This window comes from Phragmites australis, chromosome 19 (genome assembly GCF_958298935.1).
Source record: "Phragmites australis chromosome 19, lpPhrAust1.1, whole genome shotgun sequence".
Lineage (NCBI taxonomy): Eukaryota > Viridiplantae > Streptophyta > Magnoliopsida > Poales > Poaceae > Phragmites > Phragmites australis.
In genome coordinates, this window is record NC_084939.1 from 24470272 (window position 1) to 24540697 (window position 70426).

General features: G+C 43.7%; 6 protein-coding genes and 1 pseudogene across 7 annotated transcripts in view; 4 read left to right on the forward strand and 3 right to left on the reverse strand.

The window, feature by feature from the left end:
* Positions 1 to 16990: 16990 nt before the first annotated feature.
* LOC133900561 (leucine-rich repeat receptor-like protein kinase PXC1) lies at positions 16991 to 20015 on the forward strand. The gene is made up of 2 exons (XM_062341739.1): positions 16991 to 18996; positions 19098 to 20015. Exons 1-2 carry the CDS (start codon positions 17415 to 17417, stop codon positions 19793 to 19795), a joined length of 2280 nt encoding a protein of 759 aa, XP_062197723.1. The 5' UTR covers positions 16991 to 17414; the 3' UTR covers positions 19796 to 20015.
* A 1883-nt stretch (positions 20016 to 21898) lies between these two features.
* LOC133900407 (pyruvate kinase 1, cytosolic) lies at positions 21899 to 27256 on the forward strand. The gene is made up of 16 exons (XM_062341535.1): positions 21899 to 22172; positions 22273 to 22369; positions 22468 to 22565; positions 22690 to 22845; positions 23049 to 23126; positions 23266 to 23397; positions 23588 to 23668; positions 23888 to 23959; positions 24041 to 24130; positions 24593 to 24737; positions 24881 to 24969; positions 25127 to 25222; positions 25358 to 25425; positions 25513 to 25612; positions 26123 to 26182; positions 26866 to 27256. Exons 1-16 carry the CDS (start codon positions 22104 to 22106, stop codon positions 27016 to 27018), a joined length of 1584 nt encoding a protein of 527 aa, XP_062197519.1. The 5' UTR covers positions 21899 to 22103; the 3' UTR covers positions 27019 to 27256.
* A 2835-nt stretch (positions 27257 to 30091) lies between these two features.
* Positions 30092 to 34439, reverse strand: LOC133900503 (uncharacterized; annotated as a pseudogene).
* Positions 34440 to 34995: 556 nt separating this feature from the next.
* On the reverse strand, positions 34996 to 39023 carry LOC133900504 (peptidyl-prolyl cis-trans isomerase FKBP42-like). The gene is made up of 7 exons (XM_062341662.1): positions 38705 to 39023; positions 38117 to 38296; positions 37256 to 37345; positions 36681 to 36865; positions 36407 to 36529; positions 36172 to 36324; positions 34996 to 35581 (listed from the first exon to the last, which is right to left on the reverse strand). Exons 1-7 carry the CDS (start codon positions 38778 to 38780, stop codon positions 35255 to 35257), a joined length of 1134 nt encoding a protein of 377 aa, XP_062197646.1. The 5' UTR covers positions 38781 to 39023; the 3' UTR covers positions 34996 to 35254.
* Positions 39024 to 48319: 9296 nt separating this feature from the next.
* On the reverse strand, positions 48320 to 52859 carry LOC133900590 (protein trichome birefringence-like 10). The gene is made up of 4 exons (XM_062341780.1): positions 52217 to 52859; positions 50333 to 50728; positions 49509 to 49667; positions 48320 to 49267 (listed from the first exon to the last, which is right to left on the reverse strand). Exons 1-4 carry the CDS (start codon positions 52654 to 52656, stop codon positions 48886 to 48888), a joined length of 1377 nt encoding a protein of 458 aa, XP_062197764.1. The 5' UTR covers positions 52657 to 52859; the 3' UTR covers positions 48320 to 48885.
* Positions 52860 to 54408: 1549 nt separating this feature from the next.
* Positions 54409 to 57373, forward strand: LOC133900919 (cation/calcium exchanger 5-like). 2 transcript variants are annotated; one of them, XM_062342208.1, is made up of 3 exons: positions 54409 to 55301; positions 55676 to 55717; positions 56566 to 56695. In XM_062342208.1, the coding sequence occupies exons 1-2, from the start codon at positions 54585 to 54587 to the stop codon at positions 55703 to 55705; spliced, it is 747 nt and encodes a 248-aa protein (XP_062198192.1). In that variant the 5' UTR covers positions 54409 to 54584; the 3' UTR covers positions 55706 to 55717; positions 56566 to 56695. The 2 variants fall into 2 exon arrangements, with proteins under 2 accessions (XP_062198192.1, XP_062198191.1); XM_062342207.1 differs by lacking the exon at positions 55676 to 55717 and having other exon boundaries at positions 54410 to 55301; positions 56566 to 57373.
* A 12057-nt stretch (positions 57374 to 69430) lies between these two features.
* The window catches only part of LOC133900386 (stem-specific protein TSJT1-like), a 3808-nt gene continuing 2812 nt past the window's right edge, over positions 69431 to 70426 (forward strand). The window contains exon 1 of the mRNA XM_062341503.1: positions 69431 to 69774. Coding sequence (XP_062197487.1) covers positions 69572 to 69774 — 203 coding nt within the window. The 5' untranslated portion in view covers positions 69431 to 69571. The remainder of the gene's footprint in view (positions 69775 to 70426) is intronic.

A 70426-nucleotide genomic window follows, 5' to 3' on the forward strand; every position in this document is an offset into this window, starting at 1 on the left:
TAGCGAATGAGACAAATTATGCCTTCCAAAAAATGGATAAGATAAATAAAAAAACAGTTCAAAGAGCTGTAGTGCCTTAATTGAGATTCCAGTACTAAATAAGAAATACACATTTCATTTTCCATTCATAAGCGTGACAGCTCAAATTTGAATACACTTGGCTTGTCCGTTATGTCTTTCTTGCCTATTGATTTCTTTAAAAAATCAAGCAAGTGAGAGAAAAGCATTTCATTTCTCGTCTTTCTATGCGTCTTTCCCTTCTTTTGAATCTTCAAATCACATAAAAAGTCATATTCTTGTTTCCTTTCTTCTCTTTTTCCCACTGTTCAAGAAAGTTTTACGAGAAGGAAGGGAAATTACCGGTGCTTATTATTTTTATGTCCCTATTCAGAAATAGTAGACATATTTTTTAAAAAAATAAAATTTTGTATATTTTGATTAACATTTAATCAAATTATAAAAATTTATAATATATAAAAATTATACAACTAGATTCATAATTTAAAATATTTCATATTATATAGATACTTTTTGCTATAAATGATATATTTTGTAAAAAAATCTGAGTTAAAACATAACTTCAAATACCAAGGCAAAAAAAATACATCTAGGGAGTAATAACTAGCACGCTTACCTAAATTTGCAGCATCTGTACCTGTTTTGCTTGGCCAACCTGCACTGCAGGTTGCACAGCTGTTCAACTGTGGGGATAAGATCGAAGAGGTAAGGCCTTGGCCTTTTGGGAATCTGTAGCTGGAGAGTAATTCAAAGTGGAAATAAAAAAACCCAGTCAAATCCATGATGTGCTGTAACTGTAAAAGCTTGAAATCCTCGTTATCATAAAACTACGGACGCATGAATAAATAAGCCAATGATTCATGCTATCCATTTTAATATGAATATCTTCAATGAGAAAAGAAAAAAAGGAATGCTTCTGCTGAGACTAGGAGAGGACCAGCCATAAAGAACATTACAAAGATGAAGGAACAAAGAAAAAGAGTGGGGCCTTCAGAAAACAGAAAAGGGCGGTACCAAGAGAAAATATTTTCCAAAATAAATAGCAAAGAATATGCATTATAGATGTGCAGGAAAGCGATAATGTATACAGCAGTTGTACAGGCTAACTTCAGCAGAGCCATCAAAGTGGATCAGCATCCTGTGCGCACTGTAGAGCTTGGATTTGAGACTACACCATCCTTGAGCTGAGCCACTCCAGTAGTCATTTTAGCAGGGGCTAGTTTGGAGAGTAAAGCAGTAAAAGATAGAAAATAAGTTGGTATAGATAAAAAATAAATAATACTATAATGATATTAGAATAAATTTTTAAAATATCAAAAAAATCATTAAAGAAAGAGTTCTGACTGTCCTTTGCCTCGAAAACATAAAAGCTTTCAGTGTGCAGTGTGCACAGCTGTAGGTCTGTAGAAGGGTTTAGGTAACTCTGAGGACTGAAGTCGCAGGGCAGCGGGAGCAAATTTCCCGCATCATCCGCTTCAAAAGATGGAAATGTATGAGCTTCAAAAGCTGGATACACAACGTACTACTATAGCTATTGCATTTCATATATTGAAATGGAGAACAGGCAATTCAGGATGTGAGCAAAGTTCGTAGAAAAAAAATAGAAATGTTACTTGGGACACTTCACAAAAAATCAAAAACATATGGCATCTTCTTCTTCTTTTTTCTTCTGGGACTTCACATTTTGAACCGGTCCACTCTACAGAAAATGATGATTCGCCAATTGTAATGCAGATCAACATATTTGAGTTCTAAATATAACCTGTCACTCTGCTCCTGGCCCTTACTACTTAGTTCCGTGAACAACAAGACAGCAAGAAAGACAAAACTGAGAGAACTGAAGTGCTATGTATTTGTTGCACAGGAACTTTGTTTCTTCAAAAGACCAACTGTGACTCAGATTGCCAATCTTCTAGAGAACATGTAGGAGAAATAACAAAGTTGACAAACAAAATGGCACGAGCATAAGATGAAAACGAAGAGGGGGGAGGGGGGGATACAATGGAGCACTTGCATAAGACCACATGACAAAAACTTGGAGCAAGCAACTGAATACAGTAGGCACCTGAAAGCAACAAAGATGTCGTTTCGTTCATTCCCTTTCCGATTCCTTTCCCTATTTTTATTTTCTTTATTTTCTCTCATCTCTAACTATCTCCAACCATATTCCCTTCGTTTCATTACCTTACCGATTCTCTTCCCCGTTCTCATTCCCTTCATTTCCTCTCATCTCCAACAGCTTCCTTTCGAGGGGAATCGCGAAGGGAAAAGAGAGAGAATCCCGGTCTGGAGGGAATGACCCTGTGAATCCCTTCGCGACGGGAACCGTAAAGGGAAACCGTTGGAGCGCTGAAAAGAACGAAAATCCCGTCGTCAAGGGATTTTGGCCCCTGAAGGGAAACCGTTGGACACAGTCTAACAGCTTCCTTTCGAGGGGAATCGCGAAAGGAAAGGGAGAGAATCCCGTCCTGAAGGGAATGACCCTGAGAATCCCGTCCTGAAGAGAACCATGAAGGGAAACCGTTGGAGCACTGAAGTGAACGAAAATCCCTTCACAACGGAAATTTCATCCGCGAGGAGAATCTGTTGGGCGTGGCCTAACAAACCGGCTAATCGCCGCCAGCTTACAATGACCATAGTTTCAAAGTAAACTATAACACTCACAAGGAGAAAACCCCGTAAAAGATCATATACACACTGAGAAAAATATGTTGCCAAAAGGGAGTCATTTTACTACCGGAGGTAAGTTAGTAGGAATGTATATTTGCTCTTCAGCGATCGTTTTTGTAAAAATGAGTTTTGTTCAACAGATATCATGGCCCAGAGAAATAATGGCCAGACTAAAACGCACGCAGACATGTCAAACTTTATTACCATGATCATGTGGACGATCATTATTTGAAAGTCTCTATTCTTTTGAAATATAGAAAATAGTTCCCCAGACCATTTGATTCCCGTGCCATCTTTTACCTCAAACCTCTAATAGATTAATCTCAAATCAGAGGAATTGTGCTTGGGACAGGCTGTTCTCAATCTGAACTGGTTGAACTCAACTGCAGAAGCTGATCTAGCTGAGCCATGCCATGAAACATGAGGAAGAGATTTTATTAAAAAAAAAAAAGTGCGCTTGTTATTACTCCAAATCCTTCAGATATGGCTATCAAACAGATACAGGACAAACCACGACAAAGTACTGAGAGACTCAGAAGTAAGAATCTCTAATTCGACATTCCGAATTATCTTGTGTTTAAAATCTAAACGTTAACACAAGATAAACGACATCACAAATCTCTTGAAGAATCCATCGTTTGTAGACCCAAGGGAGAAAGAAAGAGCAGTGTTAACTTTCTTTGAAGATATTCACAGAGTATGGATTAATGGATAGCTGTACTTGCTTCAAGAGTACTCAGAAGGAACCAAAACTCGCCTCCCAAGGTTTAGTATAATAGAGCTGATTAACGATGAGGCTTCGATTAAAGAGACATTTGTCATGTGATTAGCCAAAGAAAGTGGGTATTCTTATATCAAACTTTTTGCTGGCTTCTTGTAGGCATAAAACAAAAGGGCACAGGGAAAGCAACTTACCCACGCTCTGTTGTTTGACAACTTTTAATATGCTAAACAGGTCAAAGCAAAACAGGAACAAAAAATTAAAGCTGCCAATAATAATTAAAGTGAAAACAAACAGGGAATTCAGACCTTGAGGACCTTGTCTATTCCTAGACTGCAAAATAATCTGTTATTTAATCTAACCTTGCACATGGCCTTCAACTTCAAGCACCCTTTCAAGGAATAACCTATACGAACTAGCACACCACACCGGACAAGTAGCAGCACCATTTTGTGAGGTCCAAGAACAATGGCTAAATTACTATGAGTTTCACGTCGTGTCAGCATTGAGCTTTAGGGTGCAGGTTTCATTGACTGTTGGATGTTCACTGTTACAAATAAAAACCTTGATGCTTAGAGAGCAGAAGATGCATACCTGCTTTAATATTGTACTTTTGAGGAAAAACAAGCAGCGAAATCCTGTTGATTGAACATCATGCATTAGACATTTCCAGTCCTAGTAATTAAGTCCGTAGCTCCAACTTCAGTTACAGCATTTGCTGAAAAGCATTGAAATCAAATAGATATCCACAGTAATAGAAAACTCGGGAAACTTTTTGCTGAAGATAAGTGGTGATCTAGCAAGTGTTTTTTAACAAATTCAAATATAGGTGCATAACAGGGGGGGGGGGGGCTAGTTATATAGAATCCAACATACATTTTCCATGCCCTTCTAAAAATGTATTGGTGCATCTATATTGCTGAATAAACTTACCATAAAACAACATATGATGTCTCCTCAAGAAAAAGGCCTTCCTTCTTGAATACTATAAATGCAAGAATAGAGTGCTACAATAATTGAACTATGACTCTTTATGTATGAACGAGATTGACGACTAGAAAATGTAAATAGATGTCTCAATAAATTTTTTACGAAATCGATAATTTTCTCCTATTTAAATTACCCAACACACATAAAACTCAAACGGAAGCAAAAAATATAGAGAAATTTTAACGAGAGAAAATCAAGGCAACACGACTTCACGGATGGTATATGAATCATATGTTACATTTAAGATCAATCCATATGTCTTAGCACTCGAAAGATCACTACTTGCAAAGAAACAAGATGATAAGTGGTGATGAGCACCGAGCAATGAAACTCTTCAAGTTGATTGTCTAGAGGTAAGAGAATTTAAGACTCTATCACATAAGTATGTGTATGCGAATTTTATGACTCTAGCAACAAGAAAAATGATCTCACAAGGTGCTAAAATTTCAGTCCAAAAATCAAAACAAAAATCAAAATCGAAAACTGAAAAACTTGCAAACTTGCAAGGGAACTAATAGAGAAAAACTAGGAGGGGAATTCATGCATATGCAAAAAATATAAACTTCATTATTCAAAGAGATCAGCCCTATTTTATGTGAATTATAAAAATTTATCTCTTAAAACGCTCGTCTATTACATAGACTAAACACTCATATTCCTCTCTTCTAAGAAACTAGCACAAGGCTCTCATGTAGATGTCTCAAGGGACATCTCCCAACAAGTCATACCCCTCTATCTCATCTTCCTCTCTTCTAAAAACCTAGCGCAAGGCTCTCATGTAGATGGCTCATCTCCCAACAAGTCATACACCTCTATTTATAGTATAGAAAACTTGGCCCTTAAGTTTCCTTGACTGTTTCTAAAATATCATTCTCTTATAGTACATTCATATCTACCACCAGAGGTATTTTAGTCTATTTTCTCTTTCATGCACCAGATAACCGTGGCGTCTTCACGACTTAGCTTTGCCTCGACGCAAGCTTCACGATAATACCACATGCACTCCATCCGCGTGCGTTTTTGTGGCTAAACGGGGAAATCGACTCGGACGCTTCTCAAAGCATGACTCACAGCTGCTTGCTTTGACCTCAAGTAAGTCTTTCGATGTTAATGCGTGTTCTCCGTCTTGTGATCTTGGCTGCCGACAAGTCTCTCCCGCTCTTGATCTCTCAAGCCATCTTATCACTTGCATCGGCATCCCCTTCGTTTGACTTTGTCAACACGCAGTCTTTATTCTTCTCCTCATGCTTTGTTTGACATCCATGTGTACAGCTATGATCACCCTTAACTCCTTCCAGCCTCCTTGATCGTCCGGCATCAAGCACCCCGCTTGACCCCGATCACTCGCCGTCAACTGCCAAGTTACATCCAACACCTTCACATCATTAGATAAGCAAACATGCATCTCCAAAACCATATAACATCATCACATGTTAGTCCAAATCAAAATCAAGTTAAAAAAGATCAGACATACAAAAAATATAAACACCAATTAGTCTGGTGTTCACACTAGTGCAACACCGGACCATCCGGTGAGTACAATTCTACTGGAGCCCGGTTTGCATTCCTCTCTGGAAAATTTAGTCCAATGACCACTGGCGGTGCTCACACTACCAACACCGGAGCATCTGGCGCCTTCAACTAGCCCTCTGCACTGAAAATTTTCCGGTGTTCAACATTGCACACATCGGATCATCTGGTGAGCACAATTGCTCCTGGTACACATATTTCAACCCTTTTGAAAATATTAGGTCCGATGTGCACACATTGCCAACACCGGACCATCCGGCGCTCTCTCCAAATTTATCGTAAAAAATCCTTCTTTATAAGAATTAGTCTGGTACTCACTCTCACTCACACCGGACCTTCCGGTGAATGGATTTATCTTTACCTCTGCGCTGAAAAAACTCTGATACTCAACACTGTCACACACCAGACTATCCGATGAGGTTAAACACTCTCACACCGAACTATCCGGTGAGTGTAAACTTCCTATACCGAGACAACGATATAATCTCTAATTCTTTGCTACTTCGGTTAGATAAGATCAATTATTGCATACATAACTATGCATTTGTAATCAAATAGACACTCAACCAAATTCATACATTATCAATCACTCATCATAAATGATAAACAAGGTATATATCAACTTGGCTTCTCACTTTAGTAAATCAAATGTAAATTGCTACTTCAGTCCAGAATTATTCTCTATTCTCTAATAAACGAAAAGCTATTGTTAAGCTTTGTGAAGCATAAAGAATGGCAGACACATGATTCATTGCTGTACGAGTCGGTGTGCAGCAAGTACTCTACTTATAGCCTTACAAAATCTCACCACATAAGTACAGATTTCTTTTTGTCTTTATATTCCAACTTATAAGTTGAATGACCCAATTACTAATACTAAATACTTTCAGAGTGAATTAAATCGTAGAGTCCCCACTTTCAGACTGGCATCTAATTAAATGTCATATAATCTATTGAGGACCCCGACACAGCATAGCAGCTTTTATTGACCATGATACCTGACTAAATTTACAAAGTAAAGCAAAATGGAGATTGGAGAGAGAAAACTTTTGTGATATTCTCATCCAAAATACATCCCCCTCCCATGAGAAGTAACTTCAACACGGTACCTAACAAGGATTCCGGGGGCTGATTTCAGACTACTTATTCAAGCAACCCTGATGGTTAATTGCCATTGATCAAAACTAATCTTCTCTTAGATCTTAAGCAAAATCATGAGAGACTGGTCTACGTGTAGTTGAGGTCTGAGGCATTAGGGTGACCACTGAAGGTAATACCGTAATGCACAATGCAAGCAACATGTGATGGAAAATATAAACAAACAGAAGAGATATAGTTAGCCTATGCATGAGAAGCCCTTGCGTTAATCTATATGGTTCAATGCCTCCACACATGTTAACATCGGTAAAGACATACTAGTATTATTTTTTATAAAGATGTGTTTATCTTATCTCGTCTCTAGGCTACGGAGTAGTCTGGAAAAGGGATAGCACATGTTGCCATCATGATTTCAGCTGGCTCACATATTGGCCCATCTCCCAAATTACGATTCTGAAAGCATTATCTACAGCCAAGTAGTACAGCAGAAGACAGAACATAGTGTTGAGAACAAAAATGAATACATAAGGATATGTCAAAATGTAATGCTTGGAATCGCATTGCTGAGACGCATTTTTTTGACGAAAAAGCGTGCAGGCAAGGGCTTAATCAGTACAGCGTGCCTGCAACTCTGCATCATCCTCTAAAAAACGAATCATGCTCCACAGTCAACACACATAATAAGCACTCAGGCCGAGGAGGTGAGATGCCGGAACCGCGGTCGGGGAAGGAGAAGGAGCCAGTCTAGCGAAGCGGGAAAGGAAGCCGGAAGAATTCGCCGGCATTGGACAAGACCGGCGAGTAGTGGCTGAGAGCGCGAGGGGATCGAGGTCGCCGTCCGGCTCCGTGCGGTGGCCGGTGGGGCGTCGTCCGTGATGCAGTTGCAGTTGTCGTGGGCCCCGGCTGGGCCCCGGTGGCGGTACCAGTATGATCTCACTGTGGATTAAAAGTGGGCTGATGGTCTGAGGCCTGAGGTAGTTTTGTGGGCTGAGTTTCCAGACGACTCAACTCTTGCCGGGCTAGGAGTGCGTACTGATCCAGCCCACCAGATTTAATCGTATACTCGGCACTTGTGTCCATCATTTGCAGGAGTACACAAGTGTGCATTTGTATTTATACTCCTATAAAATATAGGAGTTATGACAGATCTGATTGATCTTTATTGTTCACTAAGTTGATTAAACAGTCACTATACAAAATTAGATATCGTTTCTCCTTCCAAAAATATATTTAATATTCTATTATTTATCTTTCATACCTATACATCCAATATTTGTTTTTCATATATTCTAGAAATACATTTGATCTCCTATTATTTATCATCCATATCTAGATGCTAAATATTTACCTTTCATATAGTCACCATTGAATTTTTTCAGAGGGTCGTCGCCTCTCATACTTCGTCTACAACACCAATTTTCTAGAGAGAGTGTGCTCCGTAAAGGTCCTAGATACCTTCCATAAATTTCTAACATGTGTAGGGAACACGGGCACGTGAGGGTGTTTTTTTTAAGTATGTGTGTGTCTTGTACACTCAAAACTATGGATGGTAATCTGGTATGACGGGTACTAGTAATGCTTAGCCATACCTGTACCTGCCTATGGGTATACCTGTGGGCGAAAAGCTGACCCTAAACCCGTCGTCTATGAGTAACAGTCACCCGTAGGTATACTAGTTTACCCACGAGGCGACGCGACGCGACAGGGTGGAGCTTGCCAGGGCAGGTTGATGCGACATGACAGGGCGATGTGGCGGAGCAACGGGCAATGCGGCGGGGCAGCGGCGCAACGAGGCATTGAGGCGGGGCAGGGCAGCTGGCTGGGGTTGTATGACGCGGTGGACCTAGAATCCCATACGCGTGGCGCGTGGTAGTGGCGGAGAGGGGCGGGGCTAGTGGCGGACCTCCGTCCTGGAATGGACCCAAATGCGCAGGGCAACAGCGGTGAGGGGCGAGGCAGGTGACGGTGGCTTGGGGCAGAGCTGGGACTGAGAGGCAGCGAGGGATGATGGGTGGGGTGGCTGGGTGAGGCTAGGTCGTTGGGAGGCGGCGGCGAGTTGGGTGGATCAAGGTCCGAGGAGAGGGAGACGGGGAAAGGGAGGCAGCGATGAGTTGCTGGATCAGGGTCCGGGGAGAGGGAGAGGAGGAGGGAGACGGGGACGTGAGAGGGAGAGGGAGATAGGAAGATTGGAGAATTGAGTCTATATGTCAGACTAGTTTTATGGGTAAAAGGAGTTCGCATGTATAGGTACGCTTTTTATCCATAGTCGTACCTGTCTACCCATTAGATTGTATTTTCTGCTTACGAACATTCCAGTGAGTACCAAATATTACTCATAACATATCCTATTTGAATATTTACCTACAAGTAAATAATTAATCGGGATAAATTATCATCCCTAATCAAAAAGCACACATTTTTGCCTGTACGGATATGCTAAAGCTGTTTGCCAAATTTCAGTTGATTTTTTCCCCGCTTTTCACACCTTTGCATGGACATTCATGCTCCTGCAGTGTTGTCGTCCTACTCTCCGTCGTCGACCACACTATCATCTAAATCATCGGTTAGGATGTAAATTCACGAGAAAATTTCGTATTTGTCATCGAAAGATAAGATAATTCTTTATTTGTCATCATATGAAATAAACTTTCTTATTTATTACTATTTTTATTTTCTATTTTTTTCTCGCAACTGCTATTCATTTAAATCATAAAAAAACATATTTGCTAAAGACAACGGCCTCGGGCGCCGCTGGGTTCTGTTAGCCTTATATCCAAACAACAGTTCGATAATTCTGTTAGCCTTATAAAGCTAGCCCTGGTTCGGCCTGAAACGGACTAGCCTTTTCTTTTTCTCGAATACTAGTATCATTGCATCAATAGTAAGAGGAATTTGAACCCCAGACTTATTTCTCATTCACCGAGCTGCTTGAAGCTGAGGATACGCAGCTTGATAATGCATTTGGAATTTCCACTGGTCTGCAAGGTGATGGTAACTGCAGAAGAAGCTTTGATCGACAAGGAGTTAGTTTCGATGGCATGGCTTTCATGGTAGAAGACGATTCTTCGAATATGAACTTCCCAACAAATGATCCCTCGTCTGATGAGGTAGCATGTAACAAGTGCAAGAACCATCAGCCGCCACCTGACCTCAAATGTGCAGTCTGTGGCCTGCACATACACCGGCATTGCTCATCTTGGGAGGAGAGTGTACAGCCTGCTGAGAGTGCCAATTGGAGTTGTGGTGCTTGCCGGGAGTGGCGATGAACTTCTGAACTTTCATAACATTTGTTACAGGACTCGCAGAGTAGAAGCTGCTAATTGTTATGGCAGGTAAACACAACTACATTCCATTTAGATTCCCACCAGATCTCTGTGAACAAGAGTTTGGTTTATGGTTCCTGAGCATGCTTTCTGTCTAGGTGGAAGATGTATCGTGAAGCGCACTGAGGAATCTGGACGAAATTGTTTTCATGAAACTGATGGTATGCAGTGCTAGCGATCGTTCGGAGGTTGAGGTTGGTTATTTGACATAATTTTAACCATCATACGTTTAGACTAGCAATGACTGCTGCAGAGTTTACAGTGTACATATTAAAGGATGGGTCGGCGAAGGCCATTTTCCATTCTTTAGGCGGTTTATTTTTGGGGAGTTTTAGAGCTAGGATGCTGTTAGCAACATGGTATATGGGTCTGAAAAACCATATGCATGTAATCGTATTACCTTGCATTCTTTCTGCTCGTCTTTTCAGGTAGAAGTGCCTCTTTCTCCTTCGCAAAAAGAAGAAGTGCCTCTTTCTCAGAGTGTCTATTGCTATGCTTGATCTATAGCCACCGTTCTTTTTTCAGTCTGAAAAAAATGATTATTCTCCTTCGTGCCACTCGGCGCTTGCCGGTGCGAATGGGCGATAGATGTGGAGTTTGGAGAAGATAGCATTTGTAGTGCGCCTTTTAATTCGATAATGTTTCTCGAAAGATGGAGGAAGGTGAGGGCAGAGTGGCGAATCAAGAGCCCACCACACCTGCTGGCGGCCTTCAGGTCAAAGATCAGGTGGGGGGATGCTTGGTGGGGTGCTACATTGGCCGGACCACTTCAGGGCATGAAAGGATTCTTATTGGGAAGGTTGCATCCTATGATAGCACTCCTGGGGTGTATGGTGTCGTGTTTGAGGATGGACATGGTGATGATTTGGAGCTTCCTCAGCTCCGAGAATTACTCCTGGCTAAGGAGAACGGTGCTTCTGGCATGAAGGTGAGCTCAGGGAAAAAGTTATCGCTGATAGAGATACCGATAAACCTAATTTTTCTGTTTACCGGTTGGGCTCGATTAATTTTGGTGCCGGCTAAAAATTTTGGAATTTTTTGAATTGGCACCCGCGCCTCTGCCTGTAAGCCGGTGCACACACACCGACCCAATTCAGCCCGACCCACACAACACACCCCGCCTCCAACCCTAGCTCTCCCAGCTCTCCTAATCCCCATCCCCACCTATGCCCGTGAGACCATCTGCACCCATGTGCCACTAGCCCATGTGTGAGTGACCAGCGTCGTCGCTTTGTCCGCCTGGCCGCCGCCCCTCACGGCCCCTCATATGGGTCTGAAAAAGGAAAAAAAATCCAAAAATAGATAACATACGCGACCGTATTTATCAAAATAGACAATATGTTACCGTATTTATAAATTTAGCATACGTATTCGGTACCTCATTTATAGAAAATCTATTTTTATTACACCGTGCACCGAAAAAGGTGGGACCAGCCTATATTCAACATCTCATATGCTAATTATAGCACTGTGCATCATATTCGGCATATAAGGTGCCGAAAATCACCCGTATTTGGCACCTCATATGTCGAATATGGTGCCTCATGTGCCGAATATGGTGCACAGTACCATATTCGGCACATGAGATGCTAAATATAGGCTATTTCTACCTTTTTTGGTGCACGTTATATCGAAAATGAATTTTCGATAAATAAATTTATAAATACAGTAATATATTATCTATTTCAGCAAATACGATCATCGTCGTTTATTTTTAGATTTTTGCCGTCTGAAAAACCATATGCATGTAATCGTATTACCTTGCATTCTTTGTGCTCGTCTTTTCAGGTAGAAGTGCCTCTTTCTCCTTCGAAAAGAAGAAGAAGAAGAAGTGCCTCTTTCTCAGAGTGTCTATTGCTATGCTTGATCTATAGCCTCCATTCTTTTTTCAGTCTGAAAAAAATGATTATTCTCCTTCGTGCCACTCGGCGCTTGCCGGTGCGAATGGGCGATAGATGTGGAGTTTTGGAGAAGATAGCATTTGTAGTGCGCCTTTTAATTCGATAATGTTTCTTGAAACTTCCAGCAAGAGTTGGTTATGTAAACTCGGAGTGGGATAAAAAGGGTTTAGGCACAACAAAAGAAAGAAAAGGAAGTTAAAGATGCACAGGAAGGTTTGAGAAATTTGAATTATTATGATGTTGAGAACACATGTATAAAACTTTATTTAAGCTTTTCGCGCCTTGGGTAAAAAGGTCAACATTGGTATATTTTGCTACAAGAATCAAAAGTGTGTCCTAGCATGATGTGATCCTGGGCCAACGCATCCGAAGCGGCCCGGTCTGCCTTTTGCTCAGATCGCCTATTCCTGCAGCGCCCACTGGAAAATTAATTATATATCCTAAAATTAATCAATATTTGATAATATTTTTAAAATTGATTATTTTTTATCATATGTTATATATGGATTAGTTTGTAACAAAATTTTGTATGGGACAAGAGCGACAGCGCAAGACAGAGGCCCGCGCCGAGGACACCTGTGAGCAAGACTTCCGCCATGCTCTTGTAATTTCTGGTCCCGTTCTCATTCCCCTTCCCTCTCTTGCTCGTCGTTCTGCTACTCATTGCCCTGTTCATCATTACACACAACTTGTTTGATGAATTGCCTCCTCTGTTCGGACTTCTTAGAGTGCGAGTCTTACCATTAGTTAGTTGCTATATTAGTTTCAGATTAAGTGACATTTCGGTAGTGATTCTGTCAAGAGTTAGTTTCTGACAATGATTTCGATGTATCGGTCGAGTGACAAGTGAACAACGTTTACGGTGTACGTATGTTTGTGATGAACTCAAGAATACATGGATTATTCCGGTTCATATCTCTCAGAATAACAACCCTACGTGTTATGTATTTTATTATTGGAGTTTGTGAACTGACTACAGATGAGTTTTTTCCCCTCCTCCTTACAAACCGGGTTTTCCCCTCTTTATATACTAGAGAGAAAGAGAACTTACAAATGAGTTTTTTTTTCTACTGATCCATATCTTAGCTAAACCCCACCCCTTGTGGCGCACGTGCCCCTTTTTGTTCCGATGAAGCAGCCGAGTTCATCCTATCCGCTAGACACCTCCACACTTACGCCACCTTGGTCAGCTGGTACGTCCCGTCCCATCACCAGTCTCGTGCGCACGCCTGTGAAACAGCCTGACACACATATGAATCTGTCCTGTAACATTTAACGCTACGAGACAAGGCATAGCACTACTACGTCGACCACAGCCTGTCCATTGGGAAGGAGTGCCTAGAGAAGAAAAACGCTTGAGTGGAATCTCTAGGATCTTGGTCGTAAAGATGCAGACTGATTGTGCGGTGGGACCCTGATCCGAGAAAAAATCGTCTGCCAACTGAATATTAGCTGATGTGAGCCCTCAAAACAGAGGACCCTATTCTATACACCAACAGATTCATAGCATTGCCTGTTTCACCTTGTTAATTTCAGTTCAGAAGCATGCAAGATGCATTTTTTTTCTTCTTCTGTAAACATGTAACTGAAATCAGATAACCTGCAGATGAAAGAAAGAGCTGAGAAGCTGGAGAGCTGGAGGAAAAAGGAGAAGCTCAAGGAGCAGAAGAAGGCGGGGCACAAGGAGCTCTTGCGCAAGAAGAGCGGTATGTGGGTTGCTGAAGATAAACTTGAAGAGAAAATTCTGGATGCTTTCACCCAAACTACACCTCTTTGAGGCTGAATGCTGTGAGGTCAGTTGGATTCTTGTTGATCTGGCATTTCAACTCATTATAAAATAGCCAACTGTCACGAACACTAAATTTATTACAACAAAAGAGAAAATATGTTCAGTAACACTGAGGATGTGTAAATTGAAATATAACATCCAATGCAAGGATGACATGTTGGATGTTTTTTCCTTCCAACACCTGCCCCAATGCTACCGAGCGATTGGTTTCATTACAGAACAATATCTTTGTTGCAAGTTTTAAATTATGTGTTAGTAACCGGAAAGTGTGCAGCCTGCAAGTTATGAGATTGTAGTATATTTAACATTCTACTGCGTGTGTGCCTTGGGGGGTGTCAGAAAACGTATTCAAATAGGCAACTTAAATAGATGAGGTGCTTACATATGTATGTAGTGTTCTTTAGACTGTTTTGAATGAAAGGCTAAAATATTGTTCCTAGCCATTCAGAGTGACCGTATAACATGCTCAAAACCATGCACTATTTTCTTGGAGCCCAATGATTCCAAGTCCCAAATAGTTATACTGTAACTCTAGATCCTGTGCATTACAGAATTGCAGAGCTCCACAGTAAAGGCACAACTTGCTGTAAAATGATGCGATGACTTTTGGAGTTCAGAAGATCCAAGCTTCACAAGCTTGAAATTTTAGCACCCACCATCATGTATACATAGACCAGTAAAATGTCAATGAACTTTTGCATATTTGGATAAGCCTTCTGTATGCAATCTTTGCACCAAGCCCTGGACACTAAATTCCTGAAGTAAATGGCTCAACTAGTGAGGTCTAGTAGACACACCAATTAGATAACAGTACGAGTTCTGCTGAAATCACAGATAAAACCTTAGTACGTCATTGGTAAGGAAATAGCTGATCTGGCGTAAGTGGAGGGTTTGCAATGGCCAATAGATCAGGTCCTTCAACTCTTGATTAAATGCCCGGGAAAGAAGGTTTAAGTGAACGATCAACATATAGGCTGCATTTCAGAGTTCAGACTGTTCGGAAAATTTAGCAACTTATTTTTTAAGTGAACAATCAACTTATATCAGAAAATTTAGCAACTTATGTAAGATAATTTTTTGAGCTTTCCGAGAGTAGGATTACAACTTGCAGCCAAAAGGCATGCGATATAGGTTGCATTTTAGAGTTCAGACTGTTCGGTATTCCATTTTTCGGTATCCCGAGTATTTTAAGGCATTAAGCATAACCTTGGAACATATAGACTGTTGTCTGGAATATATTTTGAACCCCCCAGAAAGTATGACACTAGTGCACTACACTACGTGGATTCTCTAGACCTTTTAAATAGTTTTTTTTTTGGGTAATACTTGCACTGCTTGGGCATTGCACCCTTTCAGTTTGTGGTTATCACCTTAGTAACACACTTTTGGTTCAGTAAACCTCACTTGTATCATCAATTTGTCTGACAAATTTTAACTTGTCAAGGGCACAATCAGAATTCTATGATGTCCTATCTTACGTTTGTGTTAAATTTAATGCTTGAGATACAAATTAATGTATGAAAAGTAAATGCGAGCCATCCGCAGTCAGTAATTAATTCGATCGTATACAAGTTGTGTTTCGCATATGACATTTCTTTGTTGATTTTTTGTTGCCCAATATGCTTTTGATGTATTTGATTTTAACTCAACCATGACCACTTTCTTTCAGATACTAATAGACATCGGTGTTTTCTTTGTTGCAGGAGGAACTTGCTAATGGTACTAAGAGAACAGATGAGTTGCGTCTCAAATCTTCAAAGTTATCCCCTGAGAACTAGCTTATACTCCAGTCATCAATAAGAATAAACTTTGGAAATCGGCTGTTATGTATGAATTAATTAGGCTGGATTGACATCAATATTTTGGGTTTTGGAATTGACCTTGTCAAATCAGGACGGATAACTCTCCCTAAACTTTTGAGTTATATGCAGATGAATTTATATTAGCAACCGATACTTGATGTGTGTGCCCAAACTCTGCAACTGCTTGTCTAAAAAAAATGGACCATGGGGGAGAAGACACCCCTGACTTTGTCTCAAGAAAGAAAAATACCAAACTCTTTAGAGAGATAGTCATATGACATATGAGTCTGGGCGGACGATCTCTCAACTAAAATCTTTACTAACCGAGCTATTGCTCGGTTCTTCAGAACTGTTTTTTATGTGACATTTGATAATTTGTTTCCTTGATAAACGACGCGCAGCAAGAAAAACTACTCATGAATCCTGATTGCACATTGCATTTACCTTTTCTTTTTCCTTGGAGAAAGAATTCCATTTACGTTGTCATGTTTACTTACTCTTGGTAGGAATTGGACGGAGCTTCTCTGGCAAAAAAAATATATATATATATTTTCAGACATATGCCTTTCTCTTGTACAGTAATATCCGTCTTGTTTCATTACTGACTTGGTTCACAACTTCACATCGAGACATTCTGCTGCTATTTTGTCCAATTTGTGCCACTGTAGTTAATTGCGGAAGAAGGGGATGGGATGAGTACTTGAGAAGGCGAGCGTGAAAAGAAGAGGCCAAAGGAAAGCAAAAGCGAAACATCTACCGGTCCTTTCTTCACGCTGGCCAAAGGGATAATGATTCGACCCTCCTGTGCCCATGAGGTAAGATCACTGCTAGGAGTAGTGAGTGTTGCATATTCACAACCATCACCAATCCACCATCATCAGCCAAACAACCACTAAGAACTGCAGCATGGGTACTTATGTCTCCCACTAATCTTGCATCCTTTTAATTACATGGATTCAACCGTCGTTACTGGACTTAAATCAAAAATTTTTTGCGGGAAATTAGTTTTTACTGAATAGCTTTGCTTTGATATCTGAACTCTACTTCTATATGAGAGTGTGAAGGTCGCTCTGTGTGTACCAGGAGTCAGGAGAGATCTACTAACTGCATGTCACCGCTGACACACGGGCCTGTGGCCAGACAAACAGAGCAAAAGCGAAAAGCGGAAGCATCCGGTACTGACGACCTGACAGTTAGGCTGGATTGGTATAAGGAGGAAATTTTATAGGACTTTTTACTTAAAGATTTCAGTGAGACTTTGTCGTCCTTTATTTGATTTAACGGTTAGCAGAGAGGTCTTTTGAATGATCTAATCCTATAGAATTTCTTTCCATCATCTATGAGCTACCGAAACAAAACAATAGAGTGAAGAGGTCCCAGTTCAAACATCACCCGATTTCAAAAGTCAAAAGTTGCACGGGAGAGAAAGCACGGAAGTTCTCTTGTCCCAATGCAGATTGATGGAGCAGCCAAGATCATGGCTTTGATCGAGTGATTCCTCCCTTTCCGTCCATGCCGATCTTCTACTAGCACCATTGCACCAACCATACTTGCAGTTGCCCAACAACAACAATGGCTGTGCAGTACCTGCTGCATTTCATGGGGTTCTTGGCGTGCTTGAGCTTGACAATGCCGGCGACAGCAGCGGCGGTGCGGCAGCTGGAGCCGGAGCCGGAGGTGAAGCCGAGCGACACGGACGTGCTCACCATCTTCCGCCACGGTGCCGACGCCCACGGCATCCTGGCTGCCAACTGGAGCACTGGCGACGCCTGCGCCGGCCGCTGGACCGGTGTGAGCTGCTCCGCCGACAGCCGCCGCGTCACCTCGCTCTCCCTTCCGTCGCTCGACCTGCGGGGCCCACTCGACCCGCTCTCCCACCTCGGCGAGCTCCGCGCGCTCGACCTCCGCGGCAACCGCCTCAATGGCACGCTCGACAAGCTCCTCCTTGGCGTCCCCAACCTTGTGCTGCTCGACCTCTCCCACAACGACCTCTCCGGCGCCATCCCGGCCGCCATCAAGCGCCTCCCCCGCCTCATCCGTGTAGACCTCGCCGACAACAGCCTGCGCGGACCCATCCCGGCGGCCGCGCTCGTCAACCTCACCGGCCTCCTCACGCTCAAGCTCCAGGACAACCTCCTCACCGGCCTCCTCCCGGACATCTCCGCCCCGCTCCCCCGCCTCGCCGAGTTCAACGCCTCCAACAATCAGCTCTCCGGCCGGGTGCCCGACGCCATGCGCGCCAAGTTCGGCCTCGCCTCCTTCGCCGGCAATGCCGGCCTCTGCGGGCCCGCGCCGTCGCTGCCGCCCTGTTCTTTCCTGCCGCACGAGCCCGCCCCGACGTCGCCTTCTTCCGTGCCTTCCTCGTCGTCGCAGTCCGTGGTGCCGTCCAACCCGGCGGCGGCGTCCTCGTCTTCCGTTGCTTCGTCTTCACCAGCATTAGCCACACCGGAGTCGCTCAATGGGGCTGGCAAGGGGGGCTTGAGCACCGGCGCAATTGCCGGCATCGCGGTCGGCAATGCTCTGTTCGTTTGCGCTCTGATGTCACTGCTAGTAGCGTGTTGCTGCTGCAGTCAAGGCAGCGGCAGTGAGCCAGCCAAGAAGAGGAAGAGACGCGGCCGTGTCGGCCTGGAGGACGGAGACGGCGAGCTTTTCGGCCACCTCAAGGTGAAGCAACCGGCTCGTCCGGGCAGTGTAGGCAGATGCAGCGACGGCGGGGACAGCGACGGGGCGCGCAGCAAGCTGGTATTTTTCGGGGTGAACGGGGAGTGCGGCGAAGACGACGACGACGACGACGGAGGCAGCGATAGCAGCTCCGAGAGGAGGGCTAGGGGCGGCTTAACGTCGACGTTGCACCAGCAGAGGAGGAGCAGGTTCGAGCTGGAGGAGCTGCTGCGCGCGTCGGCGGAGATGGTTGGCAGAGGCAGCCTGGGCACTGTGTACCGAGCGGTGCTCGGGGACGGTCGCATGGTCGCCGTGAAGCGGCTGCGCGACACCAACCCCTGCCCGCGCGAGGAGTTCCACCGGTACATGGACCTCATCGGCCGCCTCCGCCACCCACACCTCGTTCCTCTCAGGTCCTTCTACTACGCCAAGCAGGAGAAACTCCTCATCTACGACTACCTCCCCAGCGGCAACCTCCACGATTGCCTCCACGGTACCATCTCCTGCAATCTTGCAGTCACATGGCATTGTCGTTGCGCGATCGACATGAACCTGACACGGACGTTCTTGCAACTGTCTGCTTGACTGATTCAGGGCACCAGATGTCGGGAGAGTCGCCATTGGACTGGACGACGAGGGTGAGGCTGTTGCTCGGCGCGGCGCGCGGGCTGGCATGCATCCACCGGGAGTACCGCATGTCCAGCGTACCGCACGGAAACATCAAGTCCTCCAACGTCCTGCTCGACAAGGACGGCGCCGCCCGCGTCGCGGACTTCGGCCTCGCTCTTCTACTCAGCCCCGCGCACGCCATCGCCCGTCTCGGAGGTTACATGGCCCCCGAGCAGTCGGATAACAAGCGGCTCTCCCAGGAGGCCGACGTCTACAGCTTCGGCGTGCTCGTCCTGGAGGCGCTGACCGGCAAGGTGCCGGCGCAGCACCTGCAGCCGTTGCCCGACGCCGACGTGCAGATGAGAGGCAAGAAGAGCGTAGCGGCGGTCAGCCTCCCCGAGTGGGTGCGGTCCGTGGTGCGAGAGGAGTGGACGGCGGAGGTGTTCGACGTGGAGCTGCTCCGGTACAGGAACATCGAGGAGGAGATGGTGGCCATGCTGCACGTCGCGCTGGCCTGCGTCGCGCAGCAGCCGGAGCAGAGGCCCTCCATGGCCGATGTGGTGAGGATGATCGAGAGCGTACCGGTGGATCAGTCGCCGCTGCCGGAGGGCAGGGATGTTTCGGTGACGTCGCCGTCCATCAGCATTACCACGGATGATGGAGATGGTCGTCTCAGCTACTAATTCTTCAGCCTCTTTCTTGCCTGAGATGTCCTTGGACGTAGTGTTGTGGCTTCGGTAATTGAAATGGTGACTTTTGCATTCATAGGTTGCTATGGCAGCTGCTGCAATCTCTGCTAAAAGATGAGTGTGTATGTGCCTATTATTCTAGGATCTAATATATGCTTGAGATCATAAAAAATATTTGTGCCGATTTGGAAGAACGGGATTTAGTAGTAACACTTACAGCTGCACTTCTTGGTAGATATATGCACTTCCGAAGTGATTGTATTTGTGTTTTCCTTCCCTTTTCTTCTGCGAATACATAATTGTCTAGCACTACGTCTGAAGAAAAGGTCTACCTGCGATGTAGACGATTAGTGAAATATTGTTTCTGTGGAATTAGCGACTAGCACTAGCAGAATGCTATTGTTATTGTTTTGACAGACAATCACGAATCATGAAGCATTGTGTGCTCATTCCTGATGTTGACGGCAAGCTTATGCTAGTGTTTTGGTTGACGATTAACAATTGCATTGCTCCATGAATTCTCAATTCATACAGTTAGTTGGAAACCGACGATAGAAAGGGAACGGTTAATCGTCAAGGTTGACCAGGATTCCTGTAATCCTTCTCTGGACCACGTGTTTGAGCTAGGAGAGGGAACAGAACAATCAGGTCAAGTTGATCGATCAACCTACGTTGAACTGGAGAAAAGTGCTGGTCCTGGACGATTGCAAACCGACGGCCAGGTTGATATTGTTACCGCTATTTGAACGGAGGAAAGTGTCATTTTACTAGTGTACAGTACTTGTTTGTTCCAGAAGAAAGAACCAGGGGAAAGCGACAGGCAATGCCAAGCATGGTCCATGAGACAGCAGGATCCGTAGGAAAAAAAGGGAGATGCTCTAGAAAACGAGCTCCCTTTGGGCGACGAACAGACAACATCCATGATTTCGCCTTCTACTTCCAATCATCTTTTTCCTCTGTGTACCGAGCCTCACCATACAGTGCTCCCTGCCCAGTCACACCTCCTCCATCCTCGTAGATGATCCACGCCTATTGCCTATTCCCGTGTTAACCATTCCGTTTTCATTGCTCCTACCACCAATTCTGCCCACCGTCTGTCTGTCACCTACGGCACCGACGTTGCCGCCAGTGCCTCGCCGCAGCTCACCACTAGTTCGATCGCCACCTAACGTCACTCGTAACTTGCAGGATCGGCTGTGAACCCTGGAATCATGAACTCTAACCCCCTCCTCTAAACTTGTCGACGTCGACAAGTTCACACGTCCCCTAGAAAGTGGGGAAAAGGGAGAGTGAAGGGTCAAAGTGGGGACTGGAATTGACCAGGTCATGAAGCTTGGAACTAGGGATGTAGATGAGGATCCGATCCTTGATTTTTCGCGGGGAATTTCCCTATTAGGGGACGGGGACAGGAAGATTTCGTCACCTGCGGGGATATAAATGGTACAAATTATATCCCCGTCGGATCTAACGGGGACGGGTATGGGGAAGCATTTTCCGTCCTCGTTTCCCCGCGGAGCCCCGTTTCGGCCCAGTGGTGGTGGCCCAGGCGTGTGCGACCGACCCAGGTGGGAGCCAGATGCGTGACTCAGGCAGGCGCTAGCGCGCAGCCCAGCTAGACACAGCCTGTCACCGTGGCATGGTGCGGGTTGGCCCAATGGACTGCCTCGGCCCAGGTGAGTGAGGAGGGGTTCCCTGTCGGGTCTCTATTCCCCGCGCGGGGATAGGGATGGGAAGAAAATAGTCCCTACGAGCGGAAATAGAGACAAGAACAGAGAATTTTACTTCATACAGAAACGAAAATAAAAAACCATTCCCTGATAAAAATTCTCCATTAACATCCCTAACCTGGAGTTGGAACACGAGATGAAGGAATACGTCAAAGCCCAAACTTCCCAATTCTGCTGCACCTGCTTCTTCTCTCTCACTCCCAATGACAAGAGAGACGCCCACGGGTTGGGCCGGTCCGTTGGATTCTGCCCAAACCGGCGGCCCGCCGTCAATACCCATTGGCGTGTCAGCATCCACCGTTTTGCCCCATTGGAAAGCATATGCCGTGGGGCCCGCGCCACGCCTGACCTATAAACGCAAGAGATCTGCGACGATCTCCTCTTAATTAAGCGCGGAAAGAGAAAGGAGGGGAGAGGCAGCGCAAAAATTTGCCATTCGCATCCACACCACGGAGCACGAGCACTGCCTTTTCCTTTCTTGGAGAAGAAGAAGAGGAGGGGAAGGCCGCCGCCGCCGCCGCCCAAATCCATCCGCTGCCTCCCTCCCGATCTGATCCGAAGCGCAGCAAGGCAGGATGCATTCGACGAATCTGCTGCTCGAGGAGCCCATCCGGATGGCCTCCATCCTCGAGCCCTCCAAGACCGTGAGGACCCTTTGCTTTGCTCAGATTTGTTGTTGATTTGGGCGGGATCGACGAACCCTAGCTTAATTTCGTGATGGATCCTGTGAAAAAAAAAAAACAGAGCTTTTTCCCGGCGATGACCAAGATCGTGGGGACGCTGGGGCCCAAGTCGCGCTCCGTCGACACCATCTCCGCCTGCCTCAAGGCCGGCATGTCCGGTAGTCACCACTGTCTCGATGGCATCACAGCCTCTTGCTTGTGTGTGGAACTAAAGCTCAACTTTTTTTTTTTTGTTCCAATTGTGGTGCTCTTGCAGTTGCGCGGTTTGATTTCTCGTGGGGAGACGCTGCGTACCACCAGGAGACGCTCGAGAACCTCAAGCTCGCCATCAAGTCCACCAAGAAGCTATGCGCCGTAATCGACTCTCGTCATTGCATCATTCTTAATTAGTTGGTGCCATAACTGTGAACGAATCTAATGCTAGTATGCTACCGTTTCTCTTGTGCGACGAGCTGACAGTTGGATCCTTCTTGGGCAGGTCATGCTTGATACCGTCGGCCCAGAGTTGCAGGTGGTGAACAAGAAAGAAACCTCAATCTCCCTTGAAGAGAACGGGACTGTTGTTCTGACACCTCATCAGGGGCAAGAAGCATCCTCCAGCTTGCTCCCCATCAACTTCTCTGGACTCGCCAAGGTAACAACTTTTATGTTATTTTTTTGTCAGTTCTTAATATCTTAAGTAGTCTTTACGTGAATGTGAGCAGCTGCAACTGCAAGTAGATCATTCCCCGGCTAGCTACAATAGTTTTTTTTTTTGGCATTATGTCATCTTAGTGTTCAAAATTTAGTCATATGTTTCCACATAGAGTTGAAAAAGACCCCCTTTGTTCCTTGCAGGCGCTGAAACCTGGTGCCACAATATTTGTTGGGCAATACTTGTTCACTGGTAGCGAGACTACTTCAGTTTGGTTGGAGGTAAAACAGTCTTTGGCATGCTGCGTTCTGCATTTTTTTCTTTTTGTGAGGCATTTCGGATATTTCATACGCCTGCTAGTAGAATTTGGGCTGCTGTCTGCATTTACTGACGCCAAAAACTCTTATCTGCCTGCTTTAGGTTTCTGAAATTAAAGGAGATGATGTGGTTTGTGTGATCAAGAACACAGCTACCCTTGCTGGGTCTCTGTTCACGTTGCATTGCTCCCAGATACATATTGAATTGCCCACACTATCTGATGAGGACAAGGATGTATGAAATTCCTCCCAAAATATATCTTTGTGTAATTGTCACTTTGTTTTCTTTCCGTTTCTTGAAGAACTTCACTTTTAACAATAGGAAAATTGAAAAAAATTGGGTCAGAAACTAGAATTTTTGTTTAGTTGCTGCCCTGTCCTCTCCACCAACCATCTTAAGACTTACCTGCATACACTGCTTTCAGGTTATCAGAAAATGGGGAGCTCCAAACAAGATTGACTTCCTCTCTCTATCGTACACAAGGCATGCAGAAGATGTGCGGCAGGTAAGCAACTATGGACATTATGGATTCATTTTAAGTTGTTTCGCAATTCCTCTTTAGATGTTGTGTTTCAAAGTAACAATTATGTTTCTGTTGCTCCACAGTTGTCATATTCATTAAAAAGATTGCACTGATATATTGAATATAGGATCTCCTGTTTGTTTGGATTTCATAATTGAGAAGAATGTTCTCAGCAGTGATGGTATTTGTCCTTCAATACAGGCACGGGAGTTCCTCTCAAAATTAGGTGATCTTAGCCAAACTCAGATTTTTGCCAAGATTGAGAATGTTGAGGTAATTTTTGAGATACTTTTTTCACATTCTTAGCCAACTTTCATTTCTTTAACCACCTATCCACTTCCTATTGTTTCACAGGGCTTGAACCATTTTGATGAAATACTGGAAGTGGCAGATGGTATCATTCTGTCAAGAGGAAACTTGGGAATTGATCTTCCACCAGAAAAGGTTGTCTATCTTGACAAATTTTTGAAGTTTAGAGGCCTCACTTAGTTTAGACTTTAGACATATGTTAATTTTTTTAATGAATCTTTGTATTGAGTTTCATGCACCAACCAATTCACCTAAAAGCTTAAGCCTTAGAGTCAAGGCAGCAATATAGTTCAATACTACCCACATATCTGGACTCCACCAGACCTACGACCTGGACACTGGACTTGAGTTTGTCACAATGATTTTTTCTTAAAATTGTATCAGTCAGATCTTGACCTCAAGACCTTTAACTCTGATACCAGATTCAGTTTCATGCACCACTCAAATCTTATGCTGTTGAAGGAAGATACATAAACTTATACTGACAGAGAAAACTTTTTTATCCTTAATTGTTTTGTTTTCATTTTAAGGTGGGATAATTGCCCCTGCTTTAGGACTAGTTTATTTGGCATTTGATCTTTACCTTCCATGTTGCAGGTCTTTTTATTTCAAAAGTCTGCTCTGTACAAGTGTAATATGGCTGGAAAGCCTGCTGTTGTCACTCGTGTGGTGGACAGTATGACTGATAACCTCAGGCCTACACGTGCGGAAGCAACCGATGTGGCAAATGCAGTACTTGATGGTAAGTTGACGCTAGTGACTGGTTTTTGAAGATCTTGTATAGACTTGGGGTTTTGGTAGCCTGGCATATAGCTGCTTCTTAGTGCACTCTAATAAGACTAACATGAAAGGTCCAATCATGAATCTCACTTGTTTTTCTTTTAGGGAGTGATTCCATTCTCCTTGGTGCCGAGACTCTCCGTGGTTTATATCCAGTTGAGACTATATCAACAGTGGGCAGAATTTGTGCCGAGGTGAAGTTTCTTTTCTAATTCTGCGTTTTCTTGATAAAGAGTTGTACGCTCAACAAGTATCTTTACTTCAGTGGAAATTTGCTCCCTGCTTTTTCACTTTGCATCTGGCTTGTTAGCACCATTGATTTAGTGACATGTTTTTGTCATTATTTTGCAGGCTGAGAAGGTCTTCAACCAAGATTTATACTTCAAGCGAACTGTGAAATATGTGGGTGAACCCATGACCCATTTGGAGTCTATTGCATCCTCAGCGGTATGATCTTAATATTTGTTTACTGTTCACAACTTCACATGGAAAACATTTTTCAGTCTTCATCGATGTAGTATCGCAAAGTCTTCAATATACATGAATTTCTTAGTCTGAAATAGTTCCATACCTAATTTCCAGGTACGAGCTGCTATCAAAGTTAAGGCTTCTGTCATCATTTGCTTTACGTCTTCTGGACGTGCTGCAAGGTAGCTAAAATGAATATTGCTTGTATAGGGTCGTAATTTGATCAAAAACTGGAAACTAATCTCATGTATTATTTGTGTGATATGCAGGCTAATCGCCAAGTACAGGCCCAGCATGCCAGTTCTATCTGTTGTTATTCCTCGTCTAAAAACAAACCAACTGAGGTGGAGTTTCACTGGTGCATTTGAGGTACGTGAACAACCTTTTCCTTCTCAGTACATGTTTTCTAGTTGTGCATGTGGGTTATATCACACATTAGCACACCGTCCATCTATTTGTAAAAGGCACCATTGGGCTTATGAAGTTCTTATTTGCATCTAGCATTTACCCATGCATGTTCTGATATTGTGCAACTAAATACAGAGGAGCAGTATATCAGTATGTGCCATGCGATACTAGGAAAAGACAGTGTACTTAGCCATTAACCTTACATTTTGCCACGAGTCAACGCTTCTAGCTACCCCTTGCTGAAAGTTGTTCTAACTCTAATAGATATCGGTCCTTTTTCTTCGCGTGGTACTTAGTGCCATGCTATTCTAGTGGATTTTTGCTCAGGACATAATACATGGCATACTCCTTCCAACTGGACGCTTATCTTTACCATTATTGTTTTTCAATTGAAAACAACATGGAACAGTCTTGGCATGTGGTGATGTTTGGTGTTATTGTAACACATTTGTTGTATGGGTTTTATTGCAGGCAAGACAATCACTCATCGTTAGAGGCCTCTTTCCTATGCTTGCTGATCCACGGCATCCTGTAAGTTAACATTTCCCGTTGTTAGTTAACATATGTATGCACAGATACTGGGTAGGTTTGTCTATTTGCCAAACACATGAAACAATGGGTAGGGAGGGCTTTTTACAGATTTCTGATGCGTAGCCCATATGTGACATCAACATCCTCGCATTTTTCTAGGAGACAAGGTGTAGCATTGTTTCAATTATATCGTCATAAGATGTCTTAAAAATTAAATGTTTTTGAGAAAGCACTATGAGCTAATAGTGTTCTACTTATACTAATACCATATTCTAATGTTCTTGCTGCCATCAAGTTCGAATTTGATATGGTAAATGGGAGTTCAGTTGTGAACTCTGTTCGCAGTGTCTCATAAGCATGGTTAACCAAAACATATTTTCAAACTTCATTGATTGGATGGTTTATTGAGCCTATATACTATATGTGCAGTAATACAGCTTATAGGGTAAGGCTAGGGTAAACCAATGAACTCATTATTGCGGGATTGAAGTTGTTATTCTACAGCTTGTGATTGGCAGCTTAGGCACTGATTGTGTCTCGACTCTTGAGCAGATATTAAGATTTCGTTCATCCTGATGGGTGTTTGCATTTGCGATAGTTGCTTGATTGCTTGACCCAAATAATGAATGTTACTCAGATTGTTTGGTAAATTTGTACTGATCTGAGTTCACTTTGTCTTTCAGGCTGAATCTACCAGCGCTACAAATGAGTCAGTTTTGAAGGTTGCTCTTGACCATGGTAAAGCTTCCGGTGTAATCAAGTCCCATGATCGTGTTGTTGTTTGCCAGAAAGTGGGAGATTCATCGGTTGTGAAGATCATTGAGCTGGACGATTAGACAAGTAGCCTGTGCTTGTCTCGTACTGTGGCACATTTTTTTACCAGGCCTATACTTGGCTATGTATAATCCTATAGCTTGCAAAATGAGCAGTTTTGCCTATGATGTGATTATAGGATTCCCTTGGCAATTGCCAAAAACTACGATGCATTTGGAAGTTTGGTCAGATTTTACTGCAGGGTAATACTTAAATGGGCAGATGGAATAATGAAATCATATTGGACCCTTGCTATGGTTCCGTTATTCTGTTCCTGGACAATTTAATTGCGATCAAGTTTATCAATATGTCGATCTGCATTTGCGGCCTTATACTACTACATAAGCCTATGTTTTACTATCTTGACCGGGCGGTACTGTAGTACCATATGTGGTCAGGTATACTGGTGTAGTACTTTTGTTCTTTCTAGGTGACAAGTGGCCATTGCCAATCAAGGGTGATCTGAGCAATATTGTGTGCAAGATTCATCATAAGTTCCGGGTTTTTAGAGAAACTAGAAGCATGTGAATTAAAGTTAAAACGTTTTTTTGGAAGTTATGTGCTAAAAATTTAAAAATTTATTGTAAAAGTTAACTGTTTATTTTAAAAACAGTTTTTTGATAAAACAAAAACATAACGTTTAAAAAAAATCCTAAAAATAGGAGTCAAACAAACATACTCTAATTCCGGCCATCCTCAATATACGCAAGACGAGGCATCCGGACCAGCTTGAATTTCTCATGTATTCTTTTTCTCTCTCTCATCCACCTTTTCTAACATAAAGAGAAAGAGGATGGGAAATAAAGCATTGGCGTGGTACAGCTTGAGGGTCCCATGTCTTTCAGGCACTCAATGAAATTCTTTGACCTTTTTTATACATCCTAAACTTGTTGCATGGCACGTGTTCTCCACTTCACTTCTGGTAGTTTTTTTAATAACCGATAATTTTGCCTATTATATTGGCACTTTGACCAACAGTACATTGTAAAATATTTATTGAAGTATAATGGATATGGTACCTTTAGATTTGCCACTAGAAGTACTTTGAACATATGGTATTTTTTTTTCAACTATTTACTTATATATTTATTAAAAACCAGTGGTCAAAGTATGAACATCAAAGTTAAAATTGTCAATTATTTAAAAACAGAGGTTGTACAACACATGTTCTATCTACTTTTTAACCGGTGAGACATGCACATGGCATAGCATTTTGAATTTTGAATGCATTGTATAATTAAAAAATATCATTCTACCAGGACAACATCATCATTGCTATTATTAGCTCTCTTCTTTTGTATTTGTACTTATTGATTTTTCGCAGTCTTCTAAACATAACTTTGATTATAACTTTGTATCAATATACACTAACAATTTTGTATTTTTACTGAAGCACTTGTAAGGATAAATCTAGTGATATAATTCTTATGTAGTCAATCTTGATAACTTTAGAATATTAACGATCAAACATTTGAAAATTGAAGGAATTGCACAAAACACTAGGTTTTGATGTCATATTCCCACATTACACTAGGCTTTCACGAAACACAAGGTTTTAACCGAATTCAGCTCACATTACACCAGGTTTCACCTCTCACTTGCCTTGGCCCCACATGGTAGTCACACATGTGCTTTGGATAGACCATATGGGCTGCCACATCTGCAGAGCTGTTTTCTTCTAGCGGTGCCCCTTTCTCACTTTTCTCAGCCGTATGAAGAGATTGAATGTCAAATCAGTCCGAGAAGCAGTAGCAACAACGTCCATCATTATTCTCACACGAAGGTGAGGAGGGTCTGAACGACGGCGGCCACTGAGCCCAAGCAGCACCATTGCCCTTCGTGTTATCACGAGTGCACAACTCTAAGCGGCGATTTGATGAGTCCAAAAGGTGGCACACTCGATTACAGGTGATCGTTAGGGTCTTAAGCTCTCTTAAAAATGTATGAGATACTAGCAATCAAGGGTGGCACTAATTGGACTCATCAGATCGCCTCTTGGAGTCATGCGCTTGCAAGAACTTAAAAAGTGGCACTGCAGCTCGGGCTTAATGGCACATCCAAATCACTTGTGTGACTACCATGGGGGCCCAAGACCATTGAGAGGCAAAACCTGATGTAATGTGAGAATAATTAGGCTAAACCTTGATGCTATGTGTAAGAAAGTCTAAAACATAGTGTAATATGATAATATGACATCAAAACCTAGTATTCTATATAATTCACCCTTAAAAATTTGACTGCACAAAGGACAAATAAAGATTCAGAGCGAGTAATACTTTACATAAAATGAGCTCACGTCTCATTAATGCTCCTAACTGAATAGTGCAACACATTTTGAATTTCAAATGCCGCACTACTCTCACAGTATCAATTTAGTTCACATTGGCTGCCACCTAAGGATAGGATACGTTGTCAGGGATGTCAACCGGACATAGTCAGGGGTGGAGCTTCTGGCGCCGCTACAGGCTTCTTGCATGGCTCCGGCGAGGCACGCCGCCATGGTGTAATGGCCCGGATGTGAGGAGAGGAGGGAGGGAGGAGTGAGAATGAGTGGGGGAGAAATGTGAGTAGAAAGAGAGGGCTGCTTATTTAATAGGAAAATTAAGATTCTTGCCATGGCTTTGATTACAATTTCAGCTTTTGCCACTGTTTTTATAATTATTTATTTCGTGCCACTAGTTCTGTCAACCTGTTTGGTCCTTGCCACTGTCGCGCTGTCTGCATTCCATTACGCGACTATGGCAAGGACCGATAAAGTTTTCGGAATCAATGGCACGAATTGAATAATTACAAAGGTGATGGCAAAAGCCAAAACGGTTATTAAAACTATGGCATGAACCTAAATTTTCATATTTATTATGTAGACCACTTGTACATACGTGGGTCCCACCGTATTTGCTTTTCCCTAGCCCGTATTTGCTTTCCTCTGACCTGTCCCCACCTGTTCCGTGCGCATCGCGAAGAAAACTGGAGAAACATGGACCCTCTGATTCCTAGCACAAGCAGTTCCGGACTTTACATTTCAAATTGATACACAAGAGAACACCCGACTAGCAAAGAAGTCACGGCACACAGTAGATACAACTTCCTCACTATATTCCAAATTTCAGTGTACAATCTAGACTCTTGTATTCAAATTTTCAAAGTGGACAATCTACAAGCTTGCACCGTCACACTGGGTTGTGCTGCTTGTGCACTCGATGTGCTGTATCACAGTCCAGTCTCAGTAGATACATACACAATGAAAGAATAAACTCGAGATCGTTTCGGCTTTGCTATACTAATGCCGTTATCAGGCACTACGGAAAGAATAGTGAAAGAGAAAATACTACTTGTACAAAATGAATGACCAGCACCGCAACATATTCGCCATAGATAAGCAGATCCACAGGGTGGTTGTTCAGTTTCTCTCTAGTGTGCCTGGGACAACTTGATGAACAAGGTAAATGCTTCTGATGCTTCCACCAGAATGAGCCACAACTTTGACAGGTTACTGCATTGTTTACTGAAGAGACGGGGGTTTGTGACAGCAGGGGAGGATCGAAGATATCCGATTTGCCCATAAATTTGCAACTTTAACAAAATAGTTATCACCATTCCACATGATCACCTTCAACCCTACATGAAAGTGGTAAGAGTATTTAGCTAATCTCGAGAAAGAAAAACTTACATTCTTTTTTTGAGATGTCTAGAGAGAATTTTCTTTCTGGGAAGAGTGTAACCATGGCATAAGTTTACCTGGTACAAGACTAATTGGCAGCAGGGTTAGTCTACATGTCATCTCGCCGCTGGGAAGTACATTTTGTAGATTGGGCACTACAAGTTCATTAATACACTTGATGGACTCCACAAGAGCTTTAGCAACAGAGGCATTTATGTGATTACTATCAACAACCATTTTAAGAGCCCTTTCTAAACCTCTAGTCCAAGAATTACTGCAGCTGTCCAAACCGGCCAACATTTTACTCAACATTCCAGGATTTGCAAGAACCCAAGGCTTGAAACACCGCATGGAGAAATATAAGATCTGTGACACTATATATATCTCCTCAAGAGCAATAAAGCAATGGCCACCTTTAAAACCAACAGAATTACCAGTTTATAATTGACTTTCTATTTGCGAACAAAAATGATCACAAAAGAAAAAAAATTAAAAATGACAAAGCTATGCTCATTTTAAAAATATTTGTACATTCAGAAACCACTCGGTCACAGACATTTGCATGGCAAGATTCTTGCCAAAGTGCAGCACCATGCTGCAATTCTTGAGCACAGGACCAAAGTATATTGTACCATGCACCGACATAAGCAAACTGCTCCTCTTTAGATGCTAGTTCCAAGGTATGTAGGGTAGAGTTCAGCTGCCACACTCTTCTCTTCCATTGCCTGTGATTTAAGTATCAGACAGCTAACGTTTAGTCAATATGTTACTTGTTTTCCCCGCTTGAAATCTACATTAATCATGTGAACAAGAAGCAGAATGTAAATTGCAAGATTGACTGCACATACTGCATACTGTGAACAAGAAATTATCACTCGAGAGAAAGTTCTCAAGCGTCACTCTACTAAAAGGGATAAAAATCAACAGTGAAATCAAAATTAAATCATGATACCGGTCTAAGCAGAGAAAAACAGGTGATTCAGCAAGAAAGCAAGTGTATTAATCTTAACTAAAGTGAAAATATAAAAACTAGAGTTGCAAGGAATTTCTGCAAAAATGTAGGTGCAATTTTTGGACTGTCCTACTACGACATATTGAAGATAACTTGATAAGTAAATAATTACTTAGCATATACGTACCAGTGCTATCTTTTCTCCTAAACGATATTCTTGCTCGAAATCCTTCAGATGTTCCTCTTTGATACTGTTAAACAGTTCAGTGATATATACATCCCTTGAAGGATGTTCCTCTATGCAAGAGCCTTTGGGAAGTGAAGAATCTTGTAGCTTCTAGTAGATTTCCTGGATAATGTGGGAAAATGGATTAAAGATAATTATTTCAAGTTCTTGAGCTGATGCACATTAACATAATAAAACACGAAAAAGTTATGGGCAATACAGGCTTTGAAAAATTAACAAGACAAATCTCAGTTATAGCCAACAACAACCAGAACACACTTGAATTTCCCTTCCAATTGCTATTGCTTTGCTGTTTTCATCTGAGAGTGTAGTAATCTTCTGTGCTTCCTGAATGCAAATCCTTAATTACTGAATTATGAAGCAACAGAAAATATCAAGAATGTTGTTAACAAATGTAATGAGTAATCACTGACCCTAATATCCTTCACATGCCGGGATATTACTGACAAGGACTTTTCTCTCAGCCTATGGTAGAATTCAATCAACATGCTATCACTTGTTGATCTAATCGAATGGTTTTCATCTGTTTCAAATGAAGAGTTCTGATCACTGACCATTAGTGTATATCGAAAGAAAAATAAAGTTGTGTCTATGGATAACTTCAAATATAATGAATGCTCACCATTTCATTATTTGAGATCAAATCAGAAGAGCTCTGGACACTTTCTGCAGAGCTTTGCATAATGTGAATATCATCAGCCAGTTTGCTCTCTTTGTAAAATTTGAGTATGACTGCATTATCAGCTGGTGAGTAACTGGAGGCCTTCACACATTGTCCTACAAACTCGTGTGTTCCAATATGATCTGTAGTTTGAACATGGTTGAATTTTTCATCAACACTCGTAAATGACGACCAGTCTTCCTGGTTGCTGCCCAATGATTTTGTTATATCCTGAAAGATGTTAAAACAATCAGATCAACCAATGGAGAAGGACCAATAGCCAGATTAAGAGAACAAGCAAAGTCTGGAAACAACTGCCGACGGGGTTGGTAATGCTGTAGTTCCATAGGATTCTCTTCTGTAAAAAAAAAAAAATGGTATATGATCGTTCATTGCGAGCATCAATGTGATCCTTTTGTTAATACGAACTATCATTAAAACTGAATTGCTATCAAATGCTCAGCGCCTGCCATTTGTCTGAACGGTGTTTCAGTCGGAGCTTCACACTCCAACATTCACCTTTGTTGTATCTTGTATGTACAAACAGGCAAAAACAATATCCTGCAAAGTAGTTGAATGCAACAATTATGTGACTTCTTTTTCAGTTATCTGAGAGGTCCTAGTGTTACAATACCAATGGGTTCAGCTCAAGGATTTTCTAAAGTAGGCCAGATTTAACTACCCACCTGAAAATTTGTAAGTAAGAATGAAAAAAGGTAAAAAACAACGCACCCATCTCCTACGCTAGCAAACAGCTTGCTCATCTTCATTACAATTTACCGCCACCTGTTTTCAACTATGCATTCTGTGAAGTGTCACATTTCATTATCTCCATGATACCATGGTAAATTGTGATAACACCACTGCAATAAAACTGGGAGCTTGAAACCATTATATAATTATATGGTTGGCCGTGACTGCAAAATCGTATTGGTGCAGTTCATGCGTTATTTTCGGATAGTGTTGATGCCACTACACATTCCTCCTGTATTCCAACATCTCATGAAATTTTGACAAAGACAACTAAACGGATCACGGCGGGTTAAAAAAAATGCATCACAGTGTGACACGCTCACCTCAATCTTTCCAAGTCCATTCCCATGCGCTAGCCCACCTCCATCCAGGCCGGCAGGTGAGGCTGCCGTCGCCGCCTTGAATTCTCAACCGTCATCTCCGAACCCGTCGTCATCCTCCGCCTCCTCTTGCGAACCCGCCTCCATAGCGCCAGCAGCAGAGGGTGACTGAGATCCGTAGAGGCCGGCGATGAGGTCCTTCAGATCCGCGGGACGCGATCCACTGGAACAGAAGGAAGGGGCACGCTGGTGCCCCATGGCCGTCGTCGGCGGCTCGGCCGCCCCTTCCTCCTCATGCCCATCATCCTCCTGGTCGTCGGCGCTGAACAGGGAGAGAGGGAGCGAGCCCTGCGGCTTCTCCCAGGAGGCGGACTTGGCCGTCGGAGGCGTGGGTGGCGCGGACGCGTTCGGGTTGGATCCGAGCGGACTCGCCACGAAGTCGCCCCAGTCGTCGTCGAACGCCGAAGGCGGCCGGCTGTGGATCGGCGGGTGCGGGTGCGGAGGCGAATGTGAAGTCGCCGAAATCGAAGTCGTCGTCGAGGAAGGGCACGGGGGGCGGTGGGAACGCCACGGCGTCCATCGGAAGAGGAGCAGCGCGGTGGCGTCGGCGTCGGCGTCGGCGTCGGCGCGAGCCTGCGTGCGTTGGTCCGGTCCGTTGATGCTGGTTTGTACATGTGTGCTCGATTATTTGCGGCCACAGTCATTAACTTAGATAATCTCATATTTCATTGATATAAATGATGTTATAATTAAGATGTCAAATTTTCAGTAATAAATCATGGATTTATTCATCTACGAACAACTCTCTGCTGTAACAGCATAAACAATTTTTCTTAAAGTTAAGGAAGTGTATCTACCTTTTGGGCCACCGGTTGCATGTTTATATAGACCAGAAAAAGCTCTAGTTTGTAGCGATTATGGCTCTGTTTGATTTGCTACCATATTTTAACATACTTTATTAGTTAGTTATTTATTTCACTGCCATAGCTGTAACGTGCCATGATTTTTTTTTTTTTGTCACTAAGCCCACATATCATAAACTTATTTTTTTAATTTGTTGACCACATTTTAAGCAATGCTTGAGTTGGTTTCAAAGTATAGATAGAAGCTATCTCTAAGAGTCCTGTTCGGTTTAAACTATCCAAGACACCTAACAGCTGCTACCTTATCTATGCTCAAACCAATACAAAACCGATTCAATGTACAGCTCAATCTTCAGTAAGATCCCGATTGTGAAATTGATGAGAACCGACGTGTAGCATGAGCGCAAGGACCCGCTCTAACCAACTGTGCTAGGCGTGGCTTCCCTCAACAGGATGATTACATTCCACTCCAGAGGTTACATCACTGGCGTAGTTGCCGAAAATACTCTTCTTAAATAAACATTACAAGCAAGGAGAAGAACATTACAAGAAACTCTCGCTCGTCAGCGATAGATACTGTTATGTGTGAAAACTGTAGGCATACTAACATTCACAAAACTTCAGTTGGGAGTTACTGGGGAGGTTCTGTTGGTACGAATTATGCCTGCAAGGTTCACAAAAGTGCAACCCCGACAGCACCAATTACAAGATCAAATGATGGACAGTTCATCACAAGGGCAAGGTGGTCATCTTGTCAACAGAAACTCAAGCACCATTCTACACATTTTTCAGGTAAACTATCCTACTCATTCTTACGATTGAACAGCCTAACGAGATAGCGAATCAATGACACCAGCCACTGCCAGAAAACAACAAGGCGGTTTGCCTTCTTCGGTTTCGCTTCAGGCCTGGGCCCGAAGAGACCTTTGTATAGCTCCTTCTGCTTTTGGTACAGAGCTTTATCTTGTTCAGCGAGCAACCGAAGCTCCCGAAGGATCTCCTTGTCTTCTGGGGAGTACCTTTTGGCTTTCAGAAAGTCCTCCCTTGCTGATTCTGTCTGGCCAAGTTCGGATTTAGCTTTTCCTCGTCTGAACAATGCTTTCACGTTATTTTCGTCCTCTGACAACACCTGAAGAATAGGATTATGCAAGTGATCAATCACCAAATCAGTAATTTATCAGTTTTTTTGCACACAAAGCAGGGCAAGTTTGCAACATGAACATGGGATTGTTCAAATGATCAATCATCAAGAAATTAGTAATTTTTTTATATAAAAATTGAGCTGAAAAAAGGTGCAGCATTAGCTGTGTGTGATCCTTTATTTTCTTGAACGTGCAGGAACTGCGTGTCATTGTATTAAAGTAGGAATGAAGTCGGCCATGCTACAAACAAGGAAAAGACAAGGAAAAGAAGCAAAGAAAATAAGAAGGCCCTGGCTCTAGTAAAGAATACGCGCCACAAACAATTAGAGCTGTGTGTGATTCTTGTAATGCAGAATCTTGCATGTTGATATTTGAACTCATTGTGGCCATCTGAGCTTGGTTATCACAGGTCTTTACCATCATTTTTTTAAAAAGAAAAAGAAAAAAACTTTAACGATGGAATATAAAACCATGTTTAATTTCCGTGAAGCTCTATGCAACCATAATAATTTACTCAATTACTCATGAGTGTAAATTGTGAGTTGAAGACTGAATTCATGATAGTAGAATAGCATACGATGCTACACTGCACGATAGCTTCATCGAATCTCTTTAGTTTGATCAGGCATGCAGCCATGTTGAGATGGCAGGGATTTTTCACAGCCAAGGCCATGTCTCTGTATTTCCCAAACAATTGAAACATGAAATCATCTCCCATGTACGCAATTGCCTGTAAAAGGAAAGAGGTAGAGGACTGAAATTAGAGTACCACGATAACTATCAGCATGCCGAAAGAAAAGCACATCACTAACCATTTCATACTGTTGCATGGCCTCCTCAAGCTTCTTTTCTTTGAAGTATTCATTACCTTCAATCTTTCTTCTGTCTGCAGCTGCAATCCTCTCCTCGACTGTCATGTCACTTCGGGTTTTCCCCTGATTTGCACAGTTTATCATGATTTGAAATTTTCCAACTTGAGAAAAGTAGGCAAAATGATAATCAATACGAGTGATCTCAGTCTACTATTCTAAATAGAATAATCAAATCATAATGCGGGGTGGAGGCGGGAGACTTGCGTTTGCCTACCTCTTTGACATCATCAAATCCAATAAGCACAACTTCATAAACAAGGTCTGCCATGGGAGGGACATTTGGGAATGAAAAACTTCCTTCTTTGCCATAGCCTAGTTCCCAACCCACATGCAACAGTGCCCTCTCCCCGCTCCTCATGTTACCAACACCAATGCCTAAACCAGCCATTTCCTTCTTCTCTATTAATGGAAAAAAGAAAAGCTTTAGAAAGTTACTCCATAGGCAATTGTCATTGATAAACTCCTGCTATAGTCTTGAGAGTGCCCACATGATTCTCATGGGTTAGTTACCTTGTACCTGTAGGCTTACTGAGCAAAGCAAGATAAAAGGTGCAAACCAAACTGAATGATGTAAATTTCACTGTTTCGTCTTACAACATATAAGAACATTAATAGAAGGCATGACAAGTTACTGGCAGAACAACTCATTAGAACCATTGTCATGGTACTAGAAAACCAGAGTAGCATGCAATTGCAAAGTAAGCTGTTTGAAGTTATGGAATTTATGGATGGCATGCATGCAGCAGAGTGAAACTGAGGATAAAGTAAGTGATCCGACTTTTGCTGCACCTTTTCCAAGTACTAGTTCAATCGGATGCTGTTCTTGCCAAGTATCCTCGAATTTATGCAATGATCCTTGAACCCATGCTCTATAGTGCACTGCAATTCCAAGTTTAGAAGCAAATGTTAATTCACATCTGTGCTTATTGTGCACTAAATCAAACTACATGTGCATGCTTCCTTTCAATATTAAAAGGATACAGATAAAGGAGTTGGGCTACTTTGGATTAAAAATGGATTCATTCTTAAGTTCGAAAATTGACATAATAGACCAAAATGAATAGGTGTCGGTGACAGATATTGGTACTCAATGAACAAAAAAGAAAAGTGGGCCATTATGGACTAAATAAATGATTAAATCTAAATTTTAAAAATTGGCATAAGCATTAGAGCAACAAACTGAATAGGTACCGGCAATAGATATTGGTACTCAATGAATGCAAAAGGGTAGCATGAAACTGTGATTAGTATCAAACATCATGCATTCTAAACCTCCACAAGTTTGCCACAATTACATGCCATGGTAGTTGTCGTGTTTGTGGTGTGAAAGCATCCTATGTCTAGATCTGAATTGAATTTGTTTACATAAGCCCATGTCAGTTATAACCTGTTACTATTTGTATTGAAAGCGAACAGGACCAATAGCATCTCATGATGATAATCATGATCACTCGTGTCTTTTCAGGCAAGATAAGTTGATGAGCATGTAGAGTTATAAATATTCTCCCAACCAGTGTGAGGGTGAAAAATAGTACGAACGGCAATCACACAGGATATGATTATAGAAAAAAAACATAAGGAGGTACAACATAATAGCCTCATTCTAAAAATCAGCATTCTAAGCATATGAAATGAACTTGTCATACTTACCAAAGCATGTCGCAAACTTTAAGGGTTTTTTGCCATGGCCTTCTTTGATGACTTGTTTCTTAACTCTATCATGGAGAACTTCCATATCAGAGGTAACCACAGGTGGGGCAGTGCCATCCTCGGGAGGTTCAGTATGCACAAAAGAAGCTTCTTCCATTGATATCTCATTATCACTAGAGCCTGAAAACAGAAAGCAAGAACTAAGGTAAAGAAGAGACGAGATATCAGAAACTACTATCCGTCTTGATACAAATTCCCAATTTTATTATGCAGCCACATTATAATTCGTTTTGCTATTTTACAAAGTTACTGCCATAAGAACTGCAGAAATTGATTTAAAATTGTGTCATGAGAAGAGATCAAAATTATCCCCGAGCCCAAACTAGTGTCCAACCACTCTACTCTTCCAAATCCCAACAGAAAGCACTCTACAATAGTGCAACTATACACACCAGCACTCAAACCACCATCTCCAACTGAACTGAGCCACCGATACAAGCGGGAGACGAAAAGGAGCTCCGCTAAGCACCAGCCACGCGTGGGGGAGAGGAGTAGAAGAGAAGGCCGGGGAGCGAGGAGGGGACTCACCAGCGTCGGGATTGGAAGCAGCGGCGGTGGCGGTGGCGGCGGCTGCAGGCGCCGCATCTTCCTGGACAAGAGCCATCGCTGCTGGTGGGCGCTGGCTGCCTAGGAGGCGGACGGCCCGAGGAAGCTTCAAGATCGTCACTTGGTACGAGCAGCCAGGTTGTCTCGGACTCGCGGCTAGTCAATTTGCCGGCGGTACAGCAGGTGTGTTCGAAGTTTCATGATTTCATCCATGGATCCAGTTGGTGAACTGAATCCTGTCTGGTAAAAAAAATAATTAACAGACGAGACGAGGAACCCGCATCGGCAGAGCGGAGGACAAACGGCCTTCCGCAAGGGCTCGTTAAGATATAAAAATTTAATATTAAATATAAATTTAAGATATAAAAATATTGATAGGTAAGTAGAGTACCGTTGGATGAATATATCGAGAGAGATTATCCGTTAATTCTTTTTTAATTAATTTATTGATTTTTATTTGTAAAATAGGTCTAATATCTATAGCTGATAATGAGACAAAAATGTTAAGAGTGAATGAAAAACACGAGTTGTTGAAAACCCGCGTCACTGAACAAAACGGTAGACCCTTAAACCCCAAAGTGACTCGAAGGCTAGATAGAAATAGACACAAATTGAAAAACAATTTACAGATATTAATATCACTTGTCTTTTCGGTTAGAGTGTCGTCCTATTTATAAATCATACATATTCTTTCTCTATTACGGATTACAATATTACCCCTCTAATTACCACATTCTAAACATATTCGTGGTTGTTTTGGTACTATGTTTAGTACACCTGACTTATTTACAGTCTTGCTCTTCATCGTCTTTGATTACCAGCAATGGTCATCCCTTCGATTAGGCTTCCGAAGGTCAATACTCGGCAGCACCTTCGGCTTCCTTTCGGCCATCTTCCTTGCGACGCTTAGCGAAGGTCCTTGGCTGCCCCCGAATGCTCAACGAAGCCTTCACCTGTGACGCCATCTTCGATGTCCCTTTTATCAACTTCCTCGCGCCGTCAGACGAAGGATATCGAGGGTTAATCTCTGATAATGATTTTGAGGTGTATCGGTTGATGGACGCGTGAATGACACTTACGATGTGCGTGTATTTGTGATGAACTCAAGAACATAAGAATTATCCAAGTTCAAGCATTCTTAATGATAACAGACCTATATCCTGTATATTTTGTTATCAGTGTATATGAACAGGTTACATATGAGTTTTTTTTATCCTTTCTTCTCCGTCATTCTACAAACTAGATCCACCTCTCTTTAAGTAGACCATTTTCTGTTGACTCATACCTTAGCTAAACCTCCCACCCCTAGGCTACTTAAAATGGGTGGCGTGCGTGCCCTTTTTGTTCTGATGAAGCAGCTGAGTCCATCCCATCCGCTAGACACCTTCACACATATATCACCACGGTCAGCCGGTGCGCCCCGTCCCATCACCGGTCTCGCACGCGCGCTTGTGAAGCAGTAACGTTTAATGCTACAGGATGGAGCATGGCACCACTCCGCCGGCCATAACCTATCCGCTAGGGAGGAGTACCTAGGGAAGGAAAATACTTAAGTGGAATGCATTTAATGAGAATAAACTGATTAGATGTGTACATGTCACGCGACCAACGAAGGTTGGTCACGGAAATTCCTTATGTGGTAAGGATTTTGATTGCGAAGATACAGATTTGTCGTGCGGTGGGACCTTGGATCGAAAAAGAATCTATCAACTGGTATTGGTCGGTAGGGACCCTCAGAACAGGGGACCCTATATTTTATACACCGATAGTAGCCCTCAAGCTCTCTCGTGGATGTGGTGGTTTGAGTGGTTCATCGTGCAGTCGCGGATGGACCTGGTCGCACCACCTGGGCCCAAGTCAACACGAGTTCACCCTGGAAGTAACCATCAATGTATTCCACTTTCGTGGTTGGCCCATAAAACCGCATCTTGATGGGAGGTTTTAAACTTCCAAAGAGAGAAAAACATCATGGGAGAGAGATATATTGATTTCTACCGGACTTAAGAGAATTTTGGCCCCAAAAGTGCAGCCTTTCGAATTTCGAGATGGTGGAGCTCCGCGTGACGGTTGGGATATCGCGTTAGCCCTCTAAATTGGAAAGCCAATGCTTGCCCATAAATCCTTTGCCATCCCCTGCAGCCTTCAAGTCCTTGCGCTCAGAGCCCATCGTCTTCATTTCCACTCGTATTCCCGTAACCACCCATGCCGCTCCCAATGGTACCGCAAACCGGTAAAGAGTTAGACTTTCCCAAGTCCAAGTGCGCTGTGGCAAAGCTGAAGCAAATGTACGACAACCGTCTGCTCCCTCGCCGCCTTTCTTTAGGGTACCGCCCAGGGGAGGACGTGCCTGCTCCCTGCAAGGGGGAGATCTTGCTGTTTGCTTCTTTCTTTTTGGCCAACCTTGTGTCGTCCTTTTTTGAATTCTTCACCATCGTCATCTCTTTCTATGATATTTGCCACCTCCACCTCAATCCCTATTTCATCATCATGCTAAGCGTCTTTACTCATATGTGTGAGAATTTCATTGGGGGTCGGAGGAGTGCCAAAGGGCGGTGGACTATGTGGAATCCATCTTCTCGATGGAAGCCATCGAGGAGTAAATATCAAACTGTAATTTAGGTTTTGTATTATGTTTGGATGAACTTTTTGATTTCTTTGATCAGTTTTGTTATTGCCACCCTGGTCGTAGAAGCCTTGAAATGACTAAAAATCCCTCCCGCTCCAAGCCCCTAACCGCTCCTACCGACAATGCCCACAACCAGTGCTGACTGGAAGAAGCGTGAACAGAACTGGTCAACCCACCTGCTCGCCTCGAACTCCTATCAACGCTTATTGAAGATTTCGTTGCCTGGCGTATCCGAGAAGTGGTGGCCGAGTGTGAGCTAGGATTTGCGGTCGAGCGAGAGAACCTGCTGGGTGATCTTCAAGGTGGGTCGGTCATACTAGCACTTAGCCACACGTTAGTCCTAGGCTAGCCAGGTGAGACCCAATCGGCTGACTTCTGTGTGATATGCGACCTATTTTATTGACTGGCATGCCGGGAGGAGCTGCTAGCAGCGCGGAGAGACCTGGAGCAGATGGCTAGAGAGAGCAACCAGTGGCAAGAATATTTCTATGATCGCCTTAGCTAAGCGTTTACAACTTTTGACTCGTTGTTGTGGTCCACTGGTGTTCAGTTTCGCCTAACGCCTAGAGGCACTATGACTGATCACGTCGACTATTTTTTGGTGGCCTCCGAGGAGGCGAGTGGCCTTGAGGACAGGCTATGCGTAACGATGGGCGACCATTTGCTGGATGTTGGAGGTACCAGCGCCTATCTTGTCTTATCCTGTGTCCATGAGCACCTTCTGGATATAGACCTTATCTCGGCAGTCTCTGAAGGCTTTGTTGGCGCCACGAAGACCACCGAGGAGCTCCATGAACTCGCAAACTCATATCTACCCACTTTTCGCTCCCTTCTTTGGTCTATCCGGTTCGATCCACTGCCCTATGTTTTTTAGTCTCGCGTGACTGACTAGACTGTTTAGATCTAGCCCCTGGGAGCTGTCTAGGTGATCGCTTTGTAATGAAAGGACCAATCTTCATGTAAAATTTTCCTGTGTTCAAGTGCCGAGTAGGTTCGAGGTGCTCGCTAGCAAGGTTCCTAGCGCTTAAGATGACCCTTAGCTCGACAGGCCCTCCGGGGGCGACCAACGCTCGACCTGATTTAGGACTTGTGGCCTTATGGTCATCATCCCCTGGACGCACATACCCTCGATACTACGTGAGTACCAATTTTGACTCCCACCCCAATAATATGATCGATCGAGAAGAACCAAACTTGTACGTTGCGCAAAAACAAATTACAGATATTAAAAGCTCTAGCCCCTTACCGTCTGGTCTACTGACCAGGCGATCAAGCCTATAAATCGGAAAAACTTACAAGCCATATTCCACGCTCATCTGGAAGATCCTACAAAATAGAAAAACATGCTCGTCTTCGAGCAGTGTTACACATAGAAACTGTGTTTCATGAGTTTGTGTAATTTGTGGCCGACCTCTGGCCACGTAGATCGTGTCAGGTTATGTCGGTGTATCAGGAACCGGGGGTCCCTGAGTCCCGAGACCAGGCCAGCCGTCTGCCACGTGTCACCATCCCGCGAGGTCCCTCCTGCAGGATGAGGAAAATCTAAGTTCCGAGAGAAGGTGCTCGGGGCCACAGCCTCTGGTCCCCGAGCACCCCAGTTCCCCGATGACCCGTAGAGTCCAAGTACCGGGAAGAAAGTGCTCGGGGAGGTGCTCGTTCGCCCCCGAGTACCATAGTCCCCCGATGGGCCGAAGAGCCAAGAGCTCGGGAGAGAGTGCTCGGGGCTGCACGTGGCAGCCCCCGAGCACTCGGTTCCCCGAGGGTTCTACAGAAGGGCTCGGGAGAGAGTGCTCGGGGCGACACGTGGCAGCCCCCGAGCACTCGGTTCCCCGAAGGTTCTACAGAAGTGCTCGGGAGAGAGTGCTCGGGGCTGCACGTGGCAGCCCCCGAGCACTCGGTTCCCCGAAGGTTCGCGCGAGAACACCCGATGCCCCGACGACCCCGAAGGGCCCGTCGACGAGGTGTCAACCAGTCAAAGGTCCGAGGCCGCATTTAATGGGCATGCACGGCCTGACATCCTGACACCCTGACATTCCCAACTGCTCCCGCCGCAGTGTCAGTCCCTGCCATGCTTTGGCAGGGGGGCGTGGGTCCATTAATTGCACGGGTCCCGTCCCGTGTCATCCGGGGTGTCTCGGGATAACGTTGCCAGGATCAAAGCGTTCCGCCTGCCACCCTGCCCTGGCAGAAGAACAAGACAGGGTGGGCGCGCCGGGTGCCCCTGTGGCCGCCCGGTGGGCCCTCTCAACGACGCCAGGACGCCCACAGTGACGGGTGGTCGGATGCGCGCCGCGTTTTTCCACCGCCCCTGTCACTTCGCCTAGAGGGAATGATGATGCCTTTCTCAGCCGTGGCGTCTTGGAACTTGAGCCCCCTCTTTCCCATGGGTATGTCGTGGTCGGCGAGCGTATAAAAGGAAGGGATGGATAACACAGGAAGGGCGAATCGGATCAGCAAGGCAGAAGCACGACAGAGATACACGAGAAAACATCCGAAGACAGATCGAGACGATCAAAGGCATCATCCGAAGAACACCGCAAGCAAGCTTGAGCAGAGCTAGAGCAAGGGAGCCTCAAGCTCTCTGTTAGACAATATATTCTTATAACCAGATATATCCTTGGGGGATCCCCTTCGAGGAAGGATATTACGTCCATACAGGAGTAGGGTATTACGCCCCCGTGCGGCTCGAACCTGTCTAAACTCCGGTGCATTTATTTCTCTTTGCATTAGGTCGACCATCCCCCACCACCGGCCGTTGCATTTATTTCCACTTCCATTTATTTCTTCGACGAACTCATTCAGGATCATCCCCCCGGCCGAATCTCTAAAAAGGGGTCTCTCGGGATCCCTGCGACAGTAGTTCTTCCTCCGACAGGTTAGGAAAAGCAAACCATTTTGTAGGACCCCTCCCCCTTGGAGAAGAGCTTGTCACGAACTGCCCTATTCTTGGACTCATCTGAGGCCGAGGTTGCATACAACCAGTGTCTGCTTTCGCACCCTGTGGTCGTGGTAGATCTTAAGGCTATGTTGGTATTGGGATGCCCGAATTTTTAGCACGTTCGCGAGACTCTTCGCTTAGGTTTGTATCATCCTCTCGTCGTACCATCTATTCGTCGTCCGAGTAGTTGGCAACTCGGGTCGATTGAAAGGTGATCTCGGAGGGAAGCATTGCCTCTGGACCAAAAACAAGGAAGAAAAGGTGTTTTGGCCATATCCCTACTAGGGGTCGTTCGTAACGACCAGAGTATTGTGAGTAATTCGTCCACCCAGTGTCTTGAATACTTTTAAGTTGATCAAAGACCTGAGTTTTGGTCCCTTGCAGTGTCATCCCATTAGTCCTTTTGACCTGTCTGTTGCTTTGTGGGTGTGCCACCGATGCATAGTAAAATTTGGTCTCGATCTCTTTGTAGTAGTCCTAGAAAGCACTATAGACGAACTGAGCCCATTGTCCATGATTATGCGATTTGGACTGCCAAACCGCACTACCAGCCCCCGTATGTACTTAATCGTTGCTGCGGTGATGATCTTCCTTACGGGCCCGTCCTCTCTCCACTTGGTGAATTTGTCGATTGCCACAAACAGGAATTCAAAACCGCCCAGGGCTTTTAGGGAATGACCCCCGATAATGAGCATCAAGATAGTGAAAGAACAAGAGAATGTTGCAGTTTGCCGTGCTTGGGCCGGTAGTTCGGCATATTGGCCATATTTCTGACATGACCTGCACCGTTTCACCGGCTCATAAGATTTCTGGAGGGCTGTGGGCCAATAGAATACTTACCGGAACACTTTCCTGATCAGAGTGCGATATGAAGCTCGGTCACCACATGTGCCTCCGAGGTGTCAAGGAACGCTATGCTCCCCTCTTGATGAGCGATGTATTTTAGTAAAATGTCATTGCTCCTTTAGAGGTAGAGGCGTCCCCTTACCCGGGAGTATTTGTAGTCCTGCCATATGACACTTTCTGCTTACCCATCATCATCAGGGGCTGCTTGATTCTGAAGGTAGTCTAATATCTGATCCATCCAGGCAGTAGCCGAATCAAGCAATACGACCACATGATGATGACCCGAGGTCAATAACATCGAAGGAGGCGTTGCCTCCAAAAGTGTTGCCTTCAGTGCTCTATTTCCAAGCGGAGCATCCCTTCCACGTTGGGCCAAGACCGTGGTGGGTAGTCATGTGAATTTTTTTCAAAGACTCTAACCGAGACAGGTGTGGAAGAAGAGTCTAGACGGACCAGCTCATCGGCTAGGAAGGTGTCCTTGCGAGGGATGTCCTAGACTTCAAAACCGAAGGAGTGTCGCTAGATTTCTTACTTTGGAGAGATATGTCGTCATCATTTGGTCCGAGCATAGGAAACCCTCGCACTCGGTTTACAGTCAGTAGCGAGTCCCTCATCGCTAGTGGGTGTCTTACCCCTCATGTGGATGCTGCTCGTATTCCAAATAAGAGGCCATCATACTCCGTAATAATGTTTGGTGGCCTAAAAATTTAACTAAAATGTGTACCTGAAGGTGTCACAAGCATGTGGGGTTAAGATCGCTCTAGCCCCTAGTCCAATCAACATGCAAGGCCTATCGACATGTGTGGTCCTATACCTATTCGTCTCTGGTAGCAGAAAACCCTCACTGCTCGGCAACCAGTACCGCTCTCGTGACCTGTTGGGATCCTAAAAATAGGGCAACGGCTCCTTGCCTGTTGGGATCCTAGAAGGCTGCCCTGTTCCTGGTATTTGCTTGGGGATTTTGCTTGGCTGATGGCTCTGGATCACGTTGTAGAGGTCGTGTTGGTGTAGGGAGTTACGCAGGACAGAGGGTTGGCTATCCATTCTCAATAAATGAGGAAGGAGGGGTGAGGTCGCAGCGAGGTTTACCAAGGGAGGACGAGATCTTTCTTGTCGTGGGGCCTACCGTGGTTCTTGGCGATCACAACTATTACCAGTCCTACCGACGAACGTGATGCTTGCCGCCACAGTTTGGCGTCATGTCACAAGGGGGGGAGCCCCCGACGTTCGTGCAATGTAACAACCTTTGCGATGACGCTGCTAAAGACCGTGTCCTCTACGGTAGTTCCTTCGAACGACACTGTGGTGGTTGGGGCTATGTCAGAGCGTCCCCATGTCTGGCACCGGTCTGGTTCCCCTCTGGGCGCATGGCCTAAGAATCATCGCCGGTACTCGGAACATGGGAGCCTCCGCTGCCCCCTGTTTCATGAATTGTCATGCAAACTTCTCGTTGAGTCTCGGAGCCTTCGGACTACGATTTGGTGTCCCATACCTAGGGCATATCGGGCTCATCTAGGTCGTACCCCATGACGAAAACACCTCACGCTGACCAGAGTCCTAAGAATGGGACTCAACTGTTGTCATGGATCTGGCTATAGGTAGCTCAATCTAATATCCAACACTTAACGTAACGCAGAAACGCGTGAACAATACTTTTGGTGTGCGTGTGTTTGTGATGAACTCAAGAACACATGGATTATACAGGTTCAGCCCTCCCTAACGATTATATCCCTACGTCCTGTGTATTTTTTATCAGTGTTTGTGAACTGGTTACATATGAGTTTTCTTGACCCTTCCTTCTCCGTCCTTTTACAAATTGGGTCCTCCTCTCTTTATATACCAGAGAGAATGAGACCTTACAAGTGGACCCTTTTCTGTTGATCCATACCTTAGCTAAATCTCCCATCCCTAGGCTATTTAAAAATAGGCGGCGCACGTGCCCTTTTTGGTTTTGATAAAGCAGCTGAATCCATCCCATTTGCTGGACACCTCCACGCCTATGTCACCCTGATCAGTCGGTGTGCCCCGTCCCATCATCGGTCTCCCACGCACGCCTATGAAGCAATCTTACACGCCTGTGATCCCATCCCGTAACGTTTAATGCTACAGGATGGGCATGGTACCAATGCGTTGGCCATGACCTGTTCACTGGGAAAGAGTATCTAGGGAAAGAAAACACTTAAGTGGAATGCATTTAATGAAAATAGACTGATTAGATATGTACATGTCCCGTGACTAGCGAAGGCTGATCGCGGGAATCCCTTATGTGGTAAGGATCCTAGTCGCGAAAATATAGACTGGTCGCGCGGTGAGACCCTGGACCAGAAAAGAATCTTCTGTCAACTGGTATTATCTGGTGAGGGCCCTCAGAACAGGAGACCCTCTATTTTATACACCGACAAAGGCCTTTAATTGGCATCCGAAGACCCGACCTAAGCTTCGCCGCTCCCGGCTGCCGGAAACGCTCATGCGGCACCAAGTATCCAAAGGGTACTTTCAGAGTGTCAAAGATTCTAGTAACATGATATATTCATAACAACCGTAAACTTTATCAGTAAATAGTGGCCGCAGAGGTCTTTGAGCCAAGACCCGAAGGGGGTCTGTGAGATCATTCCCCAACATGAGTAAATTATTCAAATTTTAAATTTTTTTATTAGATAGGATAAAAGTAAGAGAAGATGTGATATGAGAATTAACTCGTACTTTATATAGTAGGGAAAGAAGAAGTGTATTTGGGTCCAAAGTGGCCGAGGTGGGCTGGGATCTTGAGGCGGCCGTGTCACGTTGGAGCCTGGTGGTCCCAGCTCCAGGGCCCATTTCATGTCCTCGCGCCAGCTTTTTTTAGTAGAGCCTTGTCCTCGCGCCAGCTGACAGCGCTCCTTCATCTCAAGTTTCTGAACTCGTCATTCTTAACACCATGATACCATACCACGGTCTGCTAAAAAGTGAGTAACAAAGCGTATGTGAAAGGCAGGGGGAGGGCTGTTCACAGCACCAGTGTTACCTAATGCAGACATATGTGTCAGAATTCGATTCGAATTCGAATTTCCTATTCAGCAAACAAAATTTAAACACGCGAAATATAACTCATGTGTCAGAATTCGATTCAAATTCGAATGTCCAATTCGACAAACAAAATTTTAAAACGTGAAATATAACTCGAAATCTAACAGGGTATCAGAACCTGACTCAGATTTAAGGTGTCCCAAATCGGCAAAAAAAAAATAACAAAGGTGTTCAAGTAACACTGCTCAGCACCAGAAGCTGCATACAAAAAAACTGGTCTCCAAACATGTCGAGCCCATCTAAAAAAGAGAATCGGGTAGAGCCAACTGTGGTAGAGCTTCAAGTCTTCAACTGAAACCATTCTCAGTTACGCCGCTGCTATATACTGTATTTACATCATTTACTGCAGGCCCAGGCCCTAGCTATGTTCTCCACTGCTAACACTAATAACCTCTCCATGAAACATATAAATTTCCTTCACCATACAATGCTAAACTATCTTTATACCTCTACTCAGCTATTCACTAACCTCAGCATATGCAAATACAGCAGGGTGGTGCAGCTTCCTGCAAACCAATCCCATGATCCAAAAGTATGTTTCACCATTCTGGCATCATGTTTCATATGTGGTCAGCAGTGTCGTCGCCAAGGATGACTACCAAGCTTGATTTGTCATGATCAGGTGCTCGATTTACCTCCATCTCCAGTCTTCAGAAAGAGAGCACTAAGTAGCTCATCCCTTGTACTTCATCTACCAGTGTTCAGTGTTTCAGTGCCAGCAAGGGAAACATTCTGATCCATCATCGTATGTCTCTTCACGACGAGGGCGTAGAGAAGCTCATTCCAGGTATCAGGGACTCCAGGCAGGCACCAGTGGCTGCAATCCTGTTTGTAGCGGGGGACAGGTCCTGAACGGCTTAGGTACACCGAAAGGTGGCCGTCTTTTCGCTGAGTTGTCATCTGCGTCACGTTCAGCATGTCTAACCCATGAAGCTTGGGCCTGAGATTGTTCCCTAGAACATCATTCACGGGTTTAAGCAGGTCAGACCATTCTTCCAGCGACTTGAGTGGGGTCACATCCGGAAGGGTTTCCAAGTGACAGCTCCCTCCAGTTTTCCAGTCACCACCTCTGCAGAACACACAGGTTATTCTTGTTAAAGAGGTAGTTTAACATATCACTGGAAAAGACATCTACTCATATATTTTTGTAGAACTTTTAACAGAACGAAGACATAAATGCATGTGCTGTTCAAGGCTTCAACCACTTTTTGCAGTGGAATATAAAAAATGTCAAACACACCTGCAAATAATTCTTGAGCAAGGAAACAGATGAGGGAAGTGATCACTGATAAGTGCACGATAACACAGACCTGAAATGCACAGGAGCATATGTACGGTAGATGACATGGGTCTTGCTTGTGTTAACTTCTTTGCGAAGCCAATCAGACAATGTCTGTATCGATATTTGGTAAGCATCAGCAACACTCATCTCCATTTTCACCTCATCTCCTGCTTGGAAGTAGGCACCTCTAATATAAAACAAAACAGCAACTCAACAAACCTAGCTTCAAGTATATATAAGATTCAACTATGGCGATCCAGAAAATGTGATGATTTTTCCCCATAGAAATATGAGTTACAAAGCATGATTTATCAGTCGTCACATAGCACATATTGGAAATCAGAAAATCGATAATTCATCAGTAGTAGCTCTAGATGCACCAAAGGAATTTTAAGGGCGTTTGCATTCTGCTGTAACCACATGGTCCACATCCCAACACTCCATATCCTAATAGTTTCATGATCACATCCTTTTCTCCAATAGCTGACGGCAAATCATATGTGTGAATACATGTCATGGGTGTCAATAAGTGGATACTAATCTTTACGAAATAGAAGTGCTGTCACATCACTGATTGCAGCGTGAAATACAATAAGTCTGAAATTGAAAGGTGAATTCTTGAACATGATGATCACAATTCAACTAAAACAATATTGCAAATAATATTGGATGCATGGAGATAGCTATTTTATCTAAGAAACTACTTATGACATAAGAACAAGCTGATAGGGTAAATAATTTCGTTGAAGGTAAAATCACTGTGATCTTAAAGAAGACCACACCTAAAATAAGATGTTGCCAAGTGAAGCAGGAAAACCACAAAGTCAACATAATCCAAAGTTTTATGCTTACCCCCTGATTGTTTTCTCATTGTTCCACCAGTGCCCAGTGTTGAAGATCAATACATCAGCATCCTTCCACTTACCCCGGTCAGACATCCAATCCATGGCATCCACCCGAATTGTGTACTTAATAAACTCAGGGGCTCCAGCTGGTGCACGACCTTGAAGGACTATAAAAGGAGATCTGTAGTATTCCACAGTGCAATTGTAGTCTCTAAAGTTGAAAATCAAGAAACCCATGTGCTTTGTGATGGGACTCCCATTAATTTCATAGATGGAGCTCTTGTTAGAAACAGCAGTGGAGAGCATACAGAGCAGAGATTCCCACTGGTTCCTTCCAATTGAATCACCGACGAATACTACTCTTTTGTTTCGTAGCTTCTCTAACATAACTTTGGCATCAAATCTAAGACATCAAAGAAAAAAATAGATTGAACTCAAGAAAATAATTGCAAATGCAATTACGCTAGAGCGGAAGTGTGGATCAAACGAGCTGTCTTATATAATATATATATCACGAACGAGGCCCACACCCCAGCTTCAGAGGCCGGGGGCACCTCCGGGGGTGAGCGATGCCCACGGATGGGCAGCGCCCTCGCATGCAAACGCCGGGGTTCGAACCCACGGCAGCAGGCAAGGCTCCATCGAGCCTTACCGCTGGGCTACAAGCCCGTTTGCATATATATATATATATATATATATATATATATATATATAGAGAGAGAGAGAGAGAGAGAGAGAGAGAGAGTTTCTAAATGCCACCACAACGGTTTAAATCAAATGGCAACAGGTAGTGGCACGATCTGGTGTGATTAGCTATGTTCGCAATCATGAGTTCATGAGTCAACGTGGCCAGAATTAATGCAGAACCCCATGCAGCTAGCACCATCAATCCCCGCTGTTAGGTAGTGAAGATAAACGCAATGGTGCTGATGGCATTAGATGCTTCAGGTGAATACTGAATAGTGAGACATCTTTTCAAAGATAAATGCAGCTTTATTAAAACTTAGGCAGGATTAATAGAAGTAAAGAAATCTGCTAACCATTCGGCATTCTACAGTACAACTGAATCATGCTTCCGATCAGTTTATTTGACTTTTAACTACAGTTCACAAACTTCTATTCCAAGTAAAACACTCAAGATTAAGTTTGTTTATGCAGAAGGCAGAAATCAGATACCAAAAATTTTAGGCTAGACCCAACAATTTTTTTCAAACTGAACCAAGGGACATAAGCAACAACCTTTCTATCACAGTGATGTCAACAATGACAGCTAAACAAAACATTAAAATTGTGGACATAACACAGAGGACTCGACAAATAACAAACGATGCCACTTTTCCATCAAATGTGGCAAGATGGCTGCATCATGTGACTTCCTGTCAGACCGAATAATTAAACAATATCTTTAAGTTAACAAATATTTCAATCTAGAACAAGCTATGTGCGTAGCATTGCTTGTTGACCGAGCAGCATGCCAAGAGCATCGAGTTTCCAATCGTGCTACGCAGTCCCAAGGCGGGGTGCTTGTCGACAGCGTCGTGTACCAGAAATCTAACATTAACCAGTGTTCAGAACTTCAGATTTTTAAATTGCGCAACCATCGATCCACATCTGACTAAGTAGTACCAGTAAAAATTACGGATTGTACTCCTAAAAGACCCTTCTTGGAAACTGGGACTAGCATTGTCAGAAAGATCCTGATTCAATCAACAATGTGATAAGGATTTCAACAGACATTCTAAGCAGTTAATTGGAAGTTGCGGAGCACTCTCAATAGACATTCTAAGCAGTTCCTACTTAAAACCTCGAAACCACCCAAATCCAGTAAGCAAATGGAAGGGTAGCAACCGCCAACGAAGCAACCAAGAACTGGGTAACAAATCCAACCAACCTCGGGAGATCGCAACGCGACGGCTGCCACCGCCACTTGGTGTAGGACGCGTCGGGGCGGCCGTTCTCGGAGCACCGGAACCCGACGTCCAAAAAGGGGCAGTCCCTGGACTCATACAGCGGGTAGCCGTCGTCCCACAGCCATTCCCCGTCGAACAGGTCGCACTCCTCGTTGCCCGCCGCCACATTCCCGCGCGTTTCCGCCGCCGCCGCAGCCGAAGCCTCGGCCGCAATGGAGACCCCGCCGGTCCAGAGCTTCCTGGGCGCCGCCGACACCGCAGAGCCGAAGGCGGCCGAGCTGCGGAGCGAGGCGGCGCAGAGGAGCAGCAGCAGCGCGGCGGTGGCTACGGCCACCGCGGCGAGGCCCGCCATGCCGGCCTTCTCCAGCCGCCCCTTGACGACCCGCCGCGCCAGCCGCTTCACCGGCGAACCCAACACCATTGCCGCCTACCTTTGGAGCGGAATGGAAGAGGACCAGGAGCGAATCCCGCGGCACAAGCAAAAAGATTTCTTCCTCGAGCGGCTCTCGTCTTGCACCTGGGTTCTTGCCCTCGCCCTCTTCGCCCGCCGCAGCAGGCTAGTCCCAGGAGTCGGAGCGCGTGCGCGACATGAAGACGAGGAAGTGCCCGAAGTCTTTGCGCACCATGGTTGGTTTTAATTGGAAAGAAAAGCGTTAAAACTGTCATTTTTTTGTGGTTGCTAGTAGCGCACTAGCTAATTGCTGCACTATCGTATACCATTACTTGTGTGTGTGTCGGCCGTGTAAAGAGGGGGAAGGTGCACGCGGATATTATGGGGCTATGATTTATGGTAAAATTATGTGAATATTATGGTAAAAGTAGTCGTACGTTATTCTCACATTCCATAATATTTTTTAATTTTTATATTTTTTATGATATTACCTAGCAAATTAATTCTTTTTTAATAGTGGTACAACTTGTAGATGCACGGGCTTATGAGTTCAGCCATGTCAACCTTACCAGGTTAGCAGGACCGCATTAGTACTTATCATCATCATTTGTGTTCTGTATTTTCTTAAAAACAGCTGTATAACTTGTAGATGCATGTACATATTCACACCATCTCACGTACGCACTTATATAACACATACTCAAGATTAGATATATGAAATTTAAAAATTAACAAAGTTATCATAGATGTCTCGCTATCGATAAGTATATCGTCTATTACTTGAATAAAATTCTATTTTAACGAGACACGTAAGAGATAAATATGATGTTTAATTTTTCATAGGTAAAAGGTGCAACCTCTTGCACTAAACATCTAAATAAAAGCTTGGTTCTCTATCTGTGTTCTGTGTTGATTCCTCTGGTATATTGCTAGTAGTTGCGCTCCTCGATTGGTTGCGGCTTGTGGCTTGTGATAGAATCAAGTTTGGAATGATGGTGGAGATTAGTGCGGGGGAAGGCAAAGAATGATGTGTGTGGAGAAGATGATGACGGCACGAAAGGAAGGTTGCTGTTTCGTACTTGTACGCTAGGCAAGCGAGCAACCCAGATACGGCAACACGATGGCACAAAGACGGGTCCGTGAGTCATGCAAGCTGGTGGAACTTTTTATATATTTTTTTAAATAAAAATTGCAAATATATGGGTTTGTTTTGAAAAATTACAAATCCACACTTCAATTGAAAGGACGACAAATTTTTAAAAAATTACGTTCCAATAATCTCAAAATCCAAAACACTATCAAAATAGTCATAAAAATTATAAAAAAAATACATAGTGTAGAGAATGATATCATCTGGCTTTAAAAAATTATTTATGTAAGGAAAAAAAAGATAAATTTCATTATCCTCTATAGGCAACAAGAGTGTACATTTGCAATTTTTCAAAACAACTTATATATTTGTAATTTTATTTAAAAAATAAAAAAAATCAATCTCCTTCCATTTACGAAGCCTGTCGGTGTTGTCGGGCTAAACCCAATGGGTGCAGCCCTTAGGCCCATTTTCGGCCTTGCAAGGTCTATTTCAAACCAGATCCGAAATCTCTAATCTCTTGGGCCAAACCGTGTTCCGGTCCGACCCGACCCGCTTGCCCCCAGCTGCACACTTGTTGCGTTTCGACCTTCTTCCCCGGCAGGTCCCACCCACCACTACCAAATTTTTTTTAATTTTTTTTAAGAGAAACCAGTCAAACCACTACCAAGTTGGGCCGCGGCCACTTCCGCCTGGTGGACGGCGGCCTACGCCGCTCCCACTCGCTGTCGCCGCTGCCATCTCGCTCCCGAGATTCCCTACCCCTGCGGGCCTGCCTCACCGACGCCTCCCCCCGATTCGCCGAGCCCCTCGCCCGCGCGCTCTCCTGCTCGTCCACTCCCTCGCGCTCGGCATTCCACCGCGGCGCATGGCATGGCCTCCGCCGCGGAGGGGGACCTGCGGCGTCTCCTCCGCCCTCGCCAACCCGCCGGGCCTCCTCGACTACGCCGCCGTCCACTCATGCCTCCTCCGCGGCGACGCACGCCTCTCCCTCCCGCTCCTCGCGCTCCTCCTCGCGCTCCACTTCCGCCTCCTCGCCGCCGCCGCGGGGGCGCACTTCACCCCCGCCGTCTCCCGCCTCGCCGCCCGCCTCCGCCTCTCCCCCTCCATGGCCGCCGTCACGCTCCTCGCGCTCGGCAACGGCGCGCCCGACGCGTTCGCCTCCGCCGCCGCGCTCGGGGGCGCCGGCGGGATGCCCAGGGCGGGGCTCGCGGCGATCCTTTCGGCCGGCGCCTTCGTCTCCGCGTTCGTCGTCGGCGCCGTCGCGCTCATCGCAGCGCCCTTCGCCGTCCCGCCCGCGTCCTTCGCGCGGGACGTCTTCTTCTATCTCCTCGCGGCGTCGGGGCTGTTCTACATCTACCTCAGTGCTGAGATTTTCCTGTGGCAGGCCGTCGGGCTCGTGCTCTTCTACGTGTTCTTCGTCGGGTTAGTGTTCTACATGGATTTGGATGCGGAGGGGAAAAAGGCGGTGAGCGCCGCCGAGCTGGAGATGGCGAATGGCATCGGCCGTGTGGCCATGGACTTGCCAATCACAATTGAGGATCACAAGCAACAAGACCCTGCTTTGTGTGCGGTGCTCAGGAAGGTACGACAAGCCGCAGTTCGTTTGTGTGCTTACTTGAGTAATTTTTTACTGTCCAATATGTTAGCAGCAGACGGGGACAGCATATTTGGTTGTGTCCTCAGATTGAACCTGAAAATGTTGAAAGTTGTTGATATTTTATCTGCAACTGTCATCACTTAGTTGACTTTACCCCTCTTTCTGGAGTACATTTGGCGTTTGGTTTGACCACGTAGTGACTGCATTCAAATGTGAGAAACAGTCAAATAGATTACACCAAGCAGCAAATGTTTAGGAGAAACTTCAGAGCCTGTAACAAATTTTCTTTATAATCTGCAGAGTGGTAACCCTACAGAAAAAGGTCACTAAATATAACAAATTTTCTTTATAATCTGCAGAGTGGTAACCCTACAGAAAAAGGTCACTAAATACTTAGAAAGGTATATCTTTTCCATTCTGATCAGAGAAGTATTGATCAGGACACAATTGTTTAGTGTCTTAATCCGCTAGCAACTTAGCAAGGTTGCTGAACTGACTGGAATAAGGATGAGCATCACAAACTACTCTCATTCCTCATGGTACCCTCTTTGCAGCTTCACTAATTCCCAAGAGGTCCAATACATATCGTTGAAACAGTACTGAACGAAGCACCCAACCTGGCCGATCAACCTTACGGGCAAAATGAACTTTGCCGGTATCAGCTATAACTAGAACCAGTGAATATCCAAATAGTCTTGTTGACAGTTTGGATGTTTGCTACCTCATAGTTGTAGTTTTGATGAGCAAACAAGTGATCTGTCCAACTCTTGCATGGCTAGATTAGGTGTTTGTTTTAGTATGTTTTGGGGGTAAGTTGACTATTATTTGTACCTCATACCTTCCTTTTTTTTCTCCTCTAGAAAAACTAGACATTTGGTGATTAGATGGAGCAAGTATAAAGAAAGTGAAAAGGTAGATGGAAAGCGAGAAGCATAGAAGTGAATTATTATTGTCTTACTCTGGCTGAGTATGTTGTAGCACATGGAGGCTGTCTTAGGCTCTTAGCTTAGGTCCCTAGCAAACCTAAGATTTTGCTCCTCTGGCAGTTCATGAAGCTTTAGCAAGTGTAGATCACGCATTGCTCAAATTGGCATTCATCCACTATGAGTTAATAGGATCGAGCACATATGCTAATATATCACACTGCATCACTTTACATATGCCCAGCTTGTGAGACTGTAAGCATGAACGTTTTCCTCTCATTCTCTGCATTTTTCATGATACTGATTAGTATCTCTACCTCTGCCAGGCAACGAAGGTTTGGGAGTGGCCAATTGGACTTGTTCTGAAGCTCACTATACCATCAACCCTTCCTTCAGAGTGGAACAAAGTTTACATTTTCGCGAATATCTGTCTATGCCCTCTCTTACTCCTATATTCTTTCAATTCATTCATTCCTTTGGATACCCGAATAGTGTTTCTTCTCCCTCAAATCCGCTTCCCACTATGGTCTGTTGTGCTTTTTGCTAGCTTTTGTTTGGCTCTATCCCACTTCCACTTTGAGAAAGAAGCCCCAGAGACAGAAAACATTGCAAGTACCCTCATTTCTTTCGTAATGAGTGTCTTCTGGATCTCAACAATAGCTGGAGAGCTCTTGAACTGCCTCGCAGCAATTGGATCTATTATGGATTTCCCTCCAGCTATACTTGGCATGACGGTATTGGCATGGGGGAATTCAGTGGGTGATCTTGTGGCTGATATGGCATTGGCCAAGGCTGGCCAACCTAAAATCGCCATTGCTGGCTGCTTTGCTGGTCCAATGTTCAATATGTTGGTTGGATTGGGAACTGCCCTTGTAGTACAGACAGCAAGAGTGTATCCCAAAGCTTATGTACTCGAGTTCCATGTCGGAATCGTTGTTGCATTTGTATTTCTTCTTCTAAGCTTGATGGGCACCTTGTTGGTGGTCACCTGGGCTAGGTTTCGGGTACTCAGATTTTGGGGTTACTGCCTTATGGGGATGTACATCATGTTTACCATAGTGAGTATTGCTATTGCGAGCTCTTCTGGTTGATACATGATTTTATATATATAAACAGCAGATTCAGTTGATGCTATTTCGGCGTATTCTTTCTAGAATTTGGGTGGAAGAGAGCAAACTTCACCATGCTCCTACGAATAGTGGCATGTCAGTATTCTTTGTTTCTTCCATGCACCTCTTCTACAATAGGCCCATGTCACTGTGTCAGTACAGCACAGCTTTGGTTATTCAAATGGTTAGCGAAAAATTCCCTGTGTCTGATACCAATCCCTATGCTGTACACTCTTTCACTAACTAGAGAGAACCATGCCTGAAGTACACGACATGATAGCAAATTACCAAGGTGTGTTTAGGACACGGATTTTGAGGTAATTTCAGATTTCTTTTTTTGCAGAAATCAGTACAGTTCTCGTCGATTTATTCCAAATATGCTTTATTGGGGAGTGGCACATCGCTGCCCACTTCGTCCTGAAAAGAACGTGAACAAGTGAAGTTCTTAGCTTCTTGCGAAGATTCCCGTGAAGAGGAGTCACACAGAGGGTGCCAAGGACCTCTTCGCGTGTCTCTGACAACGAAGGATTTCAGACGGGGTATAGCTTCGCAGTGGGGCCATTATGATGACGTGCGAAGGAAGATTAGTTACTATATCACGGGTCGCAACGAAAGAACCCTTTATCAGGTAATATACTCCTGCTAAGAGGCAAAACAATAAAGATCTTCGAAGTGATGGAGTATAGACTATAAATACTTTCACTTAGACTATAATAGGGATAAAAAAAATTAGTTGCTAGACATCCAATATAATCAAGTTCACTTAACTCGATTTTCGGTTAGCTTCCGAGGATCCGCCTCCGAACGTGCAAGGCCCCACCTACTCGTTTGGACTCGAACCCACAACACCCTTGTTATTTATTTCTCCCACAGATAAGAGATCGAGTGTCTTGAGGTTAGAATTCCTTTTTTTTTTGTTATGTTCTAGGTGCTTCGGAACAGGGATGAAAACAGATTGGATCCGAACCGTTAAATAACATTCATATTCAGGTTGCCATTTTGGCCTACCCCCCTCTCTTCCTCTCTCGTGTTCTCTCCCTCTCTCTGGCTCCGTCAGTCTCAGTCCAGTGGCAGCGGCACACACTATTGTATTCAGTTCAGTTGGTCTGTTGACGCACGTTTATATATTGGGAGACCGACCCATATAGGAGAGGAATTTTTTATTTCTATATTCTAATTTTCAAATTTAGCAATTTTAGGCACCTGTTGAAAAAATATCACGAATTCAACGGGCAACATGTTAAAAAAATTCAACATTCTATTACTCTCAAAATTCAAAACAATATGTACATAGTCATGAGAAAATTTGGAAACAAATATGGTGTAGATGATGCTATCATATAGCTCTCATAAAATTTTCATCTCAAAAAGTTACTTGGACGATGAGATAAAAAAATACAAATATTAGGGATGCTGAAATTCGTAAGTACTCAGCTGAAATTTGTAGTTTAGAGAGAGAGAGAGAGTGGCTCTATCTGTAGCACAATGCATCTATATCTATAATAGCATATCCTAAAGTTACAGGACTCGGCGAGCTCCCATCGGCCTTCGGCATTGTAGCTCCTGTAGTGTGTCTCTACCAGGTGGGCCCCGGCCTCGGCGCCAGCACTTGTGATGCGTGAAGCTCAGAGACAACTAGCGTCTTCCCTCCACGAACCCCAGTTGCTAGCACAAAAATCCTCGCGTTCTCGCTCTGTCGCCTCCTTCTCGACCCTGGTCGTCGGTGCCCTACATCCCCACCCTTCGCGAGCCACCAAAACGAGCCCCATGGCTTCCTCCACCCGCCGCCCTGCCCAGATCGAGCCACCATCGCGTCGCCACCGCCTGTGGAACCCGAGCCAGCCCTGGGGAGAGCCACCGTCGCCCGAATCCATGCCACCACCACCGGATTCGAGCCGCTGCAGCCTGGATCCTCCACCATCATCGTCATCACCCTCATCTCGCGCTGCCATAGCCACAAGGTGAGCCCCGACCCTTCCTACGCCAACGCCTCTGTCTTCCTCTCACACCACCCTGCTCGAACCGGGCCGCCATCGTGTCGTCACCGCCCGAATCCATGCCTCCACTACCGGGTTCGAGCCGTTGCCGCCTGGATCCGCCATCATCGTCGTCATCACCCTCATCTCGCACCGCCGCAGTCACGAGGTGAGCCACGGTGCGTGCGAAGCTCGAGACCTGCCTTAGCACGTCGGTCCCGGAACCCGAGCTCTTCGCGAGCCTCCGTTGTGCTTACACCTCCTCTACGTCCTCAACGCAGACGTGTCTGGACCTGTGCGCGACCATGAAGGCGTTTGAGGGCGAGTCATGGAGGGCACTAGGGCAAACATGTGGAGGTGGGAGGAGGAGACCGAGGAGTGGGAGCCCGTGCGGATGGTCAAGGCGCAACTCAGGGAGCTCGAGCGAAGGAGGCAGGGACAATCGACCAATGACATGCTCCAGAAGGTCAAGCTCAACTTGATAAATTTACGAAACCTGGGATAGTATTATTGCTAGAATAGTTAGTAACACTCTCCAAAGTTAATACGACTCAAACTGAGTGGAACGACGAATTGATGGTGTGCATAATTTTTGGTTTACTTGTGTTTTGGATGCTGTTGAATTAGAAATTTGGTTGAGTTTGGGAAATTTTATGGTTCCCTTGGATCCCAACTGAAGCTTTATGCTTGCAGTGTGGAGGAGAAAGACATATTGTGTGATTCGAATTGAGTCTCCTGGTGAACCAAAATTTAATATGGAATCACATATACTTTTTAGTGTCTTTGTTAAAAATACTTCTCATGATTCATAGTTGCGGTTGAAATTTGAAAACTAGGTGTAAAAACTCAACAAGATGCTGACAGCTACTTCCAGTATTATGCATATGATGAAGATTTTGATTCTAAAAGGTTCTAGGCTCAGAAAGGTCAAGTCACATATTTGGATACTTCGTATTGTGCATATGATGAAGATTTTGATTCTAAAAGACTCTAGGCCTAGAAAGTTCAGATCACATATTTGAAAGAAATTGTGTTCAAGACGGGCGCACCATTCTTCCTATTACTGTCTAATGGCCTAATAGCAGAAGCAACAAGCATCAAACCAGCCAACCACAACAGCGCAGCGGTAAAATAAATATGGCCCAAAACACAGAAAAATATGGCCCATGCAACATGTACATACATATGGCCGAAACAGCCGACACGCCAAACTCGTGATGGCCCAACACAAAAAAGATCCAAAGCGTGGTAGTAATGCAGACCCAAAAGCATATAGCACGCTTTTTAATGTCAGAGGACGTGAGCTAGTAACGAGTTTTGCAAACAATATGTATGTTGGATATGAGACTCTTCTTCCTTGCATTGCAACAAAAAAAAAAAAAAAACTCAAGCTATGGATATTTCTGAACCAAGATATGTGCCCTTTTATAAGCTGAGGACGCCTATGGTGCTATGACTTGATTGCAGGAAAATATTTATCACTAGAAATCAATGAAAATCAATTCATTGAGAATAACCAGACTATTGATTGTTAATTGCAAAAAAACATCTTTGAGGGTGCATGCCTATTAATGGAAAATCAACTCTTCAAGTGTGTATGTACATACTAGATACGCATCACTACAACTGGACAAGTGAATTCGATTTTGGATATGTGGAGAAGCATCTTCAGTAGAATTAGTATTATTATTTGAAAGGCAAATTTTTAGGTGCAAATAGGCAAGTGGATATGCCTAGGCACCATCTCATTTCTTTCGGACTTCACCACCAGACCATTTAATTTTTCTCTAGAGGATAACGAAAGAGCAACGAAACTATATACTGCATAGAAGAAATCAATTTATTATCTATGATTTCAATTGCCCAGCGGTTTTTTAAGTGTAAGGTTAGTCGTACACATGCACATAAATCCATGTGGGTGCGTGTGCACCTAATTTTTTTTTTAGTCTTAACATATGTCTAAACAAAATTGGAAACGTAACCTCATGTAATGCGAGAATATGCTTTAACCATTAGATGCATTGTACTATTCCTTCTAAAAATTAATCCCAAGAAAAATACGAAAGCACGTACTAAGTTTACAAGTTGAACTCAGGTACACATGTTCCACTACGAGAGCCCTTCCCAACTGCGCCTAGTTCGTCGGTTGGCAGCAGTTGACATTTGTGTTGAAAAGGGAATATCATTATATTAAAAGGTACCAGAGATTACAACACATCCCCTTTCTACAAAAGGGCCCTGAGTAACATAAAAATTACAACAAGAACCCTCAAGTTCTTCCTCTTCGGTTTTGGCAGCATTTGGTGGTCACTTGTCCGCCAAGCTGCACAGCAGAGCACGGAACCACCATCCTCTCCAGCCCCGATCAAAGAATGGACTCCAAACATTGGTAAGCCATAGGAAATCCTCGATAAAAGAACATCGGCCGTCTGCCTTACCGATCTGGCAGCACAACCAGCTGACGCCACCGTGGATCACAGGCCCCCAGATGACCCTGAAGACAAACCTGGCGCTGCCGGTGAGAACACCATTAGCCTAGAAACCGAATCCAAAAGCAGTGGATTACAATAACAAACAACCATACAAAACACCAGTAGCCTGCGAAGAACCTCGCCGGAGAGGCCAACAGACCACCCCGCCGGAGAAGGTTTGCAGGAGCATACACAAACTGGAGGAGCAAGTTCATGCTGAAGCCGGAGACCAGAACAAACTGCCGAAGCAGCAGCGATAAACGGCGAGATCCAGGAAAGGAAACTCGAAAAGAACTGCTAGAATACTTGTACCACCTAGAATACTTGTAGTTTGCCTTTCTGCCTACTTAAATTGGCAGGCAAGCAAGGTTACTGAGGCAATTAGGACTTTGTGACTTGTGCCTTGTTATTATTTTCCAGTTACTACTACATCATTTAAAAACTTTATTAAGCATCCAGTCGATGCCATCATTATTCCCCACAAGCATGTGCATCAAAGCAAGCATGTACTAACTAACAATAAAGCTGAAGAGTATATATTACTATGAATGTAATGCTAAGGAATCGACCTCGAGCTGGAAGCATAGATAAACCACCTAGGCTTTCTACATTTCAGCGCCTTGGAAGAATCATGGACTTCGGCTAGAGAAATGTTTGGTTTAGGAATCTTGGCTCAAACTATGGGCGCATAGCATTCCTGCATAGTTTCTCTATGATGCTCACATAAGATACTTCGTCAAATAGCCATGCAATGACGTATCAATCAAATCAAGAAAATCATATTCGAAGGTCTAAAATTAACTGGGAAAACAGTTTCGGCAAGTTGTATTATCTGATGATTAAACATGTAGTAAAGAGCGAGACTGCGTGCCAAGATTCTCTTTCCTCTTTCTTTTCTATTTCTTGTGTTCCCCCTGGTCGCAGAAGCAATCACCTTCGAGGTGATTGGAACTCAATTATGTGGATACAGTAGTAGCTTTAGATGAGCCACTTGGCAAGTTGCTCCTGCCAATTTTTGCATGATTTTTTAGATCAGACAAGCAGATAAACCTTGCAAGTGAAGATCGGTTCCTGTCAGTTTTTGTATAAGAAAAGAGTGAAACCATCTCACCTGAACCGCTCTACTTTGTCTGCACTATACTACAGAGCACTAACATAATCAGCTGATCGAAGGCAAAGGAAGTAGATTTTTCACTGTTTTTCCATAGCGATAAATGGGAATTTTAGCTCTTGAATTTTGGTGCGATTAACTGATGAAGTAGCCGTGAGTGACTAAACAGAAAAAGACCTCGCACCATTATACTTGTTAGGAATATATATCTAACAATGCTTACCATAGATGGGGGCCAGCGATTAAAGGTGACAATTCTTCAGTTTGATTCCTCTGCATTGTACCTAGACCACCGAATAAACTTCATGAACACAATCAGGAGAAGCTAAAGAAAATTCAGAACGGCACTAAATCACATGGTCCAGATTCTCTCTGCAGTGCACGAGCCACGCAGAAGAATCTCAAATCTGTGGGTCACTGTCTTATCCGATACTCAATGCTGTGGGCGCCCATTGGTTTCTGCATAAGAAATATCTCTTGATCAGTTCGTTCAGTTCGGATCCCACTAACCAAATGCTCAGTCTAGAGCCTTCTTCTGAACAGATCAACGATGAAATGGCTTTACAATTTGCAAAAAGAGGAGAATTTGCAAAAATGGCTCCATAATTTTTTTTCAGAACTATCCTGATCCATGACCATGTACGAAATGATCGCGTTCTTTATACCAACTGTGGTAAGACTCAAAACGATGTGGCAAGATTCGCTTCTCTTAGCCAGCGGTGCCGATTTCAATAACTTAGCGTCGCTTTGAAGTGATTAGATGGTCTACCATTTACCTAGAGGATTGCTCTGGTAAAATAGAGTTAATTTGTACTAGGCTGTTTTGTTCTGTTATGTTTTGTATATGTTATTTGTAAAGGAGACGAATAGCCGAATGGTGTTCAATGAAAAAGTACAGAATATTTCATTGTTTTTGTTTTTCTTCCACATCACTGTATCAAATTCAAATATCAGATTTGCTCCTTATATGCCTTATAAAGATAGAATTTTCTTTCAATGATAATCGGTGTTTACGTCAACAGTCAGACATATATGATAACTTTATTAATCTTCAAACTCAACATCTCTAATCTTCAGCAGACGATATATGTGTGTCTGTGTACGATAGTGTGAACGTTTATGTAAGTATTTGAGTTGTATTTCTTAAAGATTCTTGCTACAAATGTTGAGCCACTTGTTGATGATTCCTTTGCTCCTTGGTCGCCGCAAGAATATTCTTTGAGATTTCTTTTATTCTGACCAATTAGCAAGGTGCCTGATGCAATGTCACATCGCCACTCCGATTGGCACACAGTGTTTAGCTTTACTCCCATTTCTTTTGTTTATATGAGACCATCGGCATATATCATGGCATACGTAAGTTCGTTTTTCTTAATTAGTCACTCGCTACCAATCGAAACGAATACTCGAGGTCAAAACAATGGAGTATTTTTGTTGTGCTTACGAACTATGAACATGACAGTCTGATAGGGATAGATAAACTGAATAAATGGAGACAAACCCAATGAATTCATTTGTTCTCTTTAGCGCGTGTGCCAATGTAATAATACAGTTCGAATGGAAATTTCTGTGTATGCAGACATTTAAAGATTTTTTTAAGGAACCTTAAGATTTGAGAGATATCTCATGTAAACTGTTCCGAATTAGGATAACACATACGGTCAACTTTGCTTCTTCTTAGGCCGGAGTAAATTGTTGAACCAGTACGACCCCCTGAATTTTAGGAATATTTTGTGCACATGAATCTGGCAAATTTTACGACCCCTTGAATTTTACATGAATCTGGCAAATTGTACGTGTCCATCTGTTTGACAACACAAAAATCTTATCAGCAGCTCTGTCATTCCAGGCATGAATGCATGCTGTTTTCTGAATTATTGTGTTTCCACTTCACGGGTCAAGCTCTCATGTCCATCAACAACCAAATTGGTTCTTGAAAAATATTGGCTGCTGAATCGTTGAAAATTTGAAATAGACTTGAAAAATATTGGCTGCAGTATCACATTCCACACACGCCTTAATTTGTGGAGGCCGGCCATTCTCAAGTTATCTTGACAACAACGGCAAAGCTAGCGCCCGAACGTTGCAACTGCCCATCGCAATATCAAAGACTAACATCTGCAATATTTGAAATTAACGTTCGCAACATAAAAAAAGCACAAAAAAGCACACAGATCCGGACAAAAAAAATTATCCATTTGAGTTAATTTCTATATTCCGAGGTGCAACATACGAAAATAACTTTTGCAACAAAATTTCATAACGTCCGAAACATTCAATTTGAACGTCTAAAGTATTGGAGGTGCGAAAATATAAAAATTAACTCGAATGGATAATTTATTGGGACTGGATTTGTACACAAGAGATTCCAGAATGCAACATTCTTAAAGAACATCTGCAATAAATTTTCATAACATCTGAAAAATTATATTTGAACGTCTGAAATATTGAAGATATATAAGAATAAACTCGAATGGATAATTTTTTCGGGTCCGAATCTATACGCAAGAGATTCCCAGGATGTAACATACGGAAATAACTATGACAACAAATTTTCATAACATCTGAAATATTAAATTTGAACTCTGAAACATTGGATATACAAAATATTTTTGGGCCGGCCCAATGATACTATAGGCTAAGCGGACTATCTATCCGATGCATCGAATGTGTGAAGAGGAGCATTTCCGATTTTTAAAGTATAAGTCAGACATATATATATACACGTATATCATACTTTTATATATATATATATATGAGTATATTGTATTATACATTTAAATAAAATTAAAGACATAACTCAGATGGACAGGTTACATCGCAGGGGCCAGCTAAAATTGACTTGCTTCATTCTATCCGCTTGTTTGCTTCTTCAAGATGCCAAAAAGCAGAGTCAAAAAAAAAAAGAGTAAAAAAAAAAAGATGCCAAAAAGCGACGTGGTGCTGGATCTTGATTCCCTGAGGCGATTAAGATGTTTTTTTCGAAACGTGATTAAGTTTCTTTTTTCCAAAAGGCGATTAAGAAATTTTGTTAGTGTGCACATACACATAGTTACGTACGTGTAGCCAACGGGATTGTGATACTGCACGTCTTAGTGCACGTCGTTTTTTGTGACACAGCATTACATGGGAAAAGAGATGCCTAATGCACCGGAGGAACTTGGAGTTCGCGTCAGTCGTTTACCTTTTTTTTTCAAAAAAAAGAGCCTGGGGTTAACTGTCTTTATCAGCAAATAGAGGTGATCTATTGATAGTTGATACATATGTCCATGCAGGATGAAGTGCTAGCGGGCTCAGCTACTTCTTCGTCTCATAGTTTCTTTTTCTTCTTACTCTTACTCTTTCTCTTCTTCTCTTTCCTATCTCTGTTTCCTCTCCACAGAGGTTGAAGATCCGACCCTGCAGGCATGTTAACATGACAGTACCGAAATATTCATATACTCATGCATGAATGTTCATCTTGAACAAAGCAAAGAGATGGAGTGGGGTTTTAAAGTAAGCCCTGGACTGCAGGGAAGAAATGTGCTGGACCTCTGCTCAAGCTTTGTTAATGACAAATATTCTAACACGATTGAGTAGAGAGTAAACGGCCTCCAGTTGGAAAAGATTTCATGAGTACACTCACCACTTGCATTTTTTGGCTTTTCATCCATGGCCGCGGGAGCTGAAGTGAAGTTTATCTATGGGCAGTGGCGGAGGGTGAAGCAAATTACCGGGGGAGAGGGAGGAAGGCAATTTCACAAAATACAAGTGAAATATTGTTGACTCCGGAAAATATATTATATGTCTATATATAATTGGTCACATTTTACAGAATATATGAGTGGCCATGAAGACTACATATAGTTGCAGCGTTCTGGTGTGTTGTATGTTTAAGTTAGTCAATAAGTTAGTTAGCTAGTATATCTAATACATGTTGATTTTGTCTTAGGCAAGAGTAGGCCGGAGCCCAGTTTCACCTTCGTCACAAGGCTCTGCCTGTCTATGGGCATGGAACTGGAAGTATCATGTGTGCGGTGTGCCGTGCAATACCTGCTGGACGATCACCTTCTCCTGTGCTCGATTCTCTTCCTTCCTATACGTCTTCGTTGCCTCATCGATGCGGGGGCACTGGGCAGCCTCCGTTTCTTCTTCTGACTCGCATTTCTTGCAGCCCAAATTGTCCATACCACCAATAAAGTTCGAAGTTTGTTTCATAAAAACTTTATACAAAGCTCGATTTAACTTGCCGTGTCAAATATGTGCCCTCCTACTCACGGTATAGTTAGATAGTAAGACACGTGAGATACCAAATTAAAACGTGATTTGATTTGTATGTGATGAATCACCGATAATGTTAAATTTGAAATAATTTTAATTGGCATGAGTTTGTTTATGGCTAACCAAAGGTTGAATTAGAGCAAACAGTTTTAGAGTACAGAAAAAATACCTCACCGGAATATCCGGTGTGTAGGTTCTTGACCACACCGGATAGTCCGGTGGTACGGTGAAGTGAGCACCGGAGTATTTTCAGTGCCGAAGCAGAAATAAAAGCAAACACCGGGTAGTCTAGCGTTTTAGTGTGAGCACCGAAGGATATCATCGGATCACTTGTTGCAGAGATGTAACAGAAAGGTGGTTCAGTGGATTTGCACACGCTAAATTATCCGATGATGGACATGAGATCATCAGAAACTTTTACCGGACTTTTTCTTGCAGAGAGCAAAAAAAATTTGAAACAAATAGTGCTACACTCACCGGATGGTCCGGTGTTCAGAGGCAAAAACACACCAGATCATCTGGTGTTCACTTTTTCAGTACAATATATTTTGAACTGAGGATTTATGATTTTGGTTTTGAACTAACTTAGTTTGAAGTTAGAGAAACATGTTTGCTTGTCTCATATTGTGCAGGTGATATATGCAACTTGGTGGTCAACGGCGGGATGATCGAGGCCAAGCAGGAGGCTTGATGTCAGACAATCAAGGAGGTCGGACAGAGTCAAAGGTGATCAAGCATAACGTGAAATGGAGGATGAAGATGTCGTGTTGACAAAGTCAAGCAAAAGGGATGCCGGTACAAGTGATAAAGTGGCCCGAGGGATCAAGAACGAGAGAGACTTGCCGACGGTTAAGATCACAAGACGAAGGACACGCATCATAATCGAAGCGCTCGCTTCAGGTGGAAGCAATTGACGACTAGTCACATTTTTAGAAGTGTACTAGAGTTTCACGGTTTGGTTTCAAAACATGGGAGGATTGGATGAGTACGTAACACCATTGCGAAGCTTACTTAGAGGCAAAACTAAGTCATGAAGACAACACGTCTGTCCGATAAATAAATAAAAATAGACCAAAATATCCTCGGTAGTAGGTAGGAGTGTACTACAAGAAGGGTAAAGTTTTCTAGCGCTATAAATAGAGTGGTAGGGCTATGGGAGGACTTGAATTCCTTATGCTACTCATTTGAAAGTCTAGTGCTAGAGTTTCAAATGAGATGAAGATGGTTACTTAGCCTATGTAATAGGTGAGAGTTTTAGAGAAAAATTATTATAATTTGTCTAAAATAAGGCTGATATCTTTGAGTAATAAAGATATTTGTATTTTTCTCCTTCTAGTCTCTCTCTACTCATTCCTTTGTAAGTTTCTTTTTCGGTTGTGATTTTCTTGTTGATTTTTATTTTTTCTTTGAGCTGTGATTATTCAACCTTATAAAGTTGTTTTTTTTGTCGTTAGAGGCATAAACGTTCATATACTCATGTATTTAAGATATTTTTAAATCTTCTTGCCTCTAGACCATTAATTTGAAGAGTTGCTTCTTTCGATAACTGTCTTTTTGCTATTTTATTTATTCAAGTTTCGAGCTTCTGTGCACAAAGACATATAGAATGATCTTGAATAGAGTCTATGGTTCATATTACATTCGTGGAGTTATATTATTTTGGAACTTTTTTCTCTCTGTCTCTTTAAAATTTATGCTTTCGTTTGTGTATTTTTAGGAACGTTGAGTGAACAAGAAATAAATCATCTATTTCGCAAAAAATTTGTAAAACACATATTCACCTACAGTCGTCGTCCTCAGTCCTATAACACGATTCATACTACCAGTAAAAGATAAGAATTGCTAGTTGAGTATATCTCAATTGGTTAAGATACTTGTAATAGAATACGTTTATTCATGTATTTGTATTTTTTAAATTAAATCTCAAGAAGAATGGTATATACACACACCTAAATGTGTTTAAGTTCGTGTTATGTGATACTTATACTTTCAATTTTATTTAAACATGTGTTATGAAACTCATATAGATACGTGGATACGAGTATAATTTGTATAAGTGATTACGTTTGTGCGCACTTAAAAAAAAATAAAGATGGGCACTACACGGGCATGCTCACGAGATCGTAGTTGTTTCGAGCTTAACCAAAGTGCAAAAAGGGATCAGTAACAAGGAAACACAGGATGCCAGATGGGTCCACGTCATTAGCCAAAACAGGGGGCACCGGACCTGGCCTGGTTTCGCGGCTATATAAAGCACCTCGCCTCCGTCTCCATCCGATCCATGGAGTGTGGAAGGCCACATACATATGCTTATCCTACCTTGATTAGCAGAGGAGATTAGTAAGTAGTAGGACTCGTTAGCTCAGCGTAGGTGTTTGGGTTACTTGGTTAGGTGGAGTGTGAAGATGCTGGCGGTGTTCAGCGGCGAGGTGGTGGAGGTGCCGGCGGAGCTGGTGGCGGCCGGCAGCCGGACGCCGTCGCCCAAGACGCGGGCGTCGGAGCTGGTGAGCCGCTTCCTGGGCAGCGCCAAGCCGGCCGTGTCGATGCAGCTGGGCGACCTCGGACACCTCGCATACTCCCACGCCAACCAGGCGCTCCTCCGCCCCAGGTATCACACTGTCTTTTTGTCATGGACATGGATGGAGTACTCTTTCTTTTCGCTTGATCAGCTCAAAAGCAGCGCCCTTTACTTTCGCCTGAATTCTGCAAGATCTAAGGATGGATTCGAGATGCTTTGCACAGACCAGTTGGTGGTTCTTGAATCTTGATACCTTAAGAAACAGAGACAGTTGCTCTGTTTTCCTCATTAGTCAGTGAAGTCCGATCGGTAGCCGGTGACCTCTCTCTCTCTCTCTCTCTCTCTCTCTCTCTCTCTCTCTCTTCGATAGTGCTGGCTCTGGAAGCTGGGGAGCTCAGCTCCGGCCATGTCATGGCCCGTCGCCGGGGGCTTCTCTGGCATGAGGCCCTCGGGGTTCGGAATAGCAGCAGCACGGTGGTCGGGACTCACGGATGGGAAGTTACGCTCATAAACTTGAGATTAATTAGGCAGCTAAATTCGATTTTTAGCGGATTTATCGAACAGAAACGAAACTATGGTTGACACCCACTTCTGTCAATAATTGGGCAGTTTTTTTTTTTTTTTTTGGCCCTTATCAGAGGACATGCGTGTTGCTTTCCAAGGAGGAAGTTAGCAATAATGAAAACTGTTTTCTGATCCATTTCCTGTAGCTGTAGGACCAAGCTACCAACTCTCCTTCACT

Coding starts and splice junctions, on each gene's coding strand:
- LOC133900561 (XM_062341739.1), top strand. CDS start 17,415: ATGGCTGTGCAGTACCTGCTGCATTTCATGGGGTTCTTGGCGTGCTTG. Junction 18,997..19,097: donor CCTCCACGATTGCCTCCACG/GTACCATCTCCT, acceptor TGACTGATTCAG/GGCACCAGATGTCGGGAGAG.
- LOC133900407 (XM_062341535.1), top strand. CDS start 22,104: ATGCATTCGACGAATCTGCTGCTCGAGGAGCCCATCCGGATGGCCTCC. Junction 22,846..23,048: donor ACTTCTCTGGACTCGCCAAG/GTAACAACTTTT, acceptor TGTTCCTTGCAG/GCGCTGAAACCTGGTGCCAC. Junction 25,426..25,512: donor TCTTCTGGACGTGCTGCAAG/GTAGCTAAAATG, acceptor TGTGATATGCAG/GCTAATCGCCAAGTACAGGC.
- LOC133900504 (XM_062341662.1), bottom strand. CDS start 38,780: ATGGCTCTTGTCCAGGAAGATGCGGCGCCTGCAGCCGCCGCCACCGCC. Junction 37,346..38,116: donor AAAGTTTGCGACATGCTTTG/GTAAGTATGACA, acceptor TTGGAATTGCAG/TGCACTATAGAGCATGGGTT. Junction 36,325..36,406: donor CCATGCAACAGTATGAAATG/GTTAGTGATGTG, acceptor TTCCTTTTACAG/GCAATTGCGTACATGGGAGA.
- LOC133900590 (XM_062341780.1), bottom strand. CDS start 52,656: ATGGTGTTGGGTTCGCCGGTGAAGCGGCTGGCGCGGCGGGTCGTCAAG. Junction 50,729..52,216: donor TCGCGTTGCGATCTCCCGAG/GTTGGTTGGATT, acceptor TTGATGTCTTAG/ATTTGATGCCAAAGTTATGT. Junction 49,268..49,508: donor TATGCTCCTGTGCATTTCAG/GTCTGTGTTATC, acceptor TGTGTTCTGCAG/AGGTGGTGACTGGAAAACTG.
- LOC133900919 (XM_062342207.1), top strand. CDS start 54,585: ATGGCATGGCCTCCGCCGCGGAGGGGGACCTGCGGCGTCTCCTCCGCC. Junction 55,302..56,565: donor TGTGTGCGGTGCTCAGGAAG/GTACGACAAGCC, acceptor TACCTCTGCCAG/GCAACGAAGGTTTGGGAGTG.